At 39.9% G+C, this 72,089-nt stretch overlaps 1 long non-coding RNA gene and 1 pseudogene across 1 annotated transcript; both read left to right on the forward strand.

Moving 5' to 3' along the window:
- Positions 1–18,385: 18,385 nt before the first annotated feature.
- On the forward strand, positions 18,386–19,613 carry LOC103674710 (annotated as a pseudogene).
- A 17,985-nt stretch (positions 19,614–37,598) lies between these two features.
- On the forward strand, positions 37,599–45,837 carry LOC103674632. The gene is made up of 3 exons (XR_571682.2): positions 37,599–37,996; positions 40,325–40,538; positions 42,158–45,837. It is a non-coding gene; the product is annotated as an uncharacterized LOC103674632 (long non-coding RNA).
- Positions 45,838–72,089: the final 26,252 nt, after the last annotated feature.

Here is a 72,089-nt window from a genome sequence, read left to right on the forward strand (position 1 = left end):
ACTGTACCTCTTAAACTTACAGAATGTTACATGTCAATTATATCAAAAAGTTGAGAAGAAAAAGAAGAGTCAAGTGGATATCAAGATTATAGGAGTCTTGTAAATGAATGCTTAGGTCATCTATGTTCAGTCTTTGTTCTTTCAAAATATAAGCATTTAATTCCATGCATTTCTCTCCAAATATTTTAGTTATATCCATGAGTTTTGAAATGAGGTATATTCATTATTATTAAGTTCTAATTTCCCTCCCTAACTTCCATTACATTTCTTCATGAGTTACCTTGAAGAACATTTTATGTACTTTGGAACTCTTGTTTTTAGATGTGCAAATTTATAATTTTTATATATTTATAAAATTTATATATTTATAATTTTTATATATTCCTGATTTATTGACCTTTTTATTAAAATGAAATAGCACACTCCATTTCTACTGATTTTTTTTTTTTTGCCTTAAAATCTATTTTATCCGGGGTGCCTGCATGGCTAAGTCCGTTAAAGCATCTGTCTTCCGCTCAGGTCATGATCCTGGAGTCCTGATCAAACACTGCACTGGGATCCCTACTCAGTGGTGAGTCTGCTTCTCCCTCTGCCCCTCACCACTCTGTGCCCTTTCTTGATCACTCTCATTCATTAAAAATAAATAAATAAATAAATAAATAAATAAAATCTTAAAAATTTATTTTATCTGAAATTACTATAGTCACCCAGGTCTTCTTATGGTTACTATTTGCATGATATATCTTTTTCCACCTTTTTTCTTTCAAACTATTTGTATCTTTGAATCTAAAGTGTGTTTCTTATAGCAAACTTATTTGTGGGATCATGCTTTAAAAAAAAATCCAGTCTGACAATCTGTCTTTGGATTGGGGTATAATCCATTTACATTTAATGTAATTATTGATACAGTTGGATTTATGTTTGCCATTTTTTCTATTTGTTTTCCATATGCCTCATATCATCTCCTTTACTGACTTCTTTTGTGTCACATATTTATTTTTGAGGATACCATTTTAACTCATCTGTTGATTTTTAATTATTTTTTTCAGTTATTTTCTTGGTTGGGATTACAATATGTATGCTAACACCAAATACATCAGGTTAATAGTGAATTAATTCTTGTAAAAATTGCTCTGATATAGATTCATTTCCTCCTCTCTCCTTTCTGCTATTATTGTCATGTATATCTCTATATGCCATAAACCAATAATATGGTATTATAATTACTGTTATATGCAAATTTATTTTTTAAAAAGAAGATTTATTTGAGAATGTCTTTATTTTGCCATTTTTTGAAGGACACTTTTGCTTACTATAGAAACTGCCTTGGTTGACAGTGTTTTTACCAGTTTTTAAATGTCATTCCATTGCCTTCTGGTCTTCATGGTTTCTCATGAGAAGTCACCAAAAACTCATATCATTCTCCGCCCCCCCCCACCCCAATACATAAGTAATCTTCTCTTACTGCTTTTAGGATTTCTTTTTATCTTGTTTGACTTTTAGCAGTTTGATTATGATGTGTGTAGGCACAGATCTTTCTATTCTGACAAAAGAGTTAATGGAGTTCACTGAGCTATCTGAATCTCTCTATATATGTTTTTCATTAAATTTGGTAACCTTTATCCATTATTCTAACTTTTTTTTTTTTTTAAGATTTTTATATTTATTCGATGGAGATAGAGACAGCCAGCGAGACAGGGAACACAAGCAGGGGGAGTGGGAGAGGAAGAAGCAGGCTCATAGCGGAAGAGCCTGATGTGGGGCTCGATCCCATAATGCCGGGATCACACCCTGAGCCGAAGGCAGACGCCCAACCGCTGTGCCACCCAGGCGCCCCTATTCTAACGTTTTTTTTCTGCCTCTTTTTCTCTTTCTTCTCCTTCTGGGATTCCACACACACATGAAAGATGTTAATGAAAGGGTCTCTGAACCTCTCTTTTTAAAATCTTTTTCTCTCTGTTCTTCAGAATAGGTAATTACTATTGTTCTGTGTTCAAGGTTAGTTTCTTACTTCCACTATCTCAAATTTACTGTTAAGACCATCTAGTGACTATTTAATTTTGATTATTATTTGGTTCTCTTTTCAGAGTTTCTGTTTCTTTACTGATGTTGCTTGTGCGTCATTATATTTCCCTTAAAATTATTTAAGCATAGCTTCACTCTATTCTTTTAACATAATTGTAAGAGGAGCTTTGAAGTCTTTGCTTCTAAGTCCAACATCAGAGTCAGTGTCTGATTGCCTTTTCCCCTTATGAGACACATTTCCTGTTTCCTTTGCACGTCTCAGAATTTTGTGATGGAAATTAGACATTTGAAATAAAATATTGCAGCAACTCTGAATTCTGCTACGTATATATTTATTAACCCTTGAAGGTTGCTGTTGTTTTAATAACTTGACTAGATTTAACCTGAAGAATCTTTCTCCTCTGCAGTGTATAGCTGCTCATGTCTCTGCTTGGTTTTTGTTTGTTTTACCCTTTTGCTTATAATTTTATTCTGACTCCCTGGGAATTGCACCTGTTTGTGCATGGCTTAGTGGTCAGCTAACAGCTGGTCAGAAGTTTGTGTTCAAACAACTCTAGCTCATAAGCCTTCCACTCTATGTCAATGGAGCTGTGTGTGGGTTGGACAGCACATTCAAAATTCGGGCATTTTGAAGTCAGCTTCAACTTTTACTTTCTAATGGACTCTTCTGAGCTTCCTGAAGCGGGTACAAGCATCCTGGTTGGTCAGGGATGTATAAAGAGAGTTTGTCTAATACTTTAATGATGCCCTCATTTCCAGTCTCTCTCTATACATTTCTGGCTGGTTTGCCACTCACTCTAATCAGACTACACCCTAGTCTAACAGGGCTTTGGGTTTTTCCTATTTGTTTCCTAAGTTTGTTACTTATAATGACAGTGACTCTGGGCATGGATTTTTGCTCTCTCCTTCCAGTCCTCTCTGGTTGTGAAGCTTCAGGTTTTACTATGGAAAAATGACACCAACTGAGCTGGAGGGGAGGGAGCAGCCCCAGACAAGAAGGCTGGAAACTCCCACTATTCTTACTCACTGTGCTTGAGATTTTCATGAGCATGCTTCTTAATTTGTTATTTGCTTTTGGTTAACTTCCAGAGCCCTTAATGACTATTTTTCTTTTTTTACAGTTTTGTCCAGTATCATACTTGTTTTTTGGAGGGAGACTTTTCTAATCTCTTCACTATAGTTGCAAGTCCTTCCTCCAAATACATTTTTACAACAATTTTTGGTTAAATCAATATTCAGCAAATACTGTAAATACACAAATGATTTTATATCTGAAGTAGATAGCAAACTATGCTTATTGTTCACTTTAGTTCTTCCTGTAATTAAAAAATACTTTATATTTTATTTGCTTAGATTAAATTTTCCAAGGCCATCATCTCAATAGAGTTTTACTATGATCAAATATATCAGATAAAGTAACCATTCTTCCTCCCCCCCACCCCCACTCCCCAAGATATTTCTCTTAGAGTCCTTAGTTACTTTTTTTCCAATCTTAACTTTTTTCTTTGGGTCTCCTGTACAGCTGTTCTGAGAATTTTCTATCTCTATTCCATATTGAGCACATTGTTTCCTGGGTTAAATGTCTTTGTCTTGGAGGCCTATGTAAAATAGTGACCTAAAACATGGGCTCTGGAGTTAGATTGCCTGAGTTCAGACTCCAGCTCTACATTATTAGTTGTGCTACCTTGGAGACATTGTTTATGCCTCAATTTTCCCATCTGTCAAATGGTGGTGAAAAGACAGACTTACTTCATTCAGTTGCCCTGAAGATCAGATGAGCAAATATATAAAAACTACTATTGGGAGAGTAGGTATTGGTGGAGCACATGTAGGTCTTTGAGAAATGTGCAGAAGTATAATTTTTGAGACTTGTATAGCTAATAATTCTAACACCTGGTTATCTGATTGGGTACAGAATTTTAGGTTGAAAATATTCTGTCCTCAGAATTTTAAAGGTATTGTGCTATGTCTCATAGCTTCCAGTATTGTTATTGATAAGTCCGATGACATTCTGACTGCCATCCTTTTTAATAAGTGTTCATTTTTTTTCTTTTTGGAAGTTTTTAGAATGCCTTATTCTTGGCGATTTGAAATTTCATCCTGATGTATCTTGGAGCATTTATTCTTTTATTCATTGTGCCAGCTACCCTGTTGATCCATTACTCTAAAAATTTCTCTTCTGCTATTTCTTTGATAATTTTCTTTCTCTGTTCTCTCTGTTCAGGCTTCCTGGAACTCATATTCATTAGAGATTGGATCTTAGGGATTGATGCTCTAATCAGATTATCCTTTTACTCCTATTGTCTCTATTTTAAAAATTTTTTATTCATTCTGTTAGAGTGCTCCCCCAATCTTTCTATTGAGTTATTTTAAATTTCTGCTATCATGTCTTTCATTTACAGGAGCTCTTAACAATGTTATTTTTTATTTTATGCAGCTGTTTTCTTTCATGGATAGAATGTCTCTTATCTCTCTGATGATACTTTCTTTGCTCCTGCTCCATGATTATCTGTGTTTTTTCTGAGTTCTTTGTTTTGTTTTGTTTTGTTTTTCTTGTTGGCTTTGTACCTGGCCTCTCAAATTGGAGGCTTCCTCAAATATGTGGTATCTTTACCTCTCCTTTGTCATATAAGAGTGATGCTCTAAAATTTCAGAGAGAGCAAGATTGTTGATTGAATTACCAGAAGACTTTTTGATAATGTGATCCCTAAATATCAATATAGGTCTTTTCTTTGAGGCTGATCAGTGTCACAACAGTTAGCTTAGCTAGGATAGGCTAGATTACCTGCAGGAATAAGTTAAATTTAAAAGCCAAATCTCAATGGTTTAACACAGTAAATACTGACCATTCCACCATATGCCCAGTATTATTGGTGGTGAGCTTGGCTCCAGGTACTGAATTACTTCAAACTATCTTACGGTGCCACTGATATTGAAGTGTTTGTCACAGCAGGAAAAAAGCAATCATGAGAGTTACACATTGCCTCTTGAACGCTTTACCCAGAAGTAATATACATGACTTCTCATATGTCATTGACTAAAGCAAATCACATGTCTGCTAACTACAAAGAGTAGGAACTGAAGTCTTTCCCAGTGCTCAGAGACAGAGAAGAACCAGCAATACTAGACAGGAGCACTAATGTTTACCACATGGGCTGTGTCACTCCCTTAAAAATCTTATTCATGGTTTCCTCATTGCCTCTTACTGGATTATGCAGACACTCGGCATCCGCTTGCTCAAGTTATTGGGAAGTTGCCCCTTTTTTTCCTGATGAATACGGTATGTTGATGAAATAGAAATCAAGAAAAGCTAGATGTAAACAAAAAGATTCCTCTGACTACTGAACTTTCTGCAGAGGTTAGAAAACAACAGAAAGTCTTCAGTTTTTCTTTTTCCTTCATTTTGTGTCTTTCTAAAGTCACTCTTGATCTCATCACAGCACCAGTTAGGAGACAAAACCAGGTAGAGATGAAGGTAGCAGCAAATGGAGTTGGAGTTTGGATCCGGTTGTCGCCAGCTTCCCAGGGACTAGTTTTGTAATTTACAATTGACTTTATGCAGTTACACCCAAAAGGGAGTGAGGTTGATAAAAGAGGCTGGGCTAACATTAGGCAAGTGTTTCAGGATCCAGAGCCATGAACAACAAGATGCTTTATCTGCAGGTACCCAGGCAGTGATGGTGGACTTCAGGTTTCCTGGGCAGATGTAATTTAGATTCTTCAGTGATAAAGAATAAAGTCTGAATTTGAAGGCATCTCCCTCTTAAAGCCAGCAACACCCTGGAGAGTGAACAGGTCCCAGGCACTACTGTTTTGGAATACTGGATACAAAAGTGATTGTAAACCAGACAAAACTGTCTGTGCAAGTTCATCAGAAGACTTTAAAACCCACCTGTTTCTCTGTGTCTGGTTCCAAAGGAACTAATTGCTTAGTTGCAAATAAATGGTGCCTGTTTCTGTTTCCCTCCCTTATGCTACAGGATGGTAAGTTGAAAATAAACTGTTATATATTTTTACTGAGCAAATATATGAAGTTAAAATTAGCATCCTCATCATAGAACATAGATTTGTGCCAAAATTTGAAGCTAGACTGGTCAGCAAATAAACGAATGCCCTAGCTAGGTCACCCTAAGTCAGCTCTCTGAGCCCCATGAGCACAGGCCACCCCAGACTCATTCCCCACTGTGAGTGGAGAGTTGTCAAGAAAGTTCCTAGCCTACTGCTGGGCCTCCAGAAGTGGTCTTCTGGCATACATTCTTCTCAACTACAAACAACCCACACCTACTGCTCTACGCACTTGGCACTGTACAGAGTTCCTCGACCACCTCTGAAATGCAAATTTGTATGAAATTTTATGAAAGGTGCCATTTATACCTTTAAGGCCCTATACAATGCAGCAGCTCATTTGCTAACTGAGGTCCCCACATTGATCAGTCACTAGATGCAGGCCGCATTGGGGCAGGGCATAACCTTGGAGGAGATGGCTCTTTGCAGATGAGACAGTCCCTAAAGGAGCTAACAATTGAGGTCTGCTGTCCCAAGGCACTCCCAGGAGCTGGGACATGAATCTTCATGGAAGGGGATCTGAGTAATGCATCCCGTTGCCCACAACACTGCTGTATCAGGTCCTTTCTCCCTGCAGAGTCTCTAACCAGATTTCAAAGTTCCTCAAATTTCTGCCTCAGATTCACTCTGTCCACAGTTATCAGACCAATATCACTTGTTCCCAAACTTTCAATTCTTTCCTTTCCACCTCATTATTTTCCCACTTTATCTCTGATTTGTCATACTGTCTCCTGGGTAAGCTCAGCTCCACCTTTATGTTTATATTCGCTTAGTAACTTTCCTCTAGTGTTGTAATAACCAGCTCTGTGTCTATAAAAACAAAGAATCAGGCTCCAAATAGTAAAATACTTGCTGAACACATCCAACTTTTCACCTTCAAAACTGTTCTCCTTGTATAACTAGGGTGCAGAGGGTGGAGTAATTGACTTTCAGCTCAACTTGTTGCTTCTATAGATTTGGTTCCTTTTGTGTTTGTCATGAACCAAACTCCACTTAATTTACTGCAAAAAGTGTATTGCTGTCAGTTTATTCCCGTCACCAGAGAAATGTACTTGTCTTTCTAAGGGAGAAGAGGACTCATTTTCCCAAAATGACAAGGTAGAAACTAGGCCAGTTAGAGTTAGAAAATCTCCTTTAAATCTCCTCCAATGGCCATTAAGCTGGAAAGATGAGTTAATAACTTGCTCACTGCCATCCCCACAGTAGCTTTAGCAATATGAACTTTCATTGGGATAAACAGCTTCTGAGTTTCAGTTTTTACCTAATGGCATCTGAGTGCGTTCTTTAAGTTCAGTGATTAATCATTTCAGCACTCTGTGGCTGCATCCATTGGCACTCCATGTACTATAGGACAAATTAGGAAATCCATTTTCTGGCACTGATTCCATTTAATTGAATACCTCCCCATATTTAGTGGTAATCTCTAAGTATTGTCCAGCATAAATGGTCTGTGTAAGAATTGAGACTTTCTCCCCAACATCGTCTCTTTTCCAAGCATAATTATATCCTAGGCTTAAAGGCTCACACACCCCTTACCAGGGCACAAGGCAAGACACCAACCTTGATTTTCTGGTCTTTGGACAACCTCTTCTATCACCTCCAATTCCTGATAAAATGTTCCTATTTCTAAGCAAGTACAAGTACTTTCCAAGTACACATGAACCAAAAACGCACAGAGAGACTGCAGAACAAAGTGAGATCCAAAGTAACTGTCAAGGAATACTTGGGGGGACGGGGTGGGACAGGCAGATATATTTGGAGATATTTGAAAAGTTAAGTGAGACAGAAGATGTACGTATACAACCCAAATTATCTCTGTTTCCACGTGCTCTATAAAGAGAGAAAATTGGATTGACACTTCCGAACTTTGCAACCTTAAGAAGATACTACCACTTAATCATCATCAAAGGAGAATCCTTTTGATTTTCTTTATTTATTAAGTAAACTCTACACCTAACATGGGGCTCAAACTCACAACCCTGAGATCAAGAGTCATATGCTCTATTGACTGAGCCAGCCAGGTACCCCTAAGGGAAATCCTTTTGAAATTCCAGTTGTAGGGACTGGTTAACATGAGAACTATGAGGATACTCCTCTTTTGTCTGTAATTAAAAGCACACTAGATCTGCACAGTGAGGTACTGCTAAGGGCCTGGTGTTGAACAGGAAAGCAGGTTTTCTCTGGGATGCTGCTTCACACATGGAACCCAAAGTGGAGCACCTGGTACCATTTTCTCATCAGCTATTTGGCTTAGGAGGAGCTAATAATGGAAAGAAAGGGTTTTATTGTTTTTATTGTTGCTGTTGGTGTGTTCAGTAACTTTAAGTTATATTATTACATAAGACTTTAAAATTTATTGAGAAGCTATGGACAATGGAAAAGACACCAAAAATGTAAAGCAGTAAAGACATGTTCTCTGTTCTTGAGAAACACAGCATCTATTTCGAGAAACTTCAGGATGAAAGATTTCATTCCTTTTTGGATTTGGAAGGGACTTAAAGATCTCTTAGTTCCAGTCCCTCATTTCAGAAAAGGAGAATGCAGCACTGAGCGTTGACGGGATTTGTGATTTATTTAGAATCACATGGTCTGCAATGGTTCAAGATGAATCTATGAGTCAGTTCAACCTAAAACAACTTTTTCTTCCACTTTTATTTTGTTAAGAAGATTTCAGATATACAAAAAAGTACCAAGAATAATATATTGAGGCTCCTGTATCCAGCTTAAGAAATATTATCTATATATATTATAGTCATTATAGAATCTCTCTGTATCCCTCTTTAATCTCTTTCCTATAAATCCCTCTCAAGAGGTAACCAGCATCCTGAATTTGCTGTTTATCATTTCCATGCATATTTTAAACTTGACTACATATATATATATATATATATATATATATATATATATATATATATTCATAAGTAATATATAGTATTATTTTCCATTTTTTAAAGCTTTATAAATGGTGCCATACTGTATATGTTATTCTGAACCCTACTCTTTTTGCTCAACATATATTTGAGATCCATGGATATTTATAAATGTAATTCTCATTCAGTTTTGCTGCTATATACCACCACTTACTTTTTATTTTTCTTGTCCATAAATAAGTAGATGAACTCCAATTCTTTGTCATTTCATTAACACTTGCATACTGTTACCTTGGGTACATTGAGGATATGTACTAGGAGTCAAACTGGTAGGTCACATAGTATGCACATCTTTAAATTTGCTGGATTCTAATTTCAGCTCTAGACTGCTCAACTTCACTGTGTTTGACTTTGTAAATCTATGTGCTTACTTCCATACTACTGACTTTTGAGCTGAGTGCAAGTATGAGACTTTAATGAGGAAGGAACTTAACAGAAGTAGCTACCTATTGAAGACTGAACAGGAAGGGTTGCTTTACATCTGCGTAACATTCTTGGAAATGCAAACAGACAGAAGTCGCTGATTGAGCTGGTTAATTTATCAGGGCTTATGGTGAGCTTCAAAGGGAGAATTAACATATGTGCCTTCAAATGAAGAGACCGTTCCCTTGTGTCATCCTGGGGACATAGTAGGGAAGTATACTCTTAACCAGTAAGAACAGAGCCAGCCTTTCTGTAAGGGTAGTAAAGAGTGATTATGGGATACAAGTTGCTTGACACTACAAGATCTTCTTCCCAAAGCACTTTCCCTGTGTTTGTTCCTGAAATTCAGTGATTCATTTATCTTTTTTTTTTTTAAGATTTTATTTATTTGACAGAGAGAGCAAGAGAGAGAACACAAGCAAGGGGAGTATGAGAGGCAGAAGCAGGCCTCCCACTGAGCAGGGAGCCTGATACAGGGCTCGATCCCAGGACCCTGGGATCACGACCTGAGCCAAAGGCAGATGCTTAACAGCTGAGCCACCTAGGCGCCTCACAGTGATTCATTTATCTAATACAGTCCTCTTAAAATGCAAAGAACGGGACAAGGGGGCTCAAATCAATTACTAAGATATAATATTTATATCTTAATCAGAAGGACATTGGTGGGAGAGAGGATGAGGTGAGGTATAAAATCTAAGAAAAAATATGCCTAGAGGGTAACAGTGATGAAAGCATAGCTGGGCTGTCTTTAAAACCCATTTTGTTTACATCTCCATGAAACACTCCCCACTACCTCTGTCTACAAGTCATCTCTCTGCTCTGATCTCCTACAGTACTTTGTACCTCTTTTATAACAATTACCACACACTGAATTTTATTATAATACATAAGATCAGGGGCCCACGTGTAACGGATCACATATCTGTTGCTGCATAAGGAACCACCCCCAGACTTAGTGGCTTAAAGCAACCATTTATCTGCTCATAGTTCTGCAGTTCAGTCAGGACTCTACTAGGTTAGTTCATTGTAGCTTCATGTGGTACCAGCTAGAGGCCGTTGTGTGGCTGCACTCAGCTAGGGTTGTAATGTCTGGGGTGTCCTGCCATTTTCCTGGATTTCTCTCCATGTCATCTCTCTCGCAGGATAGCAGAGATCTCTTTACATGGTGGCTGGCTTCTACAAAAGCACAAGCGAGGCCTCCAGGCCCAGTAAGGTTAGACCCACACTGGAGGCAGTGTCACTTCTGCTACATCACACTCATTAAAGTAAGCCACAAAACCAGCTCAGTTTTAAGGAAAGGAGAAATATATTCCATGTCTTGGTGGGAAGAACAACATCAATATTCAGAAATGGAAGGATTTGCTGGAGGACATCTTTCACGATAACACACCAGGTATAGCATCTTAGATCAAATATTTGATCAATAAGTGAACAAAAGTGCTGTTTCCTAAGTACTGGTCAAGGGTGCTGAAGAAAATCATGCCTTTGAGGCCACCAGTGAATGAGAAAGTTAGTCTATACCATCTCTGGTAGCATGACACCCAGAAATGGAACCACCAATGGACTTGCCTTCAAAGCAGTGCTCACCCAATTCGCTTGGCTGAAGCATAGCGTGGTAGTAATTAGCTGTTCACAAAAATTCCCATTCTTTCCCTTGCAAAATGCACTCCTCTACTCACTCTGAAATTAGATGTGGTCATGTGATTTGCTACGGCCAATAAAATGCGAGCAGACAAAATCTGTCACATCTAGACAGAAATTTTAGGTACCAATGTGCAACGCTCCTCGCTTTCCTTTTCCTACTCTGGGGAGATGAAGGATCTGTCAATCCGGGTCCCTGAGTAAGTACAATGAGATTCTCACATTTTCCATATTAATACCATAGGCTTTCTTAGAAATAATTTAAAAATCTGCATTGATAAGCTTTAAACTGTTCATTATCCTAAACTTAGTAAACTCAATTCCTAATATAATCAAAATAAATGCTCATTTTTACGCACAAAGGGAAGGACTGCAAGGTTCCTTATTAAATGAAAATACTGACATACTGATGTAGCAAATGAAAATACATCAATATTTAACCTCAGAGGACTAGGTAAATAAATTAAACCAGGTCTGTATTATGGACTGTTATGTAGCCATTAAAAATTACATTTTTGAAAGATATTTAAAGACATGATATTATGAACATTAACTACGTTAAGTTACTAAATAGGATATAAAGTATATAAAAAGAATTATTTGATTTAAAAGTAAGTATATACATGGAAGCACATAAAGAAAATATGACAATTTCAATTGTTTATATCAAAGTGAAAGAACTGTTATTTACTTTTTGTTGTTTATTTTCCAAATTTCAGCAATGAAATTATATTGCTTATAAAACCAGAAAAACAATAAATGTTATTATTTTAGAGCTTACAATAAATTGCTTGCACCTCTAGCACTTTCAGGGAAGCCATTCATAAGGTATTAATAGTACACAATAAAAATGTTCTCATTTATTTGTGAAAGAAGGCAATAATTTGTTGGCTTGGTTTGCACGTCTCCAAGTACCTGAAAGCTGCAGAATTTATAAATGATTTAATTATCCAGACTTTGGGGCCAATGTAGACCAATTCTAAACTAGTCTGCATTTTCTGAATCATCAAAAGTATGTGCGGTTGGACAACCTAGAAGACACATAAAATCTTCCAAGACCAAATCACGAAGACACAGAAAACCTGATTGGACCAATTACTAGAAAGGGGGTTGAATCAGTAATCAAAAACCTCCCAAAAACAGAAGTCCAGGACCAGACGTCTTCACTGGTGAATTCTACCAAACATACAAAGTAGTATTAATATCAATGCTTCTCAAACTCTTCCAAAAACAGAAGAGGGAATACTTCCAAACTCATTTTACAAGGCCAGCATTACCCTGCTACTAAAACCAGACAAGAACCATAAGAAAAAAATTACAGGCTAATATCCCTGATGAACACAGATGCAAAAATTCTCAACACAATATTAGCAAACTCCATTCAACAAACCATATGAGACTCTTGACTCTGAGAAACAAACTGAGGGTTGCAGAAAGGGAAGGGTAGGGGAATGGAGTAACTGGATGATGGGAATTAAAGAGGGCATGCGATACGAAGAGCACTGGGTGATATACTCAACTAGTGACTCGTTGAACATTATATCAAACACGAATGATGTACTATACCTTGGCTAATTGAAATTAAATTAAAAAAACACAATACATTAAAAGAATCATATATCATGATCAAGTAGGATTTGTTCCAGGAAGGCAAGAATGCTTCAATATCTACAAATCAAGCAATGTGATACACATTAACAAATAAAGAATAAAAATTATATGATCACTTCAACAGAAACAGAAAAAGCATCCGAGACACTTTAATATGCATTTATGATAAAAATTCTCAACATAGTTGGTATACAAGGAACATACCTCAACATAATAAAGACCATATATGACAAACCCACGGTGAACATCATAGTGGTAAAAGCTGATTAAAAAGTTTTTCAGGACCAAGATACGGATGCCTATTCTTAGAACGTTTTTCAATATAGTATTGGAAGTCCTAGCTAGCAATTAGGCAAGAAAAAGAAATAAAGGGCATCCAAATTAAAAAGGAAGAAGTAAAACTATCACTATTTGCAAATGACAGGATATTAAACAGGGAAAACCCCGAAGATTCCATCAAAAAACTGTTAGAACTAATGAATAAGTTCAGTAAAGCTGTAGGATACAAAATTAATATACAAAAGTCAGTTGTGTTTCTACACACTAATAATGAACTATCAGAAAGAGAAATTAACTTAAGAAAATAATCCTATTTATAACTACATCAAAAAGAATAAGATACCTAGGAATTAAGTTAACCAAGGTGGTGAAAGATCTGTACACTGAAAACTGTAAGACATTGATTAAAGGAATCTGATTAAAAAATGGGCAGAGAATCTGAATAAACATTTTTCCAAAAATGCACACAGATGGCAACAAGCACATGAAAAGATGCTCAACATCACTAACCCTCAGAGAGATGCAAATCAAAACCACAAAGGGGATTTTCCCTCCTACCTGTTAGAATGGCTATCATCAAAAAGACAAGGGGCGCCTGGGTGGCTCAGTCAGTTAAGCATCTGCCTTCAGCTCAGGTCATGATCCCAGCGTTCTGGGATCGAGCACCGCATCAGGCTCCCTGCTCAGCGGGAAGCCTGCTTCTTCCTCTTCCACTCCCCCTGCTTGTGTTCCCTCTCTCACTGTCTCTCTCTGTCAAATAAATACATAAAAATCTTTAAAAAAAATGTCTTTGGAGTGCCTGGCTTATTCAGTCAGTAAAGCATGTGACTCTTAAAAAAAAAAATAAAAATAGAACTACTGTATGTACCGTTAATCCATTTCTGAGTATCTGAAGAAAACAAGAACACTAATTTACAAACATACACGCATCTCCATGTTCATTGCAGCATTATTTTCAACAGCCAAGGTATGGAAACAACCTAAGTGTCCACTGATAGATGATGGATAAAGAAGATGTGGTGTGTGTACACACACACACACACACACACACGCACGCGCGCGCGCAATGGAATACTACTCAACCAGAAGAAAGAAAATCTTGCCATCGGTCACAACATAAATGACCCTGAAGGCACTATGCTAAGTGACGCAAGTCTGACAAAGACAGACAAATGCCGTATGATCTCACTTACAGGTGCAACTTATACAAAAACAATAACAACAACCAGCACCCAAGCTCATAGACATGGAGGACAGACTGGTGACTGCCAGAGGTGAGGGGTGAAGGGAGTCAAAAGCTACAAACTTCCAGCTGTAAAACGATTAAGTCACGGGGATGGAATATACAGCATAGTAGCCATAGTTGATAATTCTGTACTGCATATTTGAAAGCTGCAAGGAGAGTAGATCTAAAATCTCTCTGTATTACAAAAAAAATTTTTGTAACTGTGTCTGATGATGGATATTAACTAGACTTATTGTAATCATTTCACAATATATACAAAGATTGAATCATTATGCTGTATACCTAAATTCATATAATGTTATATGTCAATTATACCTCAATAAAAAAAAATTAAAAAAAAATTTGCATGGACCTTGTTTGGATCCTGATTCAATTAAAATAGCCATGAAAGAGAGTTTGAGACAATTCTGAAATATGGCCTTGCACTGGGTAATATGTGATGTTAAGGAATTATTATTTTGTTAAAAATGAAAGTGGCATTTTGGTAGTTTGTTTACTTAAGGACTGACTTCTGAAAAATTTATAGATGATATGATGTGATGTAAGGTGGAAGATGAACCATGATTGACAGAATGTTGATGTTTGTTATGTCAGTGTGTGGAATTCATTCTATACTCGCTCGACTTCTCTGCACGATTAAAATTTTCCATAATAAAACTTTTAAAAGAAAAGCTTACTAAACTTCACCATCAAGAAATCTAAAAACAGACCTTCCCTGGGTTCGGATTTCAAACAATCTTGTGCACTGAAGGTGGACAAAAAGAGAAGGACCTGCATCGACAGAAGGGGAGTGAGGGGTAGGAGACCAGTGGGGACACACTGTCCATTTGTCCAAGATACAGCCTCTCAGCCCCAGGCCCATTTCTTCTAGAGCTCATAAAAAGGTAACTGTTAAGAATCCCCAGGGAGCTGCCCAAATTTGGGATCAGGAAGGACAATGTTCCCCATAAGTGTAAAAAGCAATTTCTATTCTTGGTGTGTGGCTCCCCCCCCCCCATCATCAAAGCTCCCTCTGCCTAAGCCCATGGCCCCTGGAGTTGCTGCCTTATTTGTTTGCGAAGCAAGCAGATGAACAGACAGAGACTAATTAAACCTATCATCATTGAGAAGTTAGCAAAATGTGGAAGAGGCTTGAAAAATGGGACTCCCTATGGTTCAGCTACAGGGACCAGCAGGCTTTTGAAGTCCAACATGTAGATGTATAATATAATAAAGGCTGAAGTTAGGGGAAAAGCAAGGGATCTCGCGAATGTATACAGTCTGCTTTCCTGTCATGACAAGGGTAGTCTCCCTATAACTGGCTGTTTTGCAGGTTTGTGTATGTTTCTTTGTTTTGAAAAAGATGAGTGGAGAAGTCAGTAAGTTAAAATACGGAAAGTGTTAGAATTACTTTTTTAAAAGCCTGTTCTTCATAAAAATCAACAGACTAGGCAAACTATTAGCTAGTTACTCAAAAGAAATAAAAGCAAAAAGCACAAATGCACAAAATAAGGAATGACGAAAGGGAAATCATTATAGGAAAAAAGCCATAAGAGATTATTTTTTAACAATTCTAAGGAAATAAATTGGAAAACCTAGATGAATTTTCTAGGAAAACAGGACTTATCAAAACTGAATGTAGTGAAGATCAAAGAGAAAAAACTTCTAGAGAAGAAAGAGAGAAAATTATCAAGGAGCTATAACCCTCAAAAAGCACCAATCAGGGGTGCCTGGGTGGCTCAGTCAGTTAGGTGTCTGACTCTTGATTTCAGTTCAGGTCATGATCTCAGGATCATGAGACTGAGCCCCAAATTGGGCTCCCACTGGGCTTGGACCCTGCTTAAGATTCTCTCTCTTCCTCTCCCATTGTCCCCTGCCCCACCAACTCGTACATGCACATTCTCTCTAAAATACAAAACAAAACCAAACACCTAGCAAACCTCCAGAGACCAGATATCGCCAATGTTGTTTGAACTCCTTCTGAACAGACGTCAAGAAGAAAAACTTCCAACGCTTTTTATTAAATGAGTATAACATTGATAAACTTGATGAGTTTTGCATTAAAAAGTGCAGGCAGAAATTTAGTATTTGATAAAGGTGATCTATCAAATCATTTTAGAAGATAGACATTTCTATAACAAGTACTGAGAAAAGAAACTATTTGGGAAAAGTTAAGACTGAATCCATATTTCACACTGTATGTCAGGATAAACTCCAAGCGGATCAGAGATCTAACTGCGAAAGATCATACCATACGAGTTCTTCGAGAAATCATGGGTGAATTCATCTACTACCAGGGACTGGGGGACAATCCAAAAACGATAAAGAAAAATAGTTTCAAACTCTAAAAAATTAAAACTTAAAATATTCTGCATAGCTAAGAACATCATAATCAAATGAAAAAGAAAAATGTCCAGCTGGGAGTAAATATTTCTATTTATATGACAAAAAGGGATTGGTATCCCTAACATATCAAGAGCTCTTAAAAATCTAGTCGAAAAGGACCAGAAATCTATAAAAATGTTAGGCAAAAGACCAGAACAAACACATCAGAGAAAAATAAATGTAAATAGCAATTAAATGCACAAAAAGATCCATAAATCTCATTCACATGAGAAATACACAGACAATTTCATTGATTTAACGTTTCTTATATGCGTAAAAAATCTAGAAGTTTGAAAATATATATTGTTGGTGAGGGCACAGAGAGGCATGCACTGCTGTTGGGAAAATCCTACGACTCCACATCAAGGATTTGGCAATACCTGACAACATTTTATATGAATTTATACTTAGAGTAATCCCACTTTTAGACTGCACCAGGAAGATATACTACTGTAAAGAAAATAATATATGCACGTTATTCATAATGGCACTATTTGTACTATCAAAATATTATAAACAACTCAAACATCGACTAAAATAAAGGACTGGTTAAATAAACTATAGTTACTCCCACAAAATGATGTACAACGTAGCTGTAAAAACAAAATGAACAAGCTCTCTAGGTGTCAATACAGTGTTCTTGCTGGAAACAGCAAAATGCAGAACGTAGATAAGTATGCTTCTTTTGTGCCAGAAAGGAAGAGGACAGATAGGCAGATAGCGAGATGATAAGTAGTAGAGAGAGAGATCTGCTCATTTGCTTATTATTTTCAAAACGAGACACTAGAAAAATAAATCAGAAACTAAGAAAATAGGCTATCCATGTGGGAAACAGAGTAGAAGGGGTAAGAATGGAGACAGTACCCTGAGGATTCCATTTTATATAGTCTCTCCCTGGAGTCACATGTTTTACTGTGCTATAAAACCTAAATGAAGGCTTGATGGGATGTGCTGCCTTGACATCTGATAAAATCAGGAGGGTCTTAAACTGAAGTTCCCCTCCCTACTCTGCTCCTGGGGATATGAGGGCCTTTAGCCACACGACCCTCTTTTTCAAAGGGACCAGGCAACGTTCTTATTTATCCCAGAGCACAGGGTTTCAGTTTTCTGCCAGCCCACAAAATTATTCGAATGAGCCAATCACATCCTCCCGCAGGAGCCAATCATGTCCTTTGCAGGAACCAGGGTGCAGCCCACCCCCTTGATACTACAAAAGCCACAGCTCCTTGCCATTCACTGTTCTTGAATACAACCCCTGTGTGACCCTGCATGAAGTACGCATCCTTCTCCCCCATGCTGTGAGCATAAGTGACTAATAAACTGCTATCTATCCCACTGGTCCAGTGTCAGGTATTCCGTGTCTGGTTATCCCCCTAATCCTGGGGGCAAGAATCTCTCCCTCATCAATGGGGTGAATAGGAAGCAGTTAATACTTAAAAAAGTCAAACCAAAAAATTGAAAACAAACTGAAACCAAATATGACATATATTCTTATATCAGAAAAAGAATTATTTCAAAGGAATTTGTTTATTTCTAGTGGAATATATTTCAAGATTTAATGGTAACAGTACTATAATTGTGAAATTATTTTATGTATCTGTAGGACAGAGAAAATTAGGAAATAGATTACCAGGGACCCAGATTTTCAGTGGAACAAAAAGAGCCACAAATAGAACATCAAAGAAAAACTGTAATGTTAAATGTGAATTTGAAATAGCAATGAAGATTCATGATTTTTTATAGGTATGTCTATAGATCTCTGTCCATTAACCTCAATGCAGTTATCATCCTCATAGTAATGAGCATCACTAGTCCGATTACCTTGATTTCCACATACTATCCCCCAGTTGAAGGAACCGGGACTTCCTGGAGAAATGGCTTAAGTACAAGGTGAGAGTAGAGCATCTTCTTGTGCAGAAAACACAGAAGTGCTCCAATACGATGTACAAGCCAATGGACAGGAGCTACCACCGGTAATATCTGGCCTCTTTTAAACATCAAGAAGAATAAGGACTATAATTCACTGAACATGTTGAATCCATAAAAGTCCACAAGTCCATGCTTATACTTAAAAAAACCCAAAAACCCCAGAGTCCCAGCCGGTTCCTACCACAGTCGCACAGTTGCCCACCTCCTCTTTCCTTTCAACATGACAGATGTCATTCTGTCCTTCACCAAGGACTTCCTGGGGAGTGGCGTGGCTGCGGTCATCTCCAAGATGACCACTGAGTGGGTACGCTGCTGCTGCAGGTGCAGCCTGCCAGCGAGCAAATCACCGCGGATAAGCAATACAAGGGCATTACGGACTGTGTGGTTTGTATCCCTATAGAGCAGCGATTCCTGTCCTTCTGCCTGGTAACCTGGCCAATGTCAACAGATACTTCCCTGCTCAGGCTCTCAACCTGGCCTTCAAAGATAAATACAAGCAGATCTTCCTGGGTGGTGTGGACAAGGGAACCCGGTTTTGGTGCTACTTTGCAGGGAATCTGGCATCCAGTGGTGCCACTGGGGCCACATCCTTGTGTTTTGTGTATCCTCTTGATTTTGTGCTTACCAGGCTAGCCGTGGGTGTGGGCAAAGCTGGAGCTGAAAGGGAATTCAGAGGCCTCCTGACTGCCTGGCTAAGATCTACAATCTGGTGGAATTAAGGGCCTAAATCAAGTTTAACGTGTCTGTGCAGGGTATGCTCGTCCACCGAGCTGCCTACTTCTGTAATGAGGACACCGCACAGGGAATGCTTCCAATCCCAAGCATACCACCAACTTCATCAGCTGAATGATCGCACAGTCTGTCACGGTGGTTGCTGGGTTGACTTCCTCTCCGTCTGACACTGTTCGTGGCCGTACAACGGTGCACTCAGGGCATAAAGGAACTGACATCATGTATAAGGCATGCTTGCCTGCTGGAGGAAGATTGCTTGTGATGAAGGAGCCAAAGCTTGTTTCAAGGGAGCAAGGATCAATGTTATCAGAGGCACGGGTGTTGCTTTTGTGCTTGTCTTATATGATGAAATCAAGACGTTCCGGTGAGTTATTTCCTAGTTTTTGCCCCTTGTGAACAGGCATGTGGTATCATATAATGTATCTGGAACATTCTTGACAGACTGTTGGCTGTCTGTTTATCAACAGCAACTATTTACTGGCTGAAAATGAGAAGTGATAATATTTATCTGACCAGTTTTCTCGTAAAGCCATTTCCATGATGGTGGGACTCAATTGTATTTTTTATTTCAGCCACTCCTGATAAATAAGTTTGAAGAAATAAAAAATCTGAAATTTAAAAATAAAAAATGAAAATGAAAAAAATTTAACCTATTTGCCAGCATTAAAGGTGATATATCATCTCCTTATTCAGGCAATCAGTAATTTCAGGGTAACTAGAATTTATCCTCCATCACTGGAAGGAAGTAGAGTGCATCCTCAGATGACAATGGGAAGTTTTTAAAAATGTTTTGAAACAGAAAGAAAGGCATGCCTGATAATGAATGAAGAAGGAATAACAGAAGTAGAAAATTACCCATACGACAAACTTCAACAAGATGTATTCGGGCAAAAATTATCAATAAATACTAAATCCAGTAAGTAAAAGTTTGGGGGGGGGAGGAGGACATCAACACAGCGCCAATGACCTGGCAATGACAAAGGGAAAACATATTTGTACAATGGAAAGAATCTGTCACCACCTTAACCTAGTGATCAAATTAGCATCACTAGCGGTGAAGCTGTGAGAGACCACGTGCCTCTTGAAATAATGCAAATGAACTATGCAGATCATCTACATCGTGTCCGTACCCAAAATATTTACTCTGACTCTACTGTCTAGCATCTTCACGTTGCGAATGTCACGAATAAAAGAGGCTAGGGTAAAAGAAACATAATAAGCAACGCATGATTTTATCACAGTTGGATGACACTGCTACAGACGGTATTTTGGAGACAATGGAAATGTGTATTATAGACTAGTCAGCCAAGGACATAAGAAAACCATTCATCTTTTTGGGTGCAATATGGTACATAATATAAGGAAATATTCTTATTTTTAGAAGATATTTGCTGAATTGTTTATAATGGAACTGCCAAAAGACTGCAAATTACTCTAAAATGGTTCAGCAAAAGTTTGATAGATGACAGAGCAAACAGAGCAACACGGCAATGTTTTTCAGTGTGAGTGATAGACATATGATTCACTATTCTTTCAACTGTTCTGTGCAACCGAAAACATTCATAATGAAAATGTATAAGATTGCCATTTTATATCAACTACTTTTTAAAAACACAGAAGGCATGGCCAAGCTTGCAGCTGGCCAATGGTCCCGCTGAGAAAAACCAAATGGGGTAAACTTCAAAAATCCTCTAATGTGTAAAGGCATCCAAGAGTTGCTGATACAACCAGAATTAGAGGGCACAGGATTCTAGAGCAAGGAGAACTGCGCAGAGATGTGCTGACTTCGGCAGCCTCTTTTGTTCTGGGAGATATCTGCCAAATCTGGGCTCAGGGCAAGAGGCTGTGCACCTGGACTTTGCCTAAGCACAGGGTCACTGCTGGAGGACAGAGGAACCAGAGAACTTCAGTGGTCTCACCGAGACACAAGACCAAAGACTTGAAGGGCTGATGCCAGGTAGTAACAGAAGGGCAGAGAACTGGGCGTCATACACAGGATATTTTCTCCCCAAGACGTTTGTCAAACTCTGGAGCCTTTGAGGGCATTAGGCTAAAAGCCATGAAGAAACCTGCTGAAAAGCTGAGTGGGGTTTTCTGCAGCGTCCCTGTGATGTGCGTGAGGATTCACGTTCAAGACCACCAGGGGAAGGTACCCCAGTGAACATACAAGGCTCTCAGTTAAAAGATCTTAAAAACTATCCTTTGGGTACAGAAGAAAATTAGAAGTGGACAGAATCTTTGAGAAACTGCAACCAGTCTTAACTCTGCCTAATCCCTGACTGGATTAGAGGAATCAGCTATCACTCTATCAGCTGACAGAGATAAAATGATAAAGCCTCTGAGAGCAATTAACGTCATCTGGACCCTTTACAACGCCTACCACAGGTCTCAGTGTCACATAAAGATGACAACGTCCAGAAGCATAAAAAGAAGCATCCCTTTTTTGCCACTTTAAGAGGAAGGGGAGGGTTGCCTGGGTGGTTCAGTCGGTTAAGTGGCAGACTCTTGGTTTGGGCTCAGGTCATAGTCTTAGTGTCGTGGTGGGGCTCCAGGCTCAGTACAGAGTCTGTTTGAAATTCTCTCTTCCTCTCCTTCTGCCTCTCCCCCCACTCATGCTCTCTAAATAAATAAATGATCTTTAAAAAAAAAAAAAAGAGCAAGGGGAAACTTCCCCAAACTTAATCCTCTGACTTCTCCTCACAGCTCCTTGCCAGTGCCTACACCAATCATTTGGTAAGAATGATGGGATACTCGTGACTGATTTAAACTGATGAAGGCTCATCATTCCCCTTACTCCCAGTGGCCCTGGAGAGGGACTCAGCCTCTTTAGAAAGACATGGACCCTTAGAGAAGGATGAACCCAATCAGGCTCTGTTAGCAAGAAAAGAGGGAATGACAATTGAGAAGGTGACCAACAATGTCGCTACATCACCTACCACACGTTAGTATGGGACATCGGGCAAGCTACTCAATCTCTTTGAGCTACAATTTTCTCATCTGCAAAATTTAGATAATAGCTCAAAAAGACCGCTGTACATATTCAATAAAATTATACATATGTGTGTATATACATATATAAAATATATTTTTAATTACCAAATTTATATATTTTAAATTATATAAATATATATAAATATAAATTTTATATATATAAAATATATTTATATATATTTTTTTAAATTACCAAATGTCTAGCTTATTTTTAGTGCTTCAAAACTGTGCGCTAATATTGTTTGCCATGGTTCTGAGTCCCTTCTTTAGACATCTTCCAGCTGTCAGTGGTCTTTTTAAGCATGACAACCCAACCCCAACCCATTTGTCAGGTGTGTGCCAAATGGCCCAGACAGTAGGACTCATATCTACCTTGCTCTTGCTCCTCAATGGGCTATTCTGACACCTGGAGAGGCATCTCCAGGCAAGTGGGCCATCAGAGTGTGAATTCAGGCCCACCGGGAAGACAGTTCTTTCCCCGCCATCACCTACTCCCTCTCTGGTCCCCATTCTCCCTTTAATAGTGTATTAATTTATTACTTTTCAATCAATAAAAGTACAGGACTCAGAGGTAAGCTGGTGGATATATGAACCACAGGACAATGACTCATGTTCTAAGAGCTCCATTTTTACTGAAAGATTTGGGATGGGTGGGGATGAGGGTTAAATAATTTAAAGATTTATACTCTAATCAAGTTTTAGGAAAGTAACTTTAATGCCAAAGTAAATGTGATATGGAGAACACAAAATTATCATGGATTTTACAAATAATATACAAGATTTGAGGAAAATTTCTATTTGGAGTGACTGCCCACCTTCCCCTGCCTTTAGGGTCACAGTGTAGGAAAGGCTTCAGAGCACTGTGCTTCTGAATAAATGTGTATTCTGGACTTTTTAAGGCAAATACTAGGAATCCTTACTGAGTTTAGTACAGATTTTTTTTTCTTTGAATAACAGGAGCAAAGGGAAAGCATGCTGGCAAGGGATACCTGTGGGGAAGGTGTCGATCCCTGAAGAGCTTGGACAAAGGTCTCAAATGAGGGAGAGAAGGGAGCAGACACTATTTAGTCTAGGGCCACTCTCAGAGGTTTAGCGAAATCTGATGAAGCAATAAACGGTAGATGCTACGTGTGTGGACAAATGCTCGTGGCTACACCATCTGTTGGTATCACTGCAGCCAAAGTGCTCTAAGCCTTGGTTCCTTCTAGTGCCCAATGGGCACAATGGCGCCTCCTTTACTGTGTTCACAGTGAGAATCAAGTTAAGGAAGCTGATGTATGCAAAGTATGGAGGACATTTCCTGGCAGGAAGTGACGTATTTAATAAATGTGACATAACCTATAAGCTTACCTTACCAACTCAAGGGTTCAAAAAGTTTCTTTTTGTAATTACTGAAATTCCTATCTATGAGTGAGGATTCTGTGATCACAAGGAATGTTATTTCTCCCTTACTGGGGGGACATGCCTGGCTGTGATAATTCTAACACCAGGGGCATATTTTGTGCAAGGAATTATCCCAAGATAATTCAGTCTAATCCTTGATCATGTACTACTTACTCTCAGTAACCTGCTCCGAAACAGGAGAGATGATGATTCCTTTACTAGTTAGTACAATCAAGTGAGCTGGATATAAGCAGGCTGGAGGCAACAAAGATAAAACAGACATAGACCCACTTTTAAAACAACTCACCCTCAAAAAAAAAAAACCCTAACTAACTCATTGGCCAGGAGGGGAGATCAGACTGTTAGTATCCATCACAGCAGGATAGAAAGTGCTAAGTGCCTCAAAGTTACAAATAAAATACCATGAGAGTTACAAAGAAACCACATGTTGCCTCCACTTCAAAGCCAGATTAGTTACAAATAAAGGGGAACAAGATTTTTTTTTTTTTTTAAGAATTTATTTGTTTGTCAGAGAGAGCGAGCGCACGCACAAGCAGGGGGAGCAGCAGGCAGAGGGAGAAGCAGACTCCCCGCTGAGCAGGGAGCCCGATGTGGGGCTCGATCCCAGGACCCTGGGAACATGACCTGAGCTGAAAGCAGATGCTTCACCGACTGAGCCACCCAGGTGTCCCGGGGAACAAGATTTAAAGGAGGAATATTTTCATCCAACGATTATATTTGCAAGAAACAGACACTCAGTTGGTTTAATACAGTAAGGCTGCGGTCTTGATATTCTTAATTTTTGAACAAGGAATCTCACATTGTCCCTTTTCACTGGGTCCTGCAAATCACGTAGCTGTTCCTCGATGGGTCCAGGAAAGTAGGCTGGGGACAGGACAGGGTTCAGGGTCTATCAGAGCAGAGATGGCAAAGCAGCTGCTCTCAGGGCCCTGAGTTCCTCCATGTCTGCCTACTACCCTGCTACCGACAATGAATTACCTCACAGGTTACTGCAATTATCTTCTGGATTTTGCTTAATTATGGCTTTTGCTTGCTGGTAACTTCTCAAGGACCTATTGCCTCATGGCCTCTTTGCCTGCCTCCACTAACTGTGCAGCTATTTCTGTAGCTTACACGAACCTGCCTAACAGAGAATGTGATATACAGTCACTCGGTCCTTCCAACAGCCCTCTGAGGAAATACTGCCATTACCCCCATTTTACACATGAGGACCCCTGAATTGTATACAATCATGGTAAAAGCTACACCATACCGAGGAACAAAGTGCTCTCAGAGAAAATATAAATACCTGAACAACTATAACTTTGGTGGTTAGGCTTATGATTTCCAGGAGGAAGTAACAACTGAGCTGAGGCTTTAAAGATCAGAAGGCTTTTTTTTTTTTTTTTTTTTTTTTTTTTGGCGAAGAAAGGCAGGAGGTTATTCCAGGCAAAGGGAACAGCATTAGCAAAGGCATAGAGAAAGAGAATGTGTCTTCTGGACGAGGTACATCTACTGGGGCTGAACCTAGAGCTCCCAAGAGCTAGTCTCTGAGGAAGGGATGGCGTGGGTAAAGAAACTGGGAATATACCTTGAGGTCACGCATAGGAATTTGGATTATCCCATCGAGTACCATAAAGTATTGGATATTGGGGGGAAGAGTGGCATGAGCAGTTGTTTTTAAAAGAAAACTTTGGCATAAGAATGGAGAGTCAGGGGGAAGTGGGGTTGAGGCAAAGAAGCAAAGGATAAAGGGAGAGGCAGTAATGGTTTCAATGGTTTGAACTGGTGCAGTGAGGAAATTGATGCAACGTGCACTCCAAGGGGAACCCTGACAGAAGTTACTGAGCCCTTCCAGAGGTGTGAAGACAGAATTCAAAGTGGTCAGAACTGAGGGGAGGCTCTGCAATGACACAGGGATGGGCAAGGGTCAATGGTGACCATTGGAAAAGAGAGTAATTAAAATCAATGTTTTTTCATGTTAATGACTGTCAACGAATCCTCATCAAAATGCTCTGCTTTGGCGATAGGACAAGGGACCAGGAGTAGTGAGAGGCCTGGGAGAAGCTGAAAAGGAATTTAATTCCTCCAGTCTGTCAGAGCTGGGGGAGAGGAAGAGTAGGCAAGGGACCAGTATGGTTGTCAACAACCTCCCGGCATTTTCTCTGGCTTCCCCGCTGTCTAGAGACTAGAATCCCTTGCAACATCCATCTTCCAGGTACACTGCACTTCACCATCATGATAAATTAAATTCCTTTTCAGCTTTGATTTTCTTCGTGCTCACAGCAGAATACAGCGTGCAAAGTACAAAGTCAGCCGGTCTGACTTACGAGAGGCTGGGACATCCTGTTCCATAAACATCTGTCATGAGACCAAAATAACCCATGTCTTTAGTGGCCAAATTTTAACAGCTATAAACTGCTTCCTGCTTTTAGTACAGAATCACTGACAAATTCTTATTTTGGGGGGTCCCACTGTTTAAAATAAAGGGGCACCTGAGTGGCTCAGTTGGTTAAGCATTTAACTCTTGATTTCGGCTCAGGTCAGGATTTCAGGGTTGTGACATCAAGCCCCATGCTGGGCTCCAGGCTCAGTGGGGAATCTGCTTCTCTTCCTCTTCCTCTCCCCCTGCCCCTTTCCCTGCTTGCCCTCTCTCTCTCTAAAATAAATAAAGCTTTTAAAAAAAATAAAAAATAAAAACATTTTTAAAAATACAAATAAATGCATTTTGGAAAATACAAATATGTGTGAAGAAGAAATTAAGTGTTGTCCACAATATCATCACCTAATGAAGACCACCAATAACATAACCAGCCTTCTCCATACGCACGTTCTTATTATATCTTGCAGTCATACACTCTGTACAATTTTGCCACCTTTTCCTTACCAATTTTTTGTGTCTCCATTAACAAGACAATGAATGTGATTTTACATTATTCCTAATTGTAGAACATCCCCACATGTAAATGTTAAAAGTGATTTTTTACAAGTAATCTCTATCGCCAACATGGGGCTCAAATTTACAACCCCAAGATCAAGAGTGGCACACCCTAGAAGTAATTGTTTTAATCTGGTTGTATTTATACTTTTTGTACCTAATATTTGATTTTCTGTATTCTCACTCTCTTAAATCCTCCATGTCAGTCAATCTTGTGCTTTTATTTGCCCAGATCAATAGGTTCTGCATGTTTCACACCCGGGCCAGGGCTTCCTGCTCATTCAGAAAGTCCAGTCTCACACTGACCTAGCCTGTGATGCTCCCTCCCCAGACTTGCTGCCACCCGGCTCACTTCCCAAGACTCCCCTAGCTCTGCCTGCAGAACACATTCCTGTTCAGTCATCTAGCATTTTTAAGAAGGGTAGCGTGCTCTGGAGATCATGGTCTTCTATTCACGTAAGGCCCAACACAGAGAAAAACCTTCCTTTCCCAGACCGTACCTCTAAGTGCAATCTGTCCCAACCATCTTGCAAATACCTTCTTCTGGAGGAAGGAGAGAAAAGAAGAGGGGTGGGGGGAAGGAGGAAGACAGAGGGAACGGCTGGCTAGTTCATTGCAAATTCATTGCCACTGTGAAACAACATAAACACCAAAGCCTACTGGTGCTCAACCTATAGCATCAGCCTTATTTTATACCAGACCCAGCTCTACTTGTCTTTAGTTTCAAGTCTTTAATCTTGGGGAAATGACAGCATAAAAGCCCTGTGATGTTAAGTGTTACGTGACTAACTGGCAATTCACTGATATCTCAGGATTGATGCCAGTGGGTAAGGAGAGGTACTAAAGAGAGGAAGGCTATCTGACATCAACAAGTTGTGGAAGGAACAGGTAAGGAAAGTTGTGTAATCTTGGGTGACTTACATAACTCCTCTACATAATTTCCCGGATCTATAAAATTGCGTGGTATACAGTAAGTGCGCAAGAAATGGTAGTCTTTTTTTTCCCCCAGTACCTCACAGGTACGTATTTCAGACTATTCCATAGTCTGATAAAATAAACAAAAGCAGATGACAATCATTGTTCTGATTCTGCGTTGTCCAAGCAATCTTCTGACAAATTTGAGTTGTCTCGGGGCAGGCATGCCCAAGCATTCTGATTATTAGAAAAGACTATTCCTCTTTTAAAATGAATAAGCATTATCTTGCATGATTTGTGTCAGTCAATCCTTTAGAACCTGGTCAATTCTTGGTGGATTATAGTGTGTGCTCCACAAATATTTGTTGAATAGATAGAAGAATGAATAAATAAATTTGAGTTCTGATTCTTGGAAGATAAACCATTATGTACTGTTGATTCCATATTATTGTGGTTTTCTCTATTTAAATCAGGGATAAACAGTGCTTGGCTCCACTAACCAACTCTCTTGGATGCAAGAAGCAGCATGAAGGAATTAATCATCACCATCATCTGGTTATAGAGTTGAAAGGAAAAGTGGAACAATTGTGCACAGTAAAGTTTCCCTAACCTCACGAAATGTAAAATCTGAAGTCACTTTCCAGGTGTTTTTCAGCCTCATTCTTCTCCCCACACACAGGCACATCTTCTCTACTTCCAAGCTCTAAACCAGTTTCTTCCATAGCAAAGAGCTCCCATAACACAGCCTACATTATATATTTTGGAATAACTTTGGACACGGTTACAACGGTAATGAGATTCAGAATCTATAGGAATAGTGAGTCACCTAAGTTTTAGGACAATTGATACCAGAAAAATGTTGCTTTTAATCCTCCTTATCTGGACATTTTTTATGATATAGAACTCCATATTCAGGGGAATCAACACTCTTACTGTTATTTCCTGTAGATTAGTAACTGGGCTAACATTTCTAAATGTAGACAGTTGTTAATGAGACTGCTGGAGACACGATTATTGGCTACTCAAAAAAGGTTGAAAAAATTGCATGTGGGATAAATCATGTTGCTGCTGGGACGATGGTGGTTCTTCAGAGTAGAACTTAAAATCATAAATCTTTATCCACACCTCTCAACTCACATCCTCCCCCAACAATGACTGGATGACATGATTTTTAAGGAGACTATAGACTCTGAAATTTGATGATCATAAATTTACATTTTTACCTAAGGTGGCTTTGGGTAATAAATATAATTGTGTGTGTGTGTATATATATATATGGAATGTGGGGGAAGGGACATTGAGAAGATAGTTACTAAGAGGAACTGCTTTCAGGTATGGGTAGAGGATAAGAGGAATAAAGTGAGTGTAAGAAGTTTGGAAATTACATATACCCTTAATAATGCTCAAAAACTAAAAAATGCAACTAAAATTTAACTACTTTTATTGGAGAGGCTATATACTTTTACTCTAATGCAACTCTAATGCTGAAAAATATGGTTCAAGACTTCATAAGCATTATATTTGTAGAGATGTTCGGATGATATTTGACAGTAAGATTAATAGGTTGGTGGAAATCTCTAGATAGACTCCAGGGGAAGATATAAAAATAATAAAATGATGAGGGGCACCTGGGTGGCTCAATCGGTTAAGCAGCTCACTCTTTATTTCTGTGCAGGTCATGATCTCAGTGTTGTGGGACTGAGCCCAGCATCAGGCTCAGTGCTCAGCAGGGAATCTCCTTGGGATTCTCTCTCTCCTTCTGCCCCTCCCCCTGCTTGCGTGCTCTCTCTCTAAAAATAAATAAATAAAATCTTTTAAAAAAATAATAAAATGATGATAGTAAAAATGATAGCTACTGTTAACCGAGCCTTTCCTAAGTGCCAGGCACTATGCTAAGACCTATATAATTTCATTTCAACTTTACCACCATCCCACATCACTCTTTTACAGACGAGGGAACTGAGGCTTGAGAGATGGAGTAAACCACCCGACATCTCAAAGCTGCTAAGTGCTAATGCAAGAATTGCAACATAAATTTATCTTCCTCAAAAACCCCATGACTTTCTCCACCATAGATGCCCATGTTTGAGTCTTTGCTTGGCTACTTCCTGGCTTTTACCAGAAGCAAGTAACACGAACTCTTCTTATCTGTAAAATAATCAAGATACTAGTATCTACTTCATAAGATTGTTGGGAGGATTAAATTACCTAACGTTTTTTAAAGTACTTAAAACATGATCTTGTTGCAATAAGTGTTAGCTGTTTACCCACGGTAATGCCACTAGCTTCCTGTGTGGGCAGGGATAACCACCGAACTTTTAGAAGCATTTTTTTTTTCTCGTGGATAAAATCAAGAAGTTGGGCTATGTGATCTTACAAGTTTTTCCAGTTCTAACCTTCTTACCTTGTTTTTCCTTTCTGAAAAAACAAAGGTAGGTAGCCAGGAATAACCCCAGCAGCAGGTGGAAGGAGAGACGAAGAGGTAGGAAAGCACTCCTTCCAGAAAACTCCTGCTCCTGGAGAGTGGGTCAGAACTGAACAATAAGACAGACTCAAATTTGTAAAGGTTAAGTCCCAGAGCAAATTCTACAAGCAGCAAAGGAGATCTTTATCATAATTTCTACTTAATTTCATTTTCAAACTGGTTTGAGAGCTGTTCTTATTTCCTTCTCAGAATTATAAACCACAATGAGCTTCTTTAATTCTTTATCTCCTTGCTCTTGATCTTAAAGAAAGAAAAAAAATAGACACATTTATTGTAGCCAACTCCGCAAGAATATATAGCCTGCAAGTAGACCGACTTGTCCTATGTGAATGTCAGCTCTGGATACGTGGAGCTGAACTGTTTCCATGGTTTGCTTTACTGCATGCGGCTTATATTTTTTTCCTGCCATGAAAACTACATTTGGCAATGCTGCTATTCTGTCACCATGACAATTTAACGTCAAAGAAAATCCACAGGAAGAAAAAGGAACCCATTTAATGCACTGAGAGTTGACCCACGAGCTTCGCAGTTCAAAACGTATCATCATAGCAAGTTGTGCTGACATATTTTGACAATTCAGGACAACTGTTTACTCAGTAGCCACCACACTTTTATCAACAAGGCTTTTGTAAAACTACTTTTAATCAGCAACATCAGAATTTATAAATTCCTGTAAAGCCCTAGAATAATTTAGAACAGAAGGGAGCCACAGAGAAAAGCTAAAAGACATTTAGCTGAGAGTCATAGGTGGAACAGCTGATGTCAACTATATATTTCGATTCTTGTTTCTTCATTAAAAAAATTAGAAAAATCCTTTCAAGGTAATTATCAGGGTTAATAACTTTAGTTTTAATACGAATGTTCACTCGCCTGCCGGAATGTACATTTTCTTGTCCCTGGTGGCTGTCTGCCTGAGCTTCCCTGTCACCTGTCTTTCCTTGGAGATAAGGAAGTATTTTCCTGATATTTTTATAGTAATTATGCACCAAGAGCTTGGAGTGATTCAAGATAAAACAGAAGCTGATCAACTAGTTGTAACCACTGTCCTCCTCATCACACCTCATACTTCCCTGGGCATCATGCCAACCACACCCAAGTCCAGTGTCCGTACTGTGACCTGTCCCTTTGGGAAGTACCCTGTCTGGATTCAAAATCATCCCTCGTCACTGAAACACTACTCTGATTTCCCAAGGTGTGAAGAATTACATAGTATCATAGACTTTCTGGAATATGGCTTCCAGCTTCATTAATTTATTCATCTATTCAATAGATATATTTGAGTGCCTATTTTAATAGGCCTCTTCCATACACTTACTCTCTACAGTTTATGAATCAATCATTTATCTACAACGTATCTATCATTTCTCATGTATGTACTTAGCCATGTTGACCACATCCAGGGTTCAGAACTCCATTATTCCTTAAGGCAGTGTGTTACAACTTTCAAAGGCGTTGTTAGAAATTACGTATTTATATTGAGACAAAGTTATCTTCTTGAAGTTTCTGCCATGAGTATTCATTTTCTTCTTTTTTCATCCTTAATTCCCTCCATTTTCACATGATAAAACTATGAATTCATTTACCTTCATCTGAACGTGCTCTAAGGCCTTTTTTTTTTTTTTTAAGATTTTATTTATTTATTCGACAGAGATAGAGACAGCCAGCGAGAGAGGGAATACAAGCAGGGGGAGTGGGAGAGGAAGAAGCAGGCTCATAGCGGAGGAGCCTGATGTGGGGCTCGATCCCATAACGCCGGGATCACGCCCTGAGCCGAAGGCAGACGCTTAACCGCTGTGCCACCCAGGCGCCCCATAAGGCCTTCTTAAAGTATAGTGCCAAAGAAGCCAAAAAAAAAAAAAAAAAAATCCCTCAGATATGGCCAAATTGCCCATCAAGAAGAGCATCCCCCAAATTATGTGCGCCCCCTCCTCTCAGTTGTGAGGTTAAAATAATAAATAGAATAGCTACTATTATTGAATGCTAGACATTGTGCCAAAAAAGAAAAATACTTTGGGGACATGTTATCCAAGAGGGATTTTTTCCTATCATCCCACCACCGGGGTTAAGACCTCAAAGCTGAGTCAGACTACGCTAAGTTAAAGCAGTAGCATAGTGCTACCATATAAAGAAGACTGAGTATGCTAATACATGTGACTATTTCAATCCCTGCCCTTAAATGCCTAAAGATAGGGTAGTCGGGGGGGAAGGGGCTCTTCAAGAAAATCACTAGCAAAGGCTGGAGTGTCTACAGGAGGAGGGACTGGTAGTCCATACTCCAGGACATTTGCTCACATCTCTCCCATGCTACCATTCGCTTTACCTCAGTGGGACTCAGCCCCTGTCAGGTTCCCTGCTTTGTCTGTGTTTTCTACCACTCGGAACTCACTTGATTCTACTTGCCAAACTCATACTCATTTAGTTATGAAAACTGAAGATTCAAGACACCAGAGTTTACATCCCAGCTCAACCAGCTCAAAACCACTGTTTATCCAGATGACCTTGGGCAATTCACTCAAACTCTCCGGGTCCCAATTCCTTTGATCTACAGTATGAGAAAAACTCCTCGGGCTGTGATTACTGAATGAGTTATTATATTCAAAGTGCTGTACCAAGTGCCTCACACATAATAGGAGTGTCCTAAGAGTTCTTTCATATATCGCTCTATTAATTTTATTTTTATTACTACCTGTAGACCCTATTTGTGAACCCCTTTCAATTTTGCTCTTTTTCTTGTAACTCTTGTCCAGTCTCCTAGGGTAGTTTTTTAAATACTCTTTACCAGCTTTTTTTTTTTTTTAACTTATAATTATTCTCTTTGCAAGCCTAATGGCGGGCTGATAAAAAACAGAAGTACCACTACTGAGACATCAAAGCAAAACAACACACTTTAAAGAGAAATTGGGCAATAAACGAGCAAACAAAAACTAATGCTACTAACCGTTAGAGAGCCCAGTTAAGAGTCCATGAACCTGTTCCTTTTTTTTTTTTTTTTTTTTTTTACCTCTACTCGCTTCTCAAGACACGCCAGTGTGGCTTCTATTCCCACCAATACCACTACAACGGTTCCTGCAAGGTCCACCAACAGCATCCACTTTCACCTACCAGGGAATCTTTTTTCCATTCCTTATCTTCCTGGACCACACAGCAACATTCAGCAGCAAGGACTACTGCTTCTTCCTTGAAACTCTTCCTTCTTCCCAACCTTCCATGACACCACAATCTCCGGGTTATTTTTTGTTCTGTTTTGGTTTTACACCTCCCTGGCCACTCCTCTGAAGGTTTATCAGGCTCATCCTCCTGTACTTGCCATTAATATTGAAGTTTCCCGAGCATTTGTCCCAGAACTTCTTCTCTTTCACTGTAAATTCTCATCCCACGGCATTACTTATGCGTAAAGCTTCAGTAATAATCTGGACACTGATGACCTTAACTTGTACCTGCAGTTCAAACTACTCCAGTGAATTCGGGATGTGTTTTTCCATCGGCCTGCCTCAATATCTCCACTTTGATATCTCAAACTCAATGTGTCTAAGAACAAACTCATGAGCTTCCCCCCCAGGAGCTGGTCCTTTCCACCGTTTTTAATTATAGGCATAACCATTACCCAGCGTACAAGACAGAAGCCCAAGACATCTTCTGTGATACCCACTCCCCACAGCCAATCCACCAACAACTTCCAAAGCATCTTTGGAATTTGTTTTCTTCTCACCTTTTCCACTTCTCTACCCTAGTCCAAGAGGCCAGTAAACCTCATTCGCGGTGCTGCAAAAACTTCCAAACTTTATCTACATCTACTCGGTCACCTTGCAATCTGCTCACATTGCTACCAGTGATCTCTCTCTCTCTCTCTCTCTCACACACACACACACACTTATTCCAATTACGATTTTAAACTAAAGATCAACGTCATTACACAAGTGTCTGCAAGGATCTGGACTCCCTCCCTAGTCTCTTCTGCCATCTGCCACTTCAACTTCTGTGCTCCAGCCATGCTGGCCTTCTTCCCATTTCTCAGCCAGAGACGTGCCTCCTCCTTTTTAGACCTTTGTTCACACAATCCCCTTAGAATGCCCTCAGCCCCAGCCACCTGCAGCGGTCCACCAATCACACCTCACTGAGACAACTTCATTCAGATCTCAGCCCAAGTATCACCTCCTCAGGGAAGTTTTCCCCCATCGCCCCCCCCCAAACTAAGTCATTCGCTTTATACTTTTTCTTCCCAGCGCTTCCCTCAATTTGTGATTATTTATTCATTTAGTGTGTTAATCTGATTAACATCTGCCTCCTCCGATGACTATAAACTTTGGGAGGAATTAGTGGTCCTCCCATCTAAATTAGTGCCTGTCTCAAAGGAGGACCTCAAATGGTATTTGTGGAGAGGATAAATGAATCATCACCTCTTTATTCTACTCTAAATAAATTGCTTTCCAATGTACACCACACTAGATATGTTTTGTAAATCTAGTCTAAATATTTTCTCTTAGCTTGGAACTTTTATTTTACTATTTTTCATCTAAAATATCTGCTATTTCAGTCCATTATGGGTTAAACTACCTTTATAGTATGTTTCTCACTGCATCTGTATCCCCTGCGGATTTATTTGCAAATGCAGATCCACAGACCCCCTGCGGAGTTTCTGTGCCCATACATCCCTGAGTGGGGTTGAGATTTTTTTTTTTTTTTTTGGAGATTTTAACACACTTCATTGAGTAATTGACAGTATAATCAGAAAAACATCAGCAAGGATTTAGGAGATACAAAAAAACACTATTAATCAAATTTACCTGAATAACATTTATATAACATTATACCCCAAAAGTACAGAATTTGTTCTCAAATACACAAGAAACATTCATCAAAGTAGACTATATACTGAACCATAAAGCAAGTTGCAATAATTTTTAAGAAGAGAAATCATAGGGAATATTGTTTTTTTTTAAATATTTATTTTGTTATATTAGTCACCATACAGTACATCCCCAGTTTAATTTTTTTTTTTTAACAAGTACCACTACATGATTTTTCTACACACTAAAATTTCAGCACAAATACTTTTTTTGGTTCAGACTAGAAATCAATGAGAAAACGTATTCATAGTCCTAAACAACTTCTACACAGACTTCAAGAATGAGGCCTGCTTCTAAGTGGGAGAATGGCTTTACAACATTCTACAAAAAGGTCACCCTGTTTTTGCTTCGGTGAGTAAGCAGAAACAAAATGATGAAACCCCAAATATCGATCGCTTTCCATTGGCTTGACCCAAAAACCATATGGAACAGTAAGCCAAAGGAATTCCAACATGACTTATGAGACAATGAGCAAAGGGTTTGGCCAGAAGTAACACCTGAACATAAATTTGCATTAAAGTCAAGCTAATTCCATCTTGTTTTGCAACTTGGGGTTTAAAAGTTACTTTCCTGTTAGTTTAAAAAGACTAACAAACAAGTTTGGTTTCCAACAGTCAGGAAGGTGGGTTCCAACCCATTCTCTTTCTCATCTTTTCAGGCTCTTTGTTAAAAAAAAAAAAAAAAAAAAAAAAAGACTCATATTTTGAACACTGTCCCTGGTAGAGCCAGACACACTGTTTCACACCTTGTCATGGAATGCAGGCAGCACACACTTCCTAATTGTACAAGCAGAAACAGAAACCAAGAAAAATATTTGCTCCCTACTGTCAGCAACTAAGGGTCTCTCTGCTCGGCGGGCCCATGTGACTAAGCAGCAAACATTTGGGAGAATAAGATGGGAAGCAGCAAACTGCTTAAGGCAGGCTTTGAGATGATGTGAAGTGGGTCCTTTTCTCCTTCATTTTGAAGATGCTTATGAGAGATCGAATGGGTAGGAGAGCAGTGGTCACCTAACTTTCCACACCACTAAACCTCCCTATCTGTTCTCCAGGATCATTGGCCACTCATTGATTTATTTACCTGTTTGTTTACTTCTGAACCCTAGCTAGAAACCAAGGCAACGCCGTGTGGAGAAGAATCAAAGGGTTGGGGTCACAGCCAGAATGGAGACATAAAGCTAGAAGCAGAGGTAATGACCTGGCAAGTATGCAGTTTACTAAGTTCTGGCTTGTGAATCACAGCTAAAAAATTGGGGACTGTAGGGGCAATGTCTTTGGATAAACATTCAAGACTACTGATATCCAATTTATAATCCTTATTGGGGAAAGACTTTTGAAAAATTGCCCACAATCTATAAATATTTACTTATTTATAAATTATATGTATGTATTACCCTAGTTTTACATTATGAAAATTAGAAGACAAAGACAGACATTGAATTAGAAAACTGAAACACTAATTCCAATGTTTTTTCCATATCCCTAAATATTGTTTTATTGCACTCAACTCCGGAGACCACTGATTTAGACAGACAGTTGCTTCTATACGTATGCTAAAGGAACTAGACTGAGGGTAGGTTTTATGACTTGTATTTCTCAGGAGTTTGGGTCATTAAGTTTTAGTTGGAATGCCACAATGGACCCATTCATGTTGAGATGAGAGAGATCTCATTATGAATCATCAAAATGTTACAGCAGCATTAAGTAAATAGGAAAATAAATGCAACAAGTCAAATATTAAACAATAAAGGATTGGTTAAATAAATGCCACTGTATTTGTAATATGAAATATTTTATTTCCAATGAAAATGAAAGCTGCAAGGATGCCTTAATGCTACATGGTGTTATATGGGTTGAACTGTATTCTTCCCAAATTCATATATTGAAGTCCAAATCCTCAGTACCATAGAATGTGACATTATTTGGAAATAGGGTTGTTGCAAATGCAATTGGTTAATATGTGGCTATGGTGGAGTTGGGTGGACCCCGAATCCAATATGACTGGTGTCCATATAAAAAGGGAAAATTTGCACAGAGGGAGATCACTATGGGAATACTGGGGCTCTGCTTCCATAAGCTACGCAACACCAAATATTGCTGGCAAACCACTAAAAGGTAGGAGAGAGGCTTGGAACAGATTTTCCCTCACAGCCTTCAGAAAGAATCAACCCCACAAAAACCTGATCTTGGGCTCTAGCCTCCACAACTTTGAGAAAACAGATTCCTGTTTAAGCCACCCAGCCTGGGTACTTTTATGGCAGCCCTACCAGAAAAAAAACAGGTGCCATGCTAGGACATCAGTTGAATTAAAAAGACCCCACATAAAACGCCTACATAGTGTGATCTCAATTGTGAATACACGCACTCCCACACACGTATGTAGATAAAACCCTGGAAAGCTTATTGTTTACATTTGTGTTGCAGGTAACTTTTCATGTCTGTTTCTTCATTTGCCCCCTAGATTTTCTAAGTTTTCTACAAAAGGGTTAAAGTTTGTGTGGATATCTATACTTCCTACATTTTTATTTTTACAATAAAACGGTTTTGTAAGCTTTTAAATTTTTTATTCTGTAAAAAATTAGTTACTCCAAAGAAACTACCTCTACTGCTCCTAAGGTAGATGATGATGACTAGATAATTCGATGTGGACATCTCTGGGATGTACACTCTCCCCCGTGTGTGGCTTTTGAAGTTCTCAATGAAGAGACACGATTCAGCCGTCATCCCTGATATTCGGCCCTGCTCAGTCATCTTTGTCCCTCTTCGTTCTTCTCTTACTCGTGAACAGTCTTTACGTAAGTTACTGGACTTTCAGAAAGTTCCGCTTCCTCATCTGTAAACTGAGAGCCTGGGTACTCTGCCTCCCTAACCCCAAACAAGGTAACGTTTGTGGAAGTGTCCTGATGAAAGATACAGCCCAACAACCACGAGGTGGTAGTTGTGCTGGTAACAATGTTAGGGAAAGATAGTCCGACACCCGGACGCGGCTACCTGGCCTACTCTAAGAGCAGACGACAACGGGGGCTCCACAGTGCAGCGGGTGCTCTATCCAGGCAGCAGCAAACTCCAGCAGGAACACTGCCTGACGGACAAGCCCAGGGACCACTGCCTATCGCTGTCCTAAGACATGGTTGAAAGACCTGCTCACTTCTCCTGGGAACCCCACTCCTCAGAGGGTCGACTGCTAAATCAGGTTCTCTGCTTGGCATCAAAACTTTTCCACTCTTTGTTTTCTTTGTCCTTATCTTTTCTTTAACAGCAGTAGCTGTGGTAGTAATAGCAGACGGAGGGAAATATCCACGGTACACTCTCACCCACTGACTTCCTCTTGCCAGGACTTACCGTCTTGTCCTGTCGTTCAGTGGTCCTTAAGGAAACGTAAGCAGAGAGCAAATTAATGGCTGTCTTTTTTTCTTAAAAAATCTGCTATTCTCCCAAACACCTCCACCTAATACATCCCAAAGAAAAAATTTTTGAGGGGAAAAATAAAAGATGGAAAAGGATAAAGCTGAGTAAAAAAATTCCGTTTCCTCACTTCCCTAAGATCACTAACATCACAAAGAGGTTGACCTAACTTTATATAACACACATTAGGGAACCGTAAGAAACGTGAGAAACTTTTGCTGCACATCCTAGGGTGTAAAGTTTCTCATGTTTCTTCTATTTCCCTAATTCAATTTCATCTGCTCTGAGGCCCTATCTCACTAGGCTTTTAGGAAAATTCCATCTCGATTATTATGGTGGCTTCTCTCCTCCCTCCAGGTGCAATGTGAAAGTTTCTGGGGTTATACAGATCAAAACGTTTAGGGAGGGCCACTGTGCCATTTCCTGGGGTGTTAGGAGGAGTTCGGGATGGGGGTCACTGATGTTAGCCGAGGACCACCCCACCCGCCCACACACGACCCCTTCCTGGTTTCCTCCAAGCGCTCAAGGCTGTCCAGGTCTGTTCACTCCCACCTCAGAACTCAAGAAGACACTTGCCTTTCTTCCTAGAGACAATTCTTTGAAAACAAAAGCCTCTTAATTTTGCCCTAAGGGCAAGGAAAGGTTCTGTTCTTCAGGACTGGAAGCCTGGACTGCCCTTCGATTTGGGGGTGTAGGAGAGAGAGTGAGCGGGGATGAAAAGGGAAGACATGTTATAGTCTTCTCTTCTACATCAGTCAGAACGAAACACAAGCAATATCTCAGTAAATCATCGGCCACTTTTAGAATAATCAAGGATTCAAGGCCCATGTGCTTTTAGAAAGGCAAACAAAGAACTTAATCCTGAGAGCACCTTGGACAGTCATCAGGCCATGATTATCAATGTGAGGTGCCTGTCTTCACTAAGATTGGCACCAATGTTTACCCTAGTCTTAAAATTATATCCTCCTTTTATGACTTAGAGAGGGTAAGTGGAGGGCAGACCGTCCGAAAAGGAGCATGGCTCAGCAGGTACAGAGACAAATTAGAACCTGGAAATTCTGGCAGCTCACAATCATCCCAACAGCCTGCTTCCTGGCTTTGTCGGCCTATTTCAATCAAGGCTATTGCCGGGAAAGGGATTAAAGTTTGTGCGGATTATCTATACTCCCTAAGTTTTTGTTTTTATAATAAAAGTTTTTTAAGCTTTTAACTTTTTTATTAAAAGGGGAGTTGGCACGGCCCAAGGAACAGAAGGGATTTGCGGGTCCTCAGGAAGCCTGTGCTGTAATACTGGTCACAACCACAGGACCCTGAAGCCCAGGAGTGAAGACGTTAGTGGGTGATGCCAAATAAATTCACAAGATACAGGGTTTGCTGATGCAGGCCGGGTGGTATGTGGGGTGGCGCTGTGCCAAGCATGACACAGCACCCGTCATGTGAGTCCAACCGCGGCACCTTCGGGGACTGAAACTGGCAGAGCCCGGAGGCCTTCCCAGAGCTCACGGAAGTATTATCGGCCCCGCAGTTCCCTCAGCGAATGTATCTGGCCAAGCAGGCCTCCTGTGCAGTGCATGCTTTTTTTTTTTTTTTTAATTTATTTATTTGACAGAGAGAGAGACAGCCAGCGAGAGAGGGAACCCAAGCAGGGGGAGTGGGAGAGGAAGAAGCAGGCTCACAGCAGAGGAGCCTGATGTGGGGCTGGATTCCAGGACCCCGGGATCACGCCCTGAGCCAAAGGCAGACGCTTAACGACTGAGCCACCCAGGCGCCTCCCCCACTTTTTTTTTTTTTTTTAACTCTACTTTCCACTTGAGAATCCACAAAGTGTTTTTGTGTGTGTTTTTGCCTCCCACAGGAAAATAACTTTGTTTGTGACTGAATATAAAAATTACAGTGGTGTTCTGTAATATGTTCAAGCAACATAAGACAGTATCCAGATGAGGAAGAAAGCCCTGTCCCGATTTCATCCAAGCACCACCAGGCCACGCAAGTGCCCGGGCAAGCCATGATTAGGCCTCCTAGGTCCTGGCACTCCGTAACATTTAGCTACCATTTCTTGACAAGGGTGGGCTTGGTGAAAGTGACAAGTGTTTATGGTATTGTTTTTTTTCCCAAGGATACTCTTCCATCTGATGGGATGAACATTGGCCATCATGACATACTCCTCTGGTGGAATGGAAAATGAATGTTCCCTACGTAATGAGTTCTGTGTGGAGAACTGAGTTACCTGTTTCTGGCTGATTCCAACCATCTTTCAGTGGCTCTATCTCATTTGATCTTTAGTCCAGCTATGACCCGAGGTCACAGATGTATCCATTTTTAAATGTCTGGTATGTGTTCTTTCAGATTTTTGTTCTATGTATGTATAAATTTATATATACAAATGAACCACAAAAGGGGGGTAACACTGTATATATTGATCTGGCTTTTCCTCTCCCCAACTCCTCTAAGCGAAGGGAATAGTTATTGAGTGTCTGATTGAGCCTAACTCTGTGACATGGATGGGGTCGAAGTCAAAGGTCATGCACATGGTCGTGCCTCCCTGGGATACCCTCTTTGTGCTGCTTTCCTTTGTGTGGTGACCCTGAGGCTGGACCTCAGAGTGCATCGAGTCTCGCTTTCTCTTATTTGTTTGCTCCAGTGTTTGCCATTTGGATCACAAGTGGTAAGATTCAGGTTTCTGAGGAGACCCCCCACCTAACCCTCAATATAAACCTCATAATCCAGCCCAGTTTACCAGAAAGCTCTTCTGGCAGAAGACCGCTCACGAGCAGTGATAACAGAGTGGTATCTTAACGTGAGATTTATGTTTGTTCTTGGACGTTTTGCTCCCTCATGAACTTGAAAGTGAGCATGAGTGGCAGGGATAAAGCAGGAGTTTAGCCTTCCTGGGTCCCATGCTTGTCATCTCATTCACTCTTTTCAAGCCTCCCATCCTTCACTGTTTTATTTACATCATGCTACCTGTGGACAGTTTCCCACAGCAATACATGCACGCCTACCTCAGCTTGTCAAATGTGACTGCAGCAGATACCCTGACACACTGTCCAGACCCCCCTTCAGGGACAGATTCATTGCCCCAGAGCGGGGAATGCTGTCTGCAGACTACCTCTGGCTGTCAGTTATTTCGGGGTGTGTCAGGGTTGTGGAGCACTGCCTTGCCCAAGCTCACACCCCTGCTGGGGTAGCCCACGGTCAGTGACTGGTCAAGTGGGAGTCTAACGGTCAGGTTGTTGTGGCCACATTCAGAGCAGTCCTGACAGGGCTCCCCTTGGCGTCCATCAGAGCTGTCACTGAAGAGTGGCCACAGGATAGAGCCTTGAGCAACAAGCTATCACCACAAGTCTGATGGCAATTTCTGGGAATTTTCCATTTTCTTGACAGAAATGTTACCTACTCTAATTGGTTTCTGTGAGTGGCGGAACAATGCCCTCTGCCAAGATAGCCACATCCTAATCCCTGGAATCTATGACCGTGTTACCTACACAGAAAAAGGGATTTTTCAGATGTGATTAAGTTAAGCTTCTTGACATGGGGAGATTATCCTGGATGATCCAGGAAGGTCCAACGTAATCACAAGTGTTCTTGCAAGAGGGAGGCAGGAGGGTCTGTAGTCAGGGAAGATGTGATGATGGAAGCAGGGGTCGCACTCAGAGATAAAGGTCTGAAGAGCTGTGTCGCCAGCTTGAAGATGGAGGAAGAGGCTATGAGCCAAGGAACAACAAAGCCCCTAGAAACTAGAGAAGGCAAGGAATGGATTCTCCTGAGAGCCTCCAAAGGGAACACAGCCTTGGTATTAGCACAGTGAAACTGATTTCAGCCTTCTGACTTCCAAAACTAAGATGATAAAGCTGTGCTGTTTTAAGGGCCTACGTCTGGTAATTTGTTAAGGCGGCAATAAGAAACCAGCATATAGCTTCCTTTCCCCTTTTTCCTCCCTCCAATCTAGACGGCGGCTGAAATGGATGGAACTACAGCAACTACTTTAAGATCAGGGGAGAAAAGGTCAAAAGACACACAGAGAACTTGCCTTGAAATCTCTGAGCCATTGAACTAATGCCATTTAACTTCCTACCTCTAGATTCCCTTGTTCATAAAGAAACAAAACAAAAATAAAATTAAAAAACCCTTCCTGACATCCTCATATCACTTCAGTTACATGATACATAGTTTAGTACGATCCCATGAGATATATACTCATATATATATATATGGTGTTGTATATATTATTATATATGTTATTTATAAAAAATAACTTCTAAGGTTATATTCCAAAATGTTAATTGAGGTTTGCCATACTTTTGGTATGTTATTTAGCTTCTCCGCTATATTCTGTTTTTGTAATAAAAGTACAGTAAGAATTTTTAACACTTTTTCAAGGAAAGGAGATGAGGGCAGGAAGGATTTGCCAAAAGCAGTTGTGGGATGAATAAGAAATTGACAAGCATCAATGTTTATGTTTGGGTTGAAGAAAAAAAAAGACTGGTTGATAATGAGAGGTTTTGTAATAAGAAGGGGATGTTGCAAAGGCCAGGCCAGGCAGGCAACCATGCCCTTATAAATTTATCATAGGGGAGCGTCACAAAAGTAAGTGAGAACACCAGCCAAAGACTCAGAAAACCGCTTATGCTGTATCAACAAATAATGTAAAACATTTGGTCAAAGTTATATACTGTAACACTTTCTAAATAATAGCCATGCCTTCAATGCCATCTCCTTCTGGTGTCCCCTGTTCTCCTCCCCCACTTTACTGTTCCTTATAGCACTGGTCTGCCCTGCCCTATTGTTTATCTTTATTATCAGTCTCCCTCCATTAGAATTTAAGCTCCATGAAAGAAGGTTATTCTGCCTCTCGAGTTCACTGCTCTACTCTCACCTAGAACAGCACCTGGCACAACAACAGATGTCAGCAAATATCCAACGAATGAACGAACCACATAGCAAGGGCTGGTAAATACTTTCTGTAGGGTCAGATCATATTTTAGATGTTGCAGGCCAGGAGGCAGAATCGAGACTGTGATGAGGGTCCTTGTGTAACCACCATGAAAAATGTAAAAACCACTCTCAGCTCAGAGTCCTGTAAAAACAGGGAGCGCTCCGGGTTTGCCCTACAGGCCATGGTTTGTCAGTTCCCGAACTGAAAGATTAACAACTCAACAAAAATGAATAATATCCTTCAACTATCCTGAATCTCACACATCATTTCTGGTAACTTTCAGGAACTCAGCCAATCACGCAAATGTGGAAGCAACATGACAGTTACCAAATGTGTCTTTTTGGAATAAGAGACAGCACTCATTCGGCTCTACGTATTATGAGGTGATAATTTAGGATAGAACCAGCACATAGTAGTGTTTATTACTAAAGCCCCATTCTGTGCAATGCACTATGCCAAGAACACGTGGGACACTTAACGTTTAAAATCCAGCAACGGGATTTATTCTTAACACTTGGAGAAAAGTAGGCATTTGGGTTCAGTTTACTCGGGCACCTGAGTGAATTCCATATTTAAAATTTCCATACAGGGCACAGATTTAAAAAAATGGGTCAACGCGATTCTAGAATGGCATTGTGCTAGATGGTATTCTGTCCTATTTTTCACCTGCCTGATGTTTTTATCCTGTAATATACATTTATCTCATCACTTTTAACTACAGCTTGATATGCTGTCCTATTTTTCACCTGCCTGATGTTTTTATCCTGTAATATACATTTATCTCATCACTTTTAACTACAGCTTGATATGCTCAGGATAGATCCACCACATTTTACTTATTCTCTAGTGCAGTGGCGGACCCTTGTGTTGGGTCTACTCCCCGCGACCACGAACACACCGTAACGGACACAGTCTCCTTGGAGACCTGGGTGAGGTTGTATCAAGGATGCGTTCCCAAGCGGGTCCCCTGTTCATTATACTTAAATCTTTAATTGTGAAGTAGTCAAATTTTGTGCTTTTCGGTTTTTTAAAAGAAAACCTCCCTTATTCAGAGGACATAAAGATTCTCTCACATTTTTTTTTCCTGGTTTTGTCCTTTACCAGTTTTCTCTTTTATACTAAGGTCTTTAATCCCCCTGAAGATTATTTCTGTACATGATGTGAGACCCCATATTGTCTCCACAATTTTTTGAAGTCTCTACTATCCTACGCCAAGTTTATATATGTATTAATATTTGTATGTTAAATATGTGTAATATAGCATTTTAGGAGGGAATGGAGGAGAAGACCTGATAAACTGTTTCCAAAATATATAAAGAAGAATAAAGGTCCACAAAGGCAAGTCTACAAAGGAAAAACTTCAAAAGCAGAATTCCTACTACCAGATATTAAAACATTTTACAAAGTCAAAGTGAAAAAAAGTGGTACTTGCAAATAGACTAAAGTAATAAAATAGAGAACAGAAAAATATAGATATATAGATATGTTTATAACATATCTGCATTTACATATAGATGTATCTATGTATTTCAGCTATTTTGTTATTCAAAAAAACCTCTGCTGGAATTTGGACTGGAATTTCAATGAAATTATAAATTTGGGAATCAACTGATATCTCTAAAATGTTGAGTTGTTTCACTCATGAAACACAGAGAATCTCTCTAGACATCCAGGCCTCCCTTTATCCTTTCGGATGCATTCCCAGAACCAGTCTAGCAATCAGGGTTCAGTTAAGAAAAGGGAAACCCCAGGAGACATTTCACGTAGAGGGGATTTAATTCAGGGAATTAGAAACCTACACAACATTTGGAAGAGTAGGAAGAATGAAGATCAGGCAAAAACTTCAGCTGGCTTTCAGGAAATCCAGAGGAGCAAGGATGTAAGAAATTGCGGGAATTTCAGGAATAGCCAGGAAGCTGCTACTGTCCCCTCTCAGCCACCTGCAGCCCCCAAAGCCCTTGTTTACCCAGAAGCTTTGACAACCTCATGCCTGCCAACAGTCCCCCCTTCTGTCCACAGCCTTACCCGGGAATGTTGGCTTTTCCGATTACTTCCCCTCCCAAATGTCAAACAAATCCTTCTCATTGGCAGAATGTGAACCAGAACTAGCCTGGCAAGAGAGAGAGATGACACCAAGTTGACAAACAACCACCCAGCACAAAAGAAAAACAAAGAGCTTCAGAAATGTGAAGGGATTCGTGACACATTAACATTTAAAACACACGATAACAAAATTATTCTACGTATGATTCAAAGGAAGCACATTTTCACTGATTCCATGTATGGCATAGCATTTCACTTGGAAGTAATACAAAGATAACATTTGCAGAGTTTCAAAATACAGTGAATTTTTCACGAGGAGTACTATCTCTGCAAAGATCATAGGCAACGTGACACAATGATCCCTCACTCTTCGGCCCTGGCTGTACCTTCATGAAACCGTGTCTAGTTAGAACTCCACAGTTGGAGGGGCACGGAGAATCTGATGACTACTCAGGCAACAGTAGTAGCAATAAAAAGGATTCAGGAAGGGGGGTGAACAGGACTTATTTTACGCAGCACACACACACACACACACAGTGCTGGTATATGACAGTAATAGTTCTATAAGTAGGATGGGTATCTAGCATGGTGGTCTTCAAACTCTTCTGATAACACATCCTTGTCAATAAAGACGCCTTGATACACACAAATCCAGAAATTAAAAGAATGAAATAGAAAGAGAGGTGCTAACATTTTCTTCCAGGATCCCAAAGGATCATTTTAAGGAGGCCTGGAGGTGCACGCTCTCCACTGGAGAAAGGACGGACTTGTCTGCTCCCCCGTTTTCTCTGTATCCGCCATCAAGCTGCTCAAAGCCAGAACCTGCAGCAATGTTGCTCATTACATACAGCACAGCACCCCAAGACCTAGAGTCTACACCTGCAAGTCAAGTTCATGCGAACGACATTAGAGCTGCCAGGAGAGGGCAGATGCGAGCAGGGCAGAAGGAAATCCCTACCCAGAGGTCTAGAGCATGAAAGGAAGGCAGCTGGAGCAAAGTGGGGCACAGGTTCTAGGAAAAACACCGAAGGGAGCCAACGAAAAGCTACAAGTGGAAAGAGAAATGAAGTCTAAGAAACACTGAGCTATAACCAGGCCACAGAAAACAGCTGCCAAAGGCACCGTAAGAAAGATGCTGGGGACTTACCCGTGTGTGGTTCATCTTAGGGATAAAAAGGAGACAGAGATTGGAGGGTGGGAGGAGGAGTGAGCAAGAGCTCTAAATCCAGAAGCCAGAAGGCCCAACGCCAGAATCAGGGAGAGCTTCAGTGTCAGATCAAATTTCAGGAGCTGGGCAGGAACTGTCAGAGTTTCTAGGGCTAAGTTTATAAGGCAATTATCCTGAAAATATGCCCAGGAGTAAGACTTTTGAGACAACAAACCATTATTCTCAGTCTTGTGATTTCTGATCTTGAAGATTTTTTCATCCTTTCCAAACTAGGAAGGTATGGAAGGTTCTGACAGACATTTTGAAATGTTACAGAGCTCAAAATACAAGTAGTTCTAGGGCATGGCCTGGCAGAGAGCACACCGTCCCTGAAGGTATGTTGAACACTGATTTATCCTAGATGAGCAGTGCTGCACAGAAGGACACCGTATATAAAGTGTACCCCAGGAATGAGAGCCCCTGGCGTTACACAACGTGCAGGCTTGGTGTCCTCCTGGGGCGAGGTGCTGTTCCAGGCCTCAGGGACACAGCACTGAACAAGAGAGAAAACAGCCCTGCCCCCACAAGACTTGTATTCTAGTGGGACAATCACAAGTAAGCAGAGTCTCACCTGAATAATGTGAGCAACCCCCGTGAATCTCTGAAGGAAAAAGTACTCCGGGTAAAGGAAGTAACAAGCACAAAGTTCTTAAGGAAGACCTGTTCTTGGCGCATCTGAAGACACAGCAGGAAGGCCAAATGTGCTTGGAGAAGACAAGCAAAGGGAAGAGTGTTTAGGAAGTGAGACTGGAAAGACAGGAAGAGCTAAACCTTGAAGGACCTTGAAGGTCACGGTGAAAAGTCTAGATTTTAGTCTAAGTGTGTGGGGGAGGGGGCAAGCCAATTTCTGGGGGCGGCGGGGAATCTCTGGCTGCAGGAGCCAGAGAGAGGACGTCATGGTGTGCTGGAGCCAAAGAGCCCGACGGTCAAATTTTCAGCAGTTTGGGGAACTTCTTGTTAAACACAAACATTATTTAAAAAAATCAAATTGTATGGTGACTAACATAATAAAAAAATTTTTTTAAAACCACTGAACATACCGACACAAAAAGTAAAAATCAAACTGTGTAAACTCACAATTAAATGATACTGAAAGCAAAGCTCATAATGAAAAGTCACTGCTTCGTAACTATTTTACTCCATTTAACCATTACCAACGACCTTGAGGGTGTATGTATTTTTTCATGTGTAATGGGGAAATACTATAAAACGGGGTGCTGTGTTCTCTTGCCAACTCCACGCTCAGTGGGGCTCACGTAGGTAGCTCGAAAACGGCCACGGCGGGAGTGTTTACACTGCAGGACGGCAAAGGCTACACGCAGGGCTTCCCGCCCCACATTACTGTGCCGGTTAAACATTTACCTGCACACCGATGACCGTGACGGAGGCAAAATGACAGGGGCCTGCAGGAGGGTGGTGGCAGTGGTGGGGTCCCACGTGACGAAGGTGGAGTCAACAGAACTTGCCGACGTACGGGATGTGCAGCGAAGTGAAGAGAGGTGTACATAATAAGCTAAGAGTTTGAATGTGAGTTTGGATGCAGGCACTAATTATACAGTTTCTTGAGAAATTCCCTTCTCTGGGGCGTTCTGTCAAGGCTTTGAAGATAGGTATCCTTTCCACAAGACAGCAGTCATCACACACTTGACGCGGACAGAAACTGTGGATGTGGTAACCGCAAACTCAGGATTGGGCTCTATCTTCCCAGCATTTAGTAGGGCGCCTGGCTGGAACACAGCAGGTGGCCAGTGTCTAAGGCGGTCACGCCCATAGTATATGACGCATCCCTATGTATTTGGGAAGCTAGAGGAAAAGCCACAGTGATATTATCAGCTTAGTTGAAAGCAGTAGGTGAAAAGAACCGAGTCCCCTCCCGAGGCACCGGTTCCTCTGACCAGTTCTGTGTACTTGCTGGGCTCTAGTCACGGTACTAAAGACTGTGCTTTTGGGGAGATGGTATCCTATAGCAAAAATACCTTGTTTGGGGGGTAATTTAAATTCAAGTTAGTTATCATACAGTGTATTGCTAGTTTCAGGGGTAGAACTTAGTGACTCTTCAGTTGCATGTAACACCCAGTGCTCATTACATCTAGTGCCTTCCTTAATATCCGTCACCCAATTACCCCATCCCCCACCTGCATCTCCTCCAGCAGCCCTCAGTTTGTTTCCTATAGTTAAGAGTCTCTTACGGTTTCCCTCCCTTTCTGTTTTTTTTCCTCCTTTCCCCTATATTCATCTGTTTTGTTTCTTAAATTCCACAGATAAGTGAGCTCATAGGATATTTGTCTTTCTCGGACTTATTTCACTTAGCATAATACCCTCTAGCTCCATTCGCATCATTGTAAATGGCAAGATTTCACCCTTTTAATGGCCGATTCCACTGTATATAAGCGCCACATCTTCTTTAGCCATTCGTCTATTGATGGACATCTGGGCTCTTTCCATATTTTGGCTATTGTGGATACTGCTGCCATAAACTTTGGGGTGCAGGTGCCCCTTCTGATCACTACGTCTGTATCCTTTGGAATAAATACCTGGTAGTGCACTTGCTGGGTCATAGGGTAGTTCTATTTTTAACTTTTTAAGGAACCTCCATACTGTTTTCCACCAAAACACTGCGGCTGCACCAGTCTGCGTTCCCATCAACAATGTAAGAGTGTTTCTCCATATGCCCACCAACATCTGTTGTTTCCTCAGTTGTTAATTTCAGCCATTCTGACAGGTGTGAGGGGGTGTCTCCTTGTGATCTTGGTTTGCATTTCCCTGATGAGTGATATTGAGCATTTTTTCATGTGTCTGTTAGCCATTTGTATTTCTTCTTTAGAGAAATGTCTAAGAACGCCTTGTTTTTAAAGAAAATTAGACCAAGATTTGTTTGTGAACTAGCATTTCCACTTTAGTGCCTCATTTGGTAAGAATGGGAACAACAGACTTATTAAGGTAGAGTTCAAGTGCAACTTTAAATGTCCATTAACTGCCTTCCAGGACCTTCCATCCAAAGTTGATGTCTGAATCATCTGCAGTTTTATTCTACTGCATCATTCAATTTATTTTTTTAAGGCACTTATCACATTTTAAATCAGCTACATTATTTACTGGCTTATTAACCACTTGCCTCCTTCATTTGATTTTCAACTGTATAAGGACAGAGACCTAGTCTGTATTAGGCAGACTGTCGTAGTTCAAGCACCTAGTACAGTGATCAGCACATAGTAGAATCTCAATTATTATTCAGGGAATCAAAGACTTAATTAGTTAAGTTAGAAGCATAGAAAGGCACAAGAGTCCTGAAAGGTATAAAAGCATTTTACCATTTAGCAATTAGCAAAACTTTGCACTGTATCAAATTAACAAACAGCTACTCTACTGAGGTCTAGTGAACAGAGCTTTATGAATGAAACACATAAACCACTCCTACTGGACACGCTGAAGAACATCTTCTGGTTTGAGAGGTAGGGGACAGGGTGTCTCCGTAAAATTTTCGAAGGTGTTGCAAACAGAATCCACTCGAGTTAGTTTAGCAAAGAGCAAATTTATTAATAAATACTAGGTAGCTTATAGAATCTCTAGTAGAGATACAGAAACAGGCCTGGATCCGAGGACAGCTCCCTAAAACTTACTGCTCCCCGTGGCCAAACATAAAGCAAGCGGCATGCACCCCTAGCACGGAACACAAGCGCGGCTACTACCTCCAAGGCATGGATTCTAGATGGTGACTGATCCTTCACACCATTCTCTTCTACAACCCAGTCTTGTTTGGGTACAGCTGATGTCAGAATCCAGGCCCACATGTAGATCCCAGGTAGAGGCAGAAATTCCTCTTTGGAGAGTTGGACACATCATGTGGAAATTACCAAAACTGGACAGGCAAGTGAGTTGGGTGGATGAAAACATGACACATGCCCACTACGTCCACTCCTTCTTCCGAACTTCCGGATTATAACTACACTACCACCACTGACAACAAAATGGCCAAGTTAGTATAACCCAACTCTCCATTGTACAAACAAACAAAAGCACACCCTCTCCTCAAAAGCAGAGGAAAGAAAGTCTTATCAATCACTGCATCTGCGTGAAGTCCAGGATTTCTGGAAGACAGACCCTCCTAATTCTGTCATGATTCTATCTGTATATTCTGAATCCAGTAAGCTCAACTATCAATTTAACCAATACATTCCATGTAACAACAACAACAAAAAAGAATAGGAGAGGGAGAAAATGGACAATTATTTAAAATATATATTGGGGGCGCATGGGTGGTGCAGTCGTTGAGCGTCTGCCTTCGGCTCGGGGCGTGATCCCAGCATTATGGGATCGAGCCCCACATCAGGCTCCTCTGCTAGGAGCCTGCTTCTTCCTCTCCCACTCCCCCTGCTTGTGTTCCCTCTCTCGCTGTCTCTGTCAACTAAATAAATAAAATCTTTAAAAAATAATAATAAAATAAAATAAAATAAAATAAAATATATATTGATATGATGCAGGAAGAAAGAAAATATGGGTAGGCATCATAATCCTCATTTCTGCATCCCTGCACATGTCCACGGTTGATCTTTATGCTTTCTACCCCTCGTTATTCCTTTCAAGTTCTTTGTCCTCAGCACCTCAGGTGGTTGGGGTTCCTCTCTCACTAGGTTGAATCACACTATCTTCCTAAAGCCCTGGGTAGTCCTGCCTATGTTAGATTGCTATTGTCTTCTCATAACTTTCATTACAAGATATAGTCCACCAAAGAGAACCACAGGAGATTCAACATAATACTCCCTGCCCCCACTGTGAACACAAGTACACTATTTTTCCTTAGTAAGCAAGAGCAATTACCCTAGCCAAGTCCCGTTTATTTTTTGCCTGCTTATCCAATGGCATCTGCTTGCTTATCCAAAACATCTGGGCAGCTGTCTCAGCTCCAAGTGAAGCCATTTTTGGATGTCCTGGTGGAAGCATTCCTTCCTTGGGCACTCGGGCCTCTACACCAACAAAGGCCAGTGCTATGGCGCTCAGAAGTAAATATTGAGTTGATCATTAGGAATAATAGTGAAATGTGCCATTTTCACCTCCATCCTTGGTTGTCTGCCACATGCTTTGGCCAGGGGAGGAACTGTTTTGAGTATTGTATAGGGGTAGAAGAGGCCCTTGTCTAATTTGTTTTTGCAAAGTCTTACCAACAACTTATTGCTTGTAAAGCCACTCTAAATGCTCCAACATCATTAATTATCAAAGCTAAATATTTTACCTCATGCATATGTGTCGCCTTTGAGATTTTTTCAGTAAACAGCCCTCTAGGCTTCCAAGTCATCATGTTTCAATGAAATCCTAATTATGAAATCAACCGAGGATGAATCCGTGGAAATAAGAGTTCTAGAATTCTTACAGAAATCAGATATCTAAGCAAAGAAATGGCAAGGGGACATGAGAACTTTTGTTTCTACCATTTCAGAATAATGCCCCGTATTAGTAAGTTTATCTTAGAATGCTAACACATAGCCTCCAGATCTCAAAGGTTTACAATAATAAATAATTATTTTTTGGTCACATTATATATTAGCTTCAGTTTGGCTGTGACTCACTTTCACATCTTCAATCAAGCACCAAGTAAGAACAGACCTTAAATATTTTGGGACATGCAACTCAGGTGGGAGAGAGAAAAAACAAATGAAAAATGGCAGAACCTCACTAAAGAATCTTAATATTTTGCTCAAAGAAAAAAATGCCACGTGTCAGTTTTACTTACATTGGCCAAAGCAAATCAAATGGCCTGGCGTGGGATGGGAGCATCCTGAAGTTGGTGGGGATGGGGAAGTCCACACCTCACAAACAGCTGGTAACAGGACCATCTGTCACATGTCCTAACACTAGTATCTACTCCATTCAAGGCAGTTTAAACTATAATGTCTTTTTAAAATTGTCCATACATACAATGGAATGTTACTCAGCCATCAGAAAGGATGATTACCCAACATTTGCATCAACATGGATGGAACTGGAGGGGATTATGCTAAGTGAAATAAGTCAAGCAGAAAAAGACAATTATCATATGGTTTCACTTATATGTGGAACATAAGCAATAGCATGGAGGACATTAGGAGAAAGAAGGGAAAAATGAAGGGGGGGATTCAGAGGGGGGAGATGAACCATGAGAGACTATGGACTCTGGGAAACAAACTGAGGATTTTTGGCCGGGGGGGGGGGGATGCAGGGATGGACTAGTCTGTGAAGGGTATTAAGGAGGGCACGTACTGCATGGAGCACTGGGTGTTATATGCAAACAATGAATCATGGAACACTACATCAAAAGCTAATGATATACTGTATGGTGGCTAACATATAATAATTAAAATAAAAGATGTTTTATACTTTTAATTTGATTGGATTAAATACATTTAAAAGATCAACTATTTTCTTGGGATGGTTTAATTCCTTCATACTTTTCTTCCACAAAAAGCAGTAATCAGTAAGCTCTTTTATCCTTTTTTTTTTATTATTGGTATTATAATATCAGTATGAAAATGCTCTCCAAAGTCAAGATGTTGGCTTTTCAGTCTCCATTAATACGTCATAAAGAATCCTAAGATTTAGACCAGAGTATTATTTTTTTTAAAGATTTTATTTATTTATTCGACAGAGATAGAGACAGCCAGCGAGAGAGGGAACACAAGCAGGGGGAGTGGGAGAGGAAGAAGCAGGCTCATAGCGGAGGAGCGTGATGTAGGGGCTCGATCCCATAACGCTGGGATCACGCCCTGAGCCGAAGGCAGCTGCTTAACCGCTGTGCCACCCAGGCGCCCCTAGACCAGAGTATTATTGCATTAATGTTCAGAGAGGTTAAGCAAATTTCCTGAGGTCATGATCACATTCAACAGTATATCCCAGGTTCTAATCAAAGACTCATATATTTAACACATAATTCTTCCCATTTCAGAGTGATAAAGAAATTCTTGTTATTTCCTCGTTACTGTGTGAGTTGAGAATTTCTATGATTTCTTTGTACCTTTGATATTTTTAAACCTCCTTGGGGACTTTACTTAAGAATAAACCTAAGTCCTTAATTATGTCACCATGGATGCTGCCCTGGTTTATTCCGCTTAATGGTTATGATGACATGTTTGACTACAAGCTTGAAACAGGCCTAATGCTTGAGCCAGCTGCTACTGGAAATACCAAAATATATTATATTGTTTCCATCAGAAAATCTATTTCATTGATTTACTGCTTTGAGTTGATCAAAGAATACTCTGTAAAGTTCCATGACAGATCTATACGTATTGAATGCATGTGAATGGGATGATGAGCAAGGAAAATGCTCACAGAAATCAAATTGTTCTCCAGCTATCAACATGATTATCTTCATATAAAAGATACATGTTATAAGAGAATTTTTTCTTCTAAATTTCAGCAGGCAGTTGATAATTTACCTTAACCATATTACATAAAGCACATTGGGGAATTGTTGCATGAAAGCATTGACTAGAAGCTGCATCTGGAATTGATTTTTATGTTTTAAAATACTCTAAAGGGATATCTTTTATAGGCTTTACTACTCAACACAATCCACTGGAGGAATTTTTTTTTTTTCCTGCATGAGGAATAGTGAGGAATCCTAGTGTAACATACATATTGAATTTCTAAAATTATTTTCGCGGAAAAGACATCAGCAGTAGATGCCTTGTTAACAGGACTTAAAGTAGCCTATGCAACCTCAGGTTTGTTTTGTGTTGTTTTTAAGGGAACTTGAAAATACTATTCTAAATGCCATCTGGAAAATACATATAAAGGAGCGACCTGGAAAGGTAGAGAGGTAAGAAAAGTAGAAAAGAAAGACTTGCCTGCCAACTATTAAAACGCACCATAAAGTTACAGAAATTAAAAGTCAGAACTGAGCCAATGTAGGGAAACCAATCAATGGATCAGAATGGAGTAGTAAAATAGTCCCATGGACATATGAGAATTTAGTATATGACAAAGATGCGTTTCAAATCTGCTGAGAAAATGTGGTCCATTTAATAAATGGTACTGTGACAACTGACTAGTATTCTAGGAGAAAACATCTGGATTTCTGTATCACTCTTGGACCAAATAAATTCCATATGGAACAAGTATTTAAATATTAAAATACAGATTTAAAAATAAAAAGTACTAATCATGAGTTATTATTTTTGTAAGGTAATATCCTTTTTCTTTTCTGTGTTTGACATTAAGATATATATTTTATCAGGACAAGGACTATCTTTACATCAATCTCCATTTTATCCTAATACCTAGCACAGTATCAGGCATACCCACAGAATAGTTATCAAATAAATGAAATTTATTGTTTACCACTTAGGATTATTAGATACTATGGGGCGCCTGGGTGGCACAGCGGTTAAGCGTCTGCCTTCGGCTCAGGGCGTGATCCTGGCGTTCCGGGATCGGGCCCCACATCAGGCTCCTCCGCTATGAGCCTGCTTCTTCCTCTCCCACTCCCCCTGCTTGTGTTCCCTCTCTCGCTGGCTGTCTCTATCTCTGTCGAATAAATAAATAAAATCTTTAAAAAAAAAAAAAAGGATTATTAGATACTACTGTTTCATACAGTGGGACTGCATATCCACTAGTTCTGTCTGAGACAGAACTAGGAAGGAAACTAAAGGTGGACTCTCATCATTGTGGAGAAAAGATTAAACATGCTCCGAGGTAGATTGTTGGGGCAAATAAGACTTGGGTAGGTTTCTTATCACTCAGTTACTCTGCAAGCTTCAACAAGAGTCAATTCTGCTGAATTACTCAAGGGTTGACACACTGAGAATCTGCCTTTTCTATCCCCATCAGATTAATGGACAACTTATAAAACAAACCAGAACAGACGCTGATTTACCTACATCTGAGCATCATTCTCTTGTTTTAACCACAAACATTGGTCTTTGCAAGGTAGTATGATATAAATTCCCACCACTCTTAATGTCCAAGAAGATCTATTATGTACGTCTTAGAAGACCTACAAGATTGTCCAGTATGGCATTCTCTTGCTGATGATCAACCATAATGAAGTTCATTCAATATGGCAGAGAAGAATGTATTGATAGGACTGTTGTTGTTATTCCTGAAGACTCATCATAATGACAAATGGAGAAAACAACAGTTTCTTTCACACCATGACTGCTAAAACAGAGTCACATGGTATTTTAACACTGTTAGCTGTAGTAGGTAGAGCACAGGCATGACCAAAGTGTACCCAGGTCTAAACCTTGATTTAGACACATACCAGGGCCATTGTGGGTTTTTTTTCCTCTTTGAGAGAGTTGGTTGAAGGTCTGTCCCTCCCTGGCTAGTGCACTGCTGACCCCTGTGACACTATGAATCACAGACACTGTAAGACCATCTCCCACTTTGGTCCCCACCCGTCTGTGCAGAGCCACTGTCCCTTGACGCCAGGCTCAGGGAGAGGAAAGCGATGTTAAGAGTTGTGAACATAAAATGATAAACTCTCTCTAGCCCACCAGGAAAAAGCCAGAATATCTAAAGAAAGAGTCATACGGGAAGGCAAGTTAATACAATTAAACAGAGTGAAGGGGTAAACTAGAGAAATGGTAGAAAAAAGAAGAAAGAACTTAAGCACAGGGGCGCCTGGGTGGCACAGCGGTTAAGCGTCTGCCTTCGGCTCAGGGCGTGATCCCAGCGTTATGGGATCGAGCCCCACGTCAGGCTCCTCCGCTATGAGCCTGCTTCTTCCTCCTCCACTCCCCCTGCTTGTGTTCCCTCTCTCGCTGGCTGTCTCTATCTCTGTCGAATAAATAAATAAAAATCTTAAAAAAAAAAAAAAAAAAAGAACTTAAGCACAAACTGAATGGTCCAAGGCCTAGGTCCTTCCATGAGAGCTGGAATTAAGTGGATGAACACATAAACCTGAGGAAAAAAAAATTACAGTTGTGTGGTCACAGTAACTGGGAAAAAGCAACTGAGCCAGTTTCGGCAATGAAACAAAGAGGAAAAAAAACTCCAGAATGGACATTGTGGGCTAGGAAAGAGAGGTAAAAATTAGAGAATATTGAGAACCCAGTATAAAAGACAGTAAAGGAAGAATTAATGCTATGGGAAAGAAGTCAGAGAAAGACACTATTATGATTTTACTTATAGGTGAAATCTAAAGGAAACAAAGAAACCTCACAAAACACCAAATACATAGAAAAAGAGATTGGACTTGTGGTTCCCGGAGGCAGGGGACGTGGGGGACGTGGGTGAAGGTGGTCGAAAGATACGGACTTCCAGTTATAAGATAATCAGTACCAGGGATGCAATGTACAACATGATGACTCCAGCTAACACCGCTGTACCGTATATTTGAAAACTGTGAAGAGAGATCTTCAGAGAAAAATCACAAGAAAATAAACATTTTTTTCTTCAACTTTTTTGAATCTATACGAGATACTGGATATTAACCAAATTATTGGGGTTATCATTGAATACAAGTACACCTTAAATTTATACCATGCCGTGTATCAATTATATCTCAGTAAAACTGAGGAAAGGGCAAGAGAAAAGGAAAATTAGGTAAGAAGACATTTTGAAGAAAGATAAAAAAAAAGAAATTATAAGATTTTATTTATTTGACAGAAAGAGAGAGAGCAAGAGAGGGAACACAAGCAGGAGGAGTGGGAGAGGGAGAAGCTGGCTTCCCACTGAGCAGAGAGCCCGACGCAGGGCTCGATCCCAGGACCCTGGGATCATGACCTGAGCCAAAGGCAGACACTTAATGACTGAGCCACCCAGGCACCCCTAATTTATTTTTTTCTTAAGATCTTTCCTCTGCATAAGGTCTTAGTGGGGAATTGCCAAAGAGATGGGTGTCTTACTTGCCTCACGAGGTGCCTGGCACAGTGTCCCAGGCACAGAACCACTTATAAAGGACATTTCCCATTCCTCATGGCTGATCTATGAGCCCCCCAGACTCAGATGCATCACCCTGAGTTGCAGTGAAGGCTACATTATGACACTTTTTCAAAGCCTGTGAGGGTCTTGAGATATGGCTGAATGTTGGGCAGTTATTGATAGACTGCAAAGCCAGCCATGCCCTTCTTCACATCATTCACTCCATCAGCCTGTCATTCAGTACGTACTGAGTACCCTTGCCTTCAAGAGGCAAGGCACAGAAGAGGGAATGTCTACCCTCAAGAAGCCTGCCCTCTAGTACTCAACTGCCTTCCCACCTGGAGGGAGGAGAATACACCCTCCCCCTTCTGAGCAGATGGTTCCCCAACTCCTCCTCTGTACTCTGCCCTCTCTAGAACTTCTCCCATCCAAACCGGCTCTGAGAAAATAATTTGATATCATAGGGAGTGTTCTAGGAGCAGTAGAGATTTTCTGTGCCCTCAAGTCATTCCAAATAACCTCCTCCCCTCTTACCTCCAGGTCAGTCTCATTCTTTATTCTTTTTTTTTTTTTTTAAAGATTTTATTTATTTATTTGACAGAGATAGAGACAGCCAGCGAGAGAGGGAACACAAACAGGGGGAGTGGGAGAGGAAGAAGCAGGCTCATAGCGGAGGAGCCCGATGTGGGGCTCGATCCCATAACGCTGGGATCACGCCCTGAGCCGAAGGCAGACGCTTAACCGCTGTGCCACCCAGGCGCCCTTCATTCTTTATTCTTACATCTGCTGCTTTTGCGGCAATCTACCTTATAGTCAGTGCTACCATCAACATGGACTCTGACCATCCACAGTATCAGTCAAAATCCTATCTTCACTGGAAAGGAACACCTGGCTTACCTTACTGGATCCCCAAGTTCAACATTACCTAAGAACATTAGCTACTCATTCACTACAATAATCAAATCATCTGCTTCTCAGAGAGCAGTGCTCTGAAGGAACGAGCAAAGGGCAGGGTGTTTTAGAAGAGACACGGAATATGACAGAGTGGATGGGATGTGAGGCACTTTAGAGATGAGTCTTTAGTAGCCAGAGTGCTGGGTGCTAGGAATAGATGCTTGAAGGCTCACTGAAAAAGACTGAAACAGAGAGAGAAAACAAAAACAAAAAAACAAAAATCTTAGAACCAAGATGAACTTTGCCTACCTCTGAACCTCTGTGAGGTCCTACTCAGTATATAGTTTGGAAAAATACAGTCAAACCAGATCCCTTAAGCCCTACCTATGCAAAGATCACTGTCTGTCCCCTTCCTTTGAGCCAATTAAATTGGTATAGGGCCAAACCAAATTTGGACACAGTTAGAAAATAAAAATTGATTTCCATATCCATGATTATTCAAAGAGCTTATGATGGTTCATAATTGTATTAAGCCTTTCTAGTAATTAGAAAAGAAGTTTCAGGGAATAGCATCCCCCCATACACACACTCCCCAGCAATACGTTCGAAATTCAGAAATGGATCAAAGTAACTCATATATGGGATGGGTCTTAAATCCCTTTACCTAGAGCAGAAAAAGTCCTGGCACGAGTGACTGCCAGGGCCAGTGCTCACTCCTCACAGAAACTCAGAGGGGCATAGGTATCAAGCTACCTAGAAGTGATTATACCAAAAAGAAATGTGGGGATGGGAGAGAGAAAACCCATGCTCTAAGACCAGCAATAGCCAATAAAAACATAATGCAAGCCACATAATGAACATTTAAATTTTTTTAGTAACCACATTTAAAAAGTAAAGAAACAAGGAAAAATTAAGTTTAAAGGTGTATTCTATTATATTAAAACCCTGAACTATGAGATACAGAGAACTTCCAGGTTGGTGAACACATCAAAGTGCTGGGAGGGTGAAATGCCCAGATATGACAAGGGTGCTCTGTGCCCCAAGCCTTGCAATACTTCGCCCCACGCGTCTCTTCTAGTTAAATTACACCCTTTATAATAAACCAGGAATGATAAGTAAAGTGCCTTCCTGAGTTCTGTGAGCCAGTCTAGCAAATTATTGAAACCGAGATGGGGTTCATGGGAACTTCCAATGCGTAGCCAAGTCAAACAGAAGTATGGGTACCCTGGTTACCCAATATTTGCAACTGGTGTGTGATACGGAGAGGCAGGTAGCTAGTGCCAAAATTGAATTAAGTCAATCGATGCCTAACTGGTGTCCGGAGAGCTGGAGAATTGGTTGATTTTGTGGGGAGGGGAACCTACACATTCAGTGTCAGACGTGTCCTGCTGTTAGAAACAGATCTTAGCCTCAGGACAAACCCCAATAACTGGCCAGTATTTTTGAAAGTGTCAAGGTCAAAAGACACAGAGAAAGGCTGAGGGATTCTCTCAGATTGGAGGACATGAAGGAGGATATTAGGAGACATAAAAACTAAATGTTCTTGGGATACTAGCTGGATCTTTGGAACAATCAAAAGGATATTAGTGGAAAGAACTGGTGACATTCAAATAAAGCACTCGGACTGGTTAAGAGTGTTATGCCCATGTTAACTTTTTCATTTTGATATCCAGAACACAGTTCTGTACAACGAATATTAGGGGAAGCTAGGTGAAGCGTATATAGGAACTCTACTATTTCATAGGTTTTCTGAAAGTCTAAAATTATTTCAAAATAAAAAGTTAAAATTTCTTTTTCTTCAAACACTTCCAAATCATAGCAGTGACACATTGTGAGTACCATGTGGGTTTTAAAAAAAGACAAATCTGGTTTTGAATTCAGGCTCTGCCACTTTCTGGCTCCATGAGTCCAACAAGTAAGTCTCTTAGCCTTTCTGAGCCTCAGTTCCCTCATCTCACAGCACCGCTGTGAGCATTAGTGATAATGTGTATTTACTATAAGCACCGTGGCCAGCAGAGAATTTTTGGAATGCTCAGGAAATGTTAAATTGTTGGTTCTTAAGAAATAAATATCTCTTATAATGAAAGATATTATAAAACAAATGTTTTTATAATAAAAGATATGCATTTATTTATGGCTCCCTGAAGCTTTTCAAATAAAGTTCCTATTTCTAAACATGTTTCCAGCCCCTTCGCAGCAGTCCCGAACTGCCTCGGCAGCACCATCCCAAGGTCCCCACCCCAAGGCCCAGCCATCCTAACTGGCTGCTCAGAGCTCCACATACTCTGTGTTCACTCCGTTATATGCTCATGCCATCCCCCCCGAGGTGCATTATTTGCCCCCAAAAGGGCCGAAGGTATAAAATAAGCAATGCAATCTGCCAATGACCTGGGTTTGAGTCTAGCTTCATCAAGGACTCGGTGACCTTCAACAAATCCTTACCTTTCTGTGTCTCCGTGTCAAAATTGGAGCCTCCGTGAAGTAGGATAGCAACAGTAATACCTTAAAGCACAGGGGGGAATCAATGGAGCTTGAGCAAGTACCTTGTAAAATGCAATCTGAACCTGAGCACCTAGAGGTTCTCAACCTTGGCTGCCTACGAAAATAACCCAAGGAGCTGTTTCTCGTTTGATAGTAATATCTTGGTGTCCTCCTGAGAGTTTTTTGGTAAAAAGTTTTTAAGTTGCCCAGAGGATTCTAAAGTGAAGTCAAACCAGGGTGAACTACTGATCTTAGTCCTTCTCAAAGTGTGTTCCTTGGACCAGCACCATCAGTATCACTTGGGAAACTATCAGACATACAGATTTTCAAGCCCCACCCAGACATACCGAATCAGAATCTCTGTGGATGGAGCCCAGTAGTCCATGTTTCAGCATGTCCCCAGATGGTTCCGAGGTACTGCTAAAGGTTGAGAATGTGTGCCATAAACAATTTTCCAACTCCAACTGACAAAATATGACTCACACTTCATGGCACACCCCACATGTCCCTTCCTCTACAAGGCCTTCCCACTCTTCCAGTCAGAATCTCCTGCCCAGCCTCTAGGAGCCTTATTGTGGTACGATTTCTCTTAAAATGCTTATCACAGTGTGACTTCTTGATGAATCCTTACATCACAGCTTTCCTAAGCTCTTGGGAGCTATTTAGGGGCAGAGTCCGTATTTGTATCCTATTCTACAAAGAGCAGGTCACAACCCACTATGTATGAGAGCTGCTTAACAACTGTTGAATTGAAGAGATCTCTTTAAATCTCCTTAAGGAAAGGCTTAATGAGCTGTGTGGGAAGTAGCTGATATAGAGAAAAAGAAAAGAGGAAAGCTAAGTGTGTAAAAGGGAAAAAATTTAATGTCTAAAATACCCTTCTTCATATAATAACTACTATGTAGCCCTTGCTTTATCTCAAGGCCTAACCTAAGTGTTTTAAATGGCAACTGAAGCATATGTCTCATTTAAGTCTCACAAGAGCCATATGTGATACCTACTATTATTGTCATTATTATTGACATGGCAACTGAAGCACGAAGAAGTAAAGTAATTGGCCCAAGGTCACACAGCTTATAAGTAGTAGTTGAATTTGAACTCAGGTAATCTGTCTTCCCACGTGGGCTAAATACCCCACTCTACTACCATTTTATGGCAATATATTATCAATTCATATTATTATTAATAGTCTTGTCTTCTATTTTACTTTTAGAAACTATGGATAATACTCAACTATCAACCTTTCCTTACCCAGTTCTCCCTAAGATAATGATTACATTAATGGCAGAGATTTTTATAATGCTTTCCATGTGCTGGCTCTGTTCCAAGTGCTTTATAAATAAATTTATTTAATTCTCCAATGGTCCTATAAGTAGGTATTGTTATCATCTCCCATTTCACGTATAAGATAAAGGAGGCACAGAGAAGTCAAGTAACCTGCTCCAGTCATGCTGACAGTGAATGGTGAATCTGGATCTGAACCCACGCAACCTGGCTTCAGGGTCTATCTCTTCACTACTCTGTGAAGGAGCCTTTCTTTGTAAAGGGGTTTGGGAACCATGGTCATTGTTGTTTTGTTATATTAATACATCCTTGTAAGGCTGGTGTGAGAACTATATTATCAATAAATAGAGAGCACTCAAACAGAACCAAACACATAGTAAGGATTGTGCTGATAGTTCTTATTTTGAAATTTTTAGATAGCTCATCTGGCTTATTAGATCACAGGTCTGGACTCATAAGCCCAATTTAAAAATCAGGATATCATGACCTTTTTCCCGTGGAATCCTAAGCAACCATGGCTGGTTCTACTTGGGAGAGGGAGGCAAACCCACTTTTGGCTTTCTTCCCAAAGTTCCTGTTGGGAGTGATATTCATATGTTAGTAAAGAACCTTAAGCTGAGATTTATATAATGCCAAAGTATGCTCATGGGAAGTACAGTGTGTACCCTGGCACAAATGTAAACAGCAATTTGAACAAGTAACATAAATCAAGGTATACCAACCCATGTGTGCTCAACTGCCTTTCAAGGGAAATATCCCATTCAATCCATGGCTGTGACACTCTGTCCCACTGCTGATTAAGGCCAAGAAGTCAAGACCATCTGAGCATCACCAATGCCAGAGTGGGAAGTTCTCTACAGAGCATGCATCTGCCTTCAGACTCCAAGCTTCAGGGAGGCTGGCCTGTCCAATTTTATTCATATGGAATATGACTACCAAACCTCAGCATCCAATCCTTTCTTAAATTTGTCAACTTTGTGATGGGATCTGCTGACCTAATAAACAAACCTCCCTGGCCCCCAATCACCATGTCTCTCAAGCAACAATGTTCGATGTTCACTAGCTGAAAAGAAAGAGTTCCAACTTCTGTTATTCCATTGGTGCCAACTGAAATTTCTAGCTCTTCAGGTTGGTCTTTAGTCTTCTCTAGGCTTAGCAAATCCTCTCAGCTATTTGTCTCATGTCCACCTCTCCATGCCAATCTAGTCTGCTTCCCAACCTGCACATCCTCCTATATAATATTTCACTCAAGGCAATGGGGCCTTCTAAATGGAAGGATGAACCTTCCTTTCTTCAATCCATTGAAAAGACTCCTAGGAAACAGGTGACAGGTTACACACACTCTATGAAAATTTCCACCCCAGCTCTTTAGATAAGAATTTCTAACAATGATTCTCAACCCTGGAAGCAAGTTAGAATTATCCAGGGGAGATTTTTAAAAGTATGTTCCAGGTTTTCATTTCAAGATGGCAACATAGCAGGCTCTTCCTCCCATAGACACACGTAACCTACAGCTACACATGGAACAAGTCCCTTTGAAAGTCAGAAACTAGCTGAGCAACTCCTGTACACCAGGTAAACACGGAGAAAACCCCACACTGAAATAGGTAGGAGAGGTGGAGATACAATCTTGCCATAAACCCAACCCCCAGCAAAGGGACATATACTCGAGAAAGAACTCACAACTCCCAGCTTCTCCCTGAGAAGTGAAGGGTTTGGACCCACTCAACATCTAGCACCCCAACTCTTAGGACTTCCTCCCAAGGAATGGGTCCCAAAACACCCAGCTCTGAAGCCAATGGGGTTTCCATCCATGAGATCCACAAGGCTATAGAAAACAAAAGGACTCCTACAGACTCACAGTGGTTATCCCCACCCAGGGCTCAGTACAGAGGAATCAAATGGAAATGCCCATTCCCAGTCTTTTCCAGAAAAACAAAACAAAACAAAACAACCTTTTGCTCATCTTAAAAGCACAGACTGAGGGTCAGGCTCCTAATTTAGCGCAAATCTAGGACAGACTACAGTCCTCTCCAGAGCTAGACTGTTGGGTAATATATGTTCTCCATCTGCCCAGCTTATGCACACATCCGGTGCACTGGATTTTGCAGTTGTTGCCCAGGGAATGCACCCCCTTGATCACCTGGCTTTGCTGGCCAGTGGGCTTATGTTCACAGGTTCAACAGGAGTGTAGCAAACTTAACTGGCTATCCCCTCAAGGCTCAGCACAGAGGCAGCAGTCAAAAATGGCTAATTCCCAATTTTTCCAAGTAACAAGCCTATTTGTATATCTTAAAAGGTGCACCCTGAAGGTCAGGTTTCAAATTTCACATACATCTAGGAGCCACTTGCTGGTAGGTACCACCTTTGGGCTATCTCTTTACCTTGCACTAGATTGTTGGTATCTCCCTAGAAGAAGATTTGCACATGTCTGGTGTCCCAGCTTCTATAGCTGCCACCTGTGGGACACACCTCTTGATTTCCTGGCTCTGGTAGCCAGGAGAACTTACATTCACCAGTACCATAGGATTGTAGCCAAGAATCAGTTCTTCATTGGCTATTCCCCAAGGGCTCAGCACAGAGGGAACAGAGAAATACCCATCTCCCAATCTTTGCCCAAAAGAGGTCTAGTTGCAAACTTAAAAAGATGCTGAGGGCCTGGCTTCCAGACAGCCTGCATCCAGGTGCTGACTGAGATCCTCCCATTTGGGACACTGTCAGATCTTGACAGAGATCAACTCCTGGGAGCCATTAAGAATAAAGAGAGTTGCCTGGATAATCACAAAAGTTTGAGAGACAGTCACAAAGGTTTGAGAACTAGGGACAGGCTGAATGGTAAGGTTCATTTTCTATGGAGGGCCCCTTCCTTCAAGACTGGGGGAGGTGGCTATTTAATCTAATGCACAGAAAACAACACAGGGAGTCAAGTAAAATGAAGGATTAGAGAACTATGTTCCAAACGAAAGAACAAGATAAAAATTCAGAAACAGACCTTAAGGAGATGAATATAAGTGAATTACCTGATAACAGAGCTCAAATAATGGTCACGAAGATGCTCACTGAGGTCAGGAGAACAGTGTGTGGACAACGTGATAATTTCAACAAAGAGACGGAAAATATAAGAAAGTACAAACAAAAGCTGAAGAATAACTGAACTTAAAAATTCAACAGAAGGGAGCCTGGGTGGCTCAGTCAGTTGAGTATGCAACTCAGTTTTGGCTCAGGTCATGATCTCATGGGTCGTGGAATCAAGCCCTGTGTTGGGCTCCCCATTCAGCAGGGAGTCTGCTTGAAGATTCTCTCCCTCCCCCCCCACTCAAGCTCTCTCTCTCTCTCTCTCTCAAATAAATGAATAAATCTTTTTAAACAGATTTTTCAAAACATCTTTAAAAGTCTTTTAAAAACCTATTCTGATGTGATTCCCTCTACTGAACTTTTAAAAAACAGGTAATAGATTAAGCAGAGAAAGAATCAGTTGATCTTAAGCAGAGAAAGAATCACTGGAAGACAGGGCAGTGGAATTCATTCAGGCAGAGTAGAAAAAAGAAAAAAGGAATGAAGATAGCTTAAGAGACCTATGGGATACCATCAAGTAGACCAATATTTTCATTTTAAGGGTCTGAGAAGGAGAAGAGAGACAGAAAGCTTATTCAAAGAAATAATGGCTGACGGTTTTCTGGGTGGCTCAGTCGGTTAAGCATCTGCCTTCAGCTCAGGTCATAATCCCAGGGTCCTGGGATTGAGCCTCACATCAGGCTCCCTGCTGAGCAGAGAGCCTGCTTCTCCCTCTCCCTCTGCCCCCCACTCATGCTTGTTCTGTCTCTCTAGTGCTCTCTCTCTCAAATAAATACATAAAATCTTTGAAAAAGAAAGGAAGGAAGGAAGGAAGAAGGAAGAAAAGGAAAGAAAGCTGAAAACTCCCCTAACCGGAATAAAGAACAGACATCTAGATCCAGAAAGCCCAGAGAGTTTCAAATAAGATGAATCTAAAGAGAGAGGTGCCAAGACACATTATAATTAAAAAGTCAAAAGTTAAGATAAGGAAAGAATCTTAAAAATAGCAAGAAAAACAACAACAACAACAACAACACCTTGCTACATACAAGGAAACCCCCCATAAGACTAGCAGCAAAATTTGCAGCAGAAACTTTGCAGGCCAGAAGAGACAGCATAATATATTCAAAGTTGTCCTTCAGAATTGAAAAAGAGATAAAGAGTTTTCTAGGAGGCAAAAGCTGAAGGAGTTCATCACCACAACACTGGTCTTACTAGTAATGTTAAAGGGATGCCTTCAAGCTCAAATGAAAGGATGTAAGTAGTAACAGGACAACACATGAAAGTTTAAGTCTCATCACTGAAGGTAAATATATAGTTAAATTCAGAATACTCTAATGTTATAATGGTGACGGTTAAATCACATATAAACCTGGCATGACAGTTACAAGACAAATGTGTTAAAAAATAACTATAACTATGTAATTTGCTAAGGAAAACACAATTAAAAGATGTAAACTGTGACATCAAAAAGATAACATGTCAGGAGTAAAGTAAAAATGTAGAGTTTTTGTATAAGTTCAAACATGTTATTACTAAAAATAGACAATTATAATTGTTTTATATAAGCCTCATGGTAACCACAAAGCAGAAAACTACAGTAAATTCACAAAAAAGAGAAAGGAATCTACGCATACTACTATAGGAAGTCATCAAATCACAAAGGAAGAGAGTGGGAGAAAACAAAGGAACCAATCAATAAAATGGAATAGCAAGTTCATACCCCATTAATAATTCTTTTTAATCTAAGTGGAATAAGTTCTCCAATTAAAAGACACGGAGTAGCTGAATAGATAAAAAAATAAAACACAACTATCTGCTGCCCACAAAAGACTCACTTGAGCCTCAAAGATGTAAACAGGCTTAAAGTGAAGGATGGAGAAAGATATTCATGCAAATGGAAACCAAGAGATAGCAAGGTTGGCTATACTTAAGACAAAACAGAATTTAATACAAAGACTGCCACGAGACAAAGAAGGTAATTATGTAATGATAAATGGGTCAATTCAACAAGAGGATGTAATGTTTGTAAATATATATGCATCCACTAAGGGAGCACCAGAATATATAAAGCAAATATTAACAGACCTAAAGGGAGAAATAGACACTGATACATGTATAGTGGGGGGCTTCCATAACTCCTTTTCAACAATGGATAGATCATTCAGAAAGAAAATCCAGAAAGAAACATTGGACTTAATACATTAGACCAGATGGAGGTAACAGACATTTATAGACCATTCCATTCAAAAGCAGAATACATATTCTTCTCAAGTGGAACACTGAAACATTCTCCAGGAAAGCACATCTATTAGGTCACAAAACAAGTCTCAATGAATTCAAGAAAACTGAAATCATATCAAGCACCTTTTCTGATCACAGTGGTATTAAACTAGAAGTCAATTACAAGAAAAAAACCTAGAAAAACAAAAATGTGGAGACTAAAAAAAAAAAACTACTATTCAACAACTAATAGGTCAAAGAAATGAAAGAAGTAAAAAATATCTACAAATGAAAACAAAACGACATGCCAAAATCTATGAATGTAGCTAAAGCAGTTCTAAAAGGAAAGTCAGTAGCAATACAGACTTACAGACAAGAAACAAGAAAAATCTTTGAAAGTGTAACTTTATACCTAAAGAGATAAGAAAAAGAAAACAAAGTCCAAAGTTAGTAAAAGGAAGGGAATAATAAAGATCAGAGTGTCAATAAGTAAAGACCAAAAGACAATAGGAAAGACCAACAAAACTAATAGTTGATTCTTTGAAAAGAAACAAAACTGACAAACCTTCAGCTAGACTAACAAACACACCAAAAAACAAAAACACAAGATGACTCAAATAAAATCAGAAATGAAAGAGTAATTACAACTGACACCACAGAAATACTAAAGATCTTAGGAGATGACTTCAACAATTATATGACACTTGGAAGAAATGGGTAACTTCCTAGGAAAGTATAATCTTGAAGAAATAGAAAATCTGAATAGATCAATTCCTAGTAAGGAGACTGAATTAGTAATCAAAAACCTTCCAAAGGGGCTCCTGGGTGGCACAGCGGTTAAGCGTCTGCCTTCGGCTCAGGGAATGATCCCGGCGTTGTGGAATCAAGCCCCACATCAGGCTCCTCCGCTATGAGCCTGCTTCTTCCTCTCCCACTCCCCCTGCTTGTGTTCCCTCTCTTGCTGGCTGTCTCTATCTCTGTCAAATAAATAAATAAAATCTTTAAAAAACAAAAAACAAAACAAAACAAAAAAACCTTCCAAAAAACAAAAGTCCAGAACCAGATGGCTTCACTGGTGACTTCTAACAAACACATAAAGGATTAATAACAATCCTTCTCAAACTCTTCCAAAAAAGCAGAAAAGGAGGGAACACTTCCAAATTCATTTTACAAGACCAGCATTACCCTGACACCAAACCAGACAAGGGCACCCTTAAAAGTAAATAAATTATTAAAGAGAATTACAGGCCAATATCCCTGATGAACATAGATGGAAAAATCTTCAACAAAATATTGCCAAATTCAACTGAACAATACATTAAAAGGACCATATACCATTATCAGGTGAGATTTATTCCAGGGATGCAAGGATGGTTCAGCATATGCAAATCAATCAATGTAATATATAACAAAATGAAGGATAAAAACTATAGGATACTCTCAATAGATGCAGAAAAAGCATTTGACAAAATCAACATCTATTCATGATAAAAACTCTCAACAAACCGTTATAGAGGAACATAATAAAGGCCATAGATGACAAATCTACAGCTAACATCATTCTCAGTGCTCTATGATCAGGACTCTCCCTCACTTTTATTCAACACAGTATGGAAAGGTCTAGGCAGAACAATTAGGCAAAAATAAGTAAATAAATAAATAAGTAAATGAATGAATGAATAAAATTGAAGGCATTCGGGTGGAAAGGAGGAAGTAAAATGTCACTATTTACAGATGACATGTTAGAGAAAATGTCAAAGACTTTACCAAAAAAAACCCTGTTAGAATAAATGAATTCAATAAAGTTGCAGGAAACAAAAATAAACATGCAAGTCTGTTGCATTCCAATACACTAATAGTGAACAATTAGAAAGAGAATTAAGAACATAATCCTATTGTCAACTGCATCAAAAATAATAAAATACCTATGAGTAATTTTAACCAAGAAGGCAACAGATCTATACACTGAAAACTGTAAGACATTGATGAAAAAATGGAGGACAACACAAACAAATGGAAAGATTCCATGCTCATGGATTGAAAGAACACTGTGAAAATGTACATGTTACCCAAAGCAATGTACAGATTCAATGTACTCCCTAATGAAATTCCAATGCCATTTTTCACAATAGAAAAAAAAAATCTTAAAATTTTATGGAACCACAAAAGACCCCAAAGAACCAAAGCAATCATAAGAAGAAGAACAAGCTGGATATACCAATTTCCCTGATTTTGAACTGTATTACAAAGCCAGAGTAATCAAAACAATATAGCACTGGCATAAAAACAGACATAAATCAATGGACTACAGAGCCCAGAAATAAACCCATGCTTTTATGGTCAATTAACTTATGATAGAGGGGCCAAGAATATACAATGGAGAAAGGAAAGTCTTTTCAATAAATGGGTGTTGGGAACCTGGACGGCAACATGTGAAAGAATGAAATTGGACCCCTGTCTTACACCATGCACAACAGCAACTCAAAATGGATTAAAGACTTGAATACAAGACCTGAAGCCATAAAACTCCTAGAAAAAAACATTGGGGTTAAGCTCTTTGACACTGGTCTTGCCAATTAGTTTTTAAGAGCTGATATCAAAAGCAAAGCCAAAAAAAGCAAAAATAAACAAGCGGGACTACATCAAACTAAACCACTGATAAAGGACCACTGTCCTTTACAGGTAAAAGGAACCATAAAGACCATGAGTCTACAAAGACAGACGGTAACATAAGGTCGGTTTAGTGATCTGCTAAGTTTTTGGAGTGTCAGTAGCTTGTAAGGGACAGGGCATCCCTGCAGATAGTATACTATGGACTAGCCTCTGTCTGGAATCATGGCCCTCTTCATCTAGAAAGTTTTCTCCCATGACACTCTGGTTAATCAACCAAGCCATGGTGAGCCAAGTTCTGAGATGTGTCATTAAAACATGTTAATTGGTTGGTTTGTGGCTGGTTCGTTCGTTCTTTTTCTTTCTTTCTTTCTTCCTTCCTTCCTTCCTTTCTTCCTTTCTTCCTTTCTTCCTTTCTTAAGATTTTATTTATTTGAGAGAGAGAGAGAGAAAGCATGAGCAGGGAGGAGGGGAAAGGGAGAGAGAGAAGTAGACCCCCGGCTGAGCAGGGAGCGCGGTGAGGGACTGGATCCCAGGACCCTGGGATCATGACCTGAGCTGAAGGCAGACACTTAACCAAGTGGGCCACCCAGGCGCCCTGGCTGGTTGTTTCTTTTAAGGATAGAAATACCAAAAAATACTTACAAAAAGAAGGAAAACTAAGATTCAAAATACCAGAGTCTCACAATACCAAAACAAACACAAAATACCAAAGAACAAAGTTAATTTTACTCAATTTACTCATTAAAATTAAAGAAAACTTGAATAAATGGAGAAAGTTATTATGTTCCTAGATGGTAAGAAGGGCAGTTTCCTTAAAATTAACTGGTAAGTTTGAAAAGTTTCCAGTCAAAATCATAATGAGACAGAAAAATATGTAGCTTTACTAAGTGACTGTAAAGTTCATTTGGAAAAAGGAATGGAGAAGAATGTGTAAGAAAACACTGAAAAAGAGAAAAGAACAAGGACAGTGAGTTTGTGATGCCAACTTTTAATGTGTATTCTAAGTCCACAATGATTAAAATTATGTTGTAACAGTGAAAAAATGGGCATTATAATGGGAAGAACACTTGTAAAACAAAGCCAACCATATCTGATAGTGTCATGAAGAAAGCATTTCACATCAGTGAAAATATAAAGGATAATTTTTAAAATATATTGGAACAATTAGTTCAGTATTTGGAAACAATTTTTAATTTTTATCTCAAACCATCCACTAAAATAGAAACCAATGAGATACAAATCAATTTAATACTTAAAACTACAAAGAACAAGTAAAAAATGACCAAAAGATTTAGACATACACTCACAAAAGATATGAATGACTAATATGTACGTGAAAAAGGGTTCAACGTTAGTCTTCAGCAAAATGCAAACTAAAACCACAAAAGAAACCATCTGTCAAAATGGCTAAAATTAAAAACACTGACAATACCAAATGTTGGCAGGGATTTAGAGCAACTGGTACTCTTACCATTGTTGCTGAGAGTATAAAATCATGTAAATTTTTTTTTAAGTTCTAGCAGTTTCTTATAAAACTAAATATACACTTTCCCAACGGTTCATTAACTCTACTTCTGGATATTTGCTCAAAAGGAATAAAAGCATGTGTCCACAAGAAGACTTGTGCAAGAATTCATTTATAAGAGCCTCGAACTGAAATCTGGTAAGCACCAACCAGGCGATAGTAACATTCGACACAATGGAGTATCACCAACAAAAAGGAATGAACTGATACTAAAAATAATAATAATCATAATAATAAAAGCTGAGTGCAAGAGGCCTTCCATGAAAGTGCACGCTGAATAACTCCATTTATATCAAGATTTATGAGATGTAAAACTAATCTAAAATGCAAAGGAAAGAAACCAAAACACAAAAACAAAACCAAAACCAACAACCTCAGAACAGTGGTCAGGAAGGGCCATGATAGACAATGTTAACGTTCCATTCCTTGATAGGATTTTGGGTTACACAGGTGTATGCATTTGCTAACAATTCAGCAAATGCATGTTTTAAATTTGTGCAATTTCTTGTATGTAAAATTTAGCACAAAATTAAAAAAAAAAAACTGAGGACTTGCCTATGGTTTTACTGTAACTTGCTCATCCCAGATTCCAATTCTCTGCTATTCCTGGAAAACCCAGTTTTGTGATTAAAAGAATGGTTTCTAAGCTGTAAACAAATAAAGGTCTACTTTATGACACGCTAACTTAGGGTGAAGTATACTAACATCTGCTATTCTGAAATACATCCAAAAAAAGGTAAATTGATAAAGATGTATAAAGAGGTAGCTATTTGGCAAAGAAA

The sequence above is a fragment of the Ursus maritimus genome, unplaced genomic scaffold (assembly GCF_017311325.1).
Source record: "Ursus maritimus isolate PB19 unplaced genomic scaffold, ASM1731132v1 scaffold_3, whole genome shotgun sequence".
In the NCBI taxonomy this organism is placed as follows: domain Eukaryota; kingdom Metazoa; phylum Chordata; class Mammalia; order Carnivora; family Ursidae; genus Ursus; species Ursus maritimus.